Source organism: Hetaerina americana, unplaced genomic scaffold (assembly GCF_022747635.1).
Source record: "Hetaerina americana unplaced genomic scaffold, ioHetAmer1.1.p SCAF_9, whole genome shotgun sequence".
Lineage (NCBI taxonomy): Eukaryota > Metazoa > Arthropoda > Insecta > Odonata > Calopterygidae > Hetaerina > Hetaerina americana.
Genome location: NW_027287538.1, coordinates 59,724,373 through 59,796,461, shown reverse-complemented (window position 1 = coordinate 59,796,461; position 72,089 = coordinate 59,724,373). Strand labels below are relative to the sequence as shown.

The 72,089-nt window shown below is 35.1% G+C and overlaps 3 protein-coding genes across 3 annotated transcripts; 1 reads left to right on the top strand and 2 right to left on the bottom strand.

The window, feature by feature from the left end:
- The first annotated feature begins 12,470 nt into the window (after positions 1-12,470).
- slf (C-type lectin domain-containing protein slf) lies at positions 12,471-20,331 on the top strand. Its single transcript, XM_071597427.1, has 3 exons — positions 12,471-12,627; positions 15,267-15,446; positions 18,468-20,331. The coding sequence occupies exons 1-3, from the start codon at positions 12,471-12,473 to the stop codon at positions 18,848-18,850; spliced, it is 720 nt and encodes a 239-aa protein (XP_071453528.1). The 3' UTR covers positions 18,851-20,331.
- Positions 20,332-25,784: 5,453 nt separating this feature from the next.
- LOC139698584 (uncharacterized) lies at positions 25,785-29,103 on the bottom strand. Its single transcript, XM_071597426.1, has 3 exons — positions 29,024-29,103; positions 26,655-26,857; positions 25,785-26,025 (listed from the first exon to the last, which is right to left on the bottom strand). Exons 1-3 carry the CDS (start codon positions 29,093-29,095, stop codon positions 25,785-25,787), a joined length of 516 nt encoding a protein of 171 aa, XP_071453527.1. The 5' UTR covers positions 29,096-29,103.
- Positions 29,104-35,623: 6,520 nt separating this feature from the next.
- eys (eyes shut) lies at positions 35,624-68,474 on the bottom strand. The gene is made up of 17 exons (XM_071597425.1): positions 68,338-68,474; positions 58,892-59,040; positions 58,558-58,719; positions 57,893-58,075; positions 55,163-57,270; positions 52,934-53,928; positions 51,607-51,934; positions 50,108-50,298; positions 48,151-48,287; positions 46,094-46,271; positions 44,790-45,694; positions 42,841-43,102; positions 40,543-40,712; positions 40,030-40,313; positions 39,784-39,787; positions 38,623-38,913; positions 35,624-35,784 (listed from the first exon to the last, which is right to left on the bottom strand). The coding sequence occupies exons 1-17, from the start codon at positions 68,472-68,474 to the stop codon at positions 35,624-35,626; spliced, it is 6,645 nt and encodes a 2,214-aa protein (XP_071453526.1).
- Positions 68,475-72,089: the final 3,615 nt, after the last annotated feature.

Here is a 72,089-nt window from a genome sequence, read left to right as displayed (position 1 = left end):
ACAACAGTTCAAAAGAATTTAGGGTTCTCTCCTCTTTCTATTTAAAGGTTTTAGTTATTTCATGCGTCTTTGACTTGAGGAAGTGAAAAATCGCGATTTTCAACTCCCCGCGACGGCAAGGGGGCAACGTTTTTGAGAGGAACGGTTTGTGAGTCAATCGCTTTGAGCTTAATGTAAATCGAGGATACACTCGTCCGTAGTGAAGATGAAGGGCGCTGCGAAGGAGTGTGGATTTCAAAAGACGACACCCAGGAGGAATAATAAAAGGAACGTAGGGGAAGTGGCCGCTGAGCCGAAGGAAGGCGTCGTATTTCGAAGTTGGGTTCGAATAAAATCGTCTCGTGGAGTTTTTTTTGTGGAGGTTAGACTGCGGAAAAGCAGAATAACGGCAGAGCGATAAGAATCAGTTTAGTGATCGCGGTGAAACATTATGGGCTGTATTTAGAAGCTATATTCTTCCTACAGCAGTAACAAATCATGCCTATCGCCTTGAATGACTCGAGAAGTCACCAACGGAATATTACTGCTCAAATATAAATCGCGGATTTCATGTTCGCAATGCGGAGGAAATGCACCGTTGAGAGCGAAGTTTTCAAAAGTCGTAATGGCACGATGAAGAGTAAATTTGAAGGCAGGTAAGTAGCAGTTGAGTAAAGGGAACTGCTATATTTTGAAGCAAGGCGAAGTGAAAATGATTGTCTTGTGGAAGTTTGTTAATTCTTTTATCTCGTTAGTTGTTGCAGTGATGCAGTCCTCTTCAAAACCAACATGTATTTTTATTTCATTCTGATTTCCTTGTGTTGGTCCCGGCGTTTCAAATAAACGACCTATTTGTGAGCGAAAAAACCTAGGCCTAATAGACGACATCATTGTTTTTTTTGGACCAGTCCCCATGATTGATCAGGATTTATTGCAGCAGTTTTCCGAACAATTATCTGCCTTCTCTTCAGGTCTACATATTTCTTCTCTTTGTTCATTATTTGTTTCATTTGTCTCCTCCGGGGCCCTCCTGCAGATCCTCCCTTTCGCATTTACTTTCGACAGCTGTCTTCATAAGGCGCGTGCGGTGCACGGTGCATATGGGGATGTGGGCTGCATCGGCCTTACCGTGACGAGCCAAAGGACAAGCCGCTCGCTTGCTCTCGCCTTCGCCAGTCTCGCCTTCTTGTGGGAGAGCCTGCGAATACGTGATAGGCCTACCCAAGTTGCAGGTAACTTTTCGGTATTACCATTTTCTCTCGGAGAGCAAATAGTTGATTTCAGAAAGAAAATTTTGCCCAAAAATCAATTTTTCCAGTTGTGTTCAGAAGGGTGTAGTAGTCCTCGAGAAAGAGCGTTGGATTACTGGCCGAAAGGAATGGGTTCAATTCTGAGTGGAGCCTATGAGTAAACTCAACTTCATCCAGACTCTTCGAATTTTCAGTTGCTAGGTATTTCTGGGACACCACAGGTTGCACAGGGAAAGGATTTTCCACCCTATAGTGATGCATAAATTTCACGCACCGTAGGGTTCAGTATTGAGGGCGAGCCTCACCCTTACATATTAAATTAACCTTCGGAGTAATTATCGTATTCGCCAATCAATCTGAGATTTCCTGCCGGTTTAAACAAGCCTTAAGGAAAGTATCGTTAACGGGATGCTACTAAGGCTGAAAATAAGTAAAATACTGAGCCTCGATGAGGGCTTTTTAATTAGAGGAAAATTGATTTTATCGTATTCGAAAACTCTTCCTTTACCTGTCATTGCATTTTTCAAATACTTTATCCGGGCCATCTCTATTTTGCGACATTTATCAAATAAATGCAATTTTAAGTTAAACTTAGTCAATGTCAAAATGTTAAGTAGTTAAGTATTCACTCAGTTTCAGTCCATATTATGAAATATCTTGAGGCCAATATTGAATTGTCCAAGTTCATTCGAATTATCATGCGGATGAAGACATTGCTTAGTGGAATGCAGAAAATTGCGCGAATTAATTGGCCAGGCGGATAATCATGTTATCAAAAATAGAACGTGATCTATATTAGATCGCATGTTCCAGTGAATGATCAAATCCATAGCAACAGTTGTAAATTTTGGCATTCAATCACCTAGTCTCAGAGCTAAAAGTTCATGAAGTCAATATTTTAGGCATAATCGAGCCGCATCCACGCAAATGGATATAGTATTTTTGTATCTAGTGCATAATTAATTTTGTTTTTATGGTTAGGTATGTCTCCCGGGACAACCATTCTTATTAAACTTCAGAAGCAAAATTTTGTGTATTATTCGAAGATTAGTACCAATGTTACCAATCTGCATGTTGATATGTACAGTATTTTACCCTGAGAAAGAGTTGTCCTTCCATTCGAAACAGCTTGGCTGGAAATCTCAAAAGATTCAATATTCAAGCAATTATTTAGATCGGAAACAGTCGAAAATCGTTCTATTGTGCATGCTTTTAGTGCATAAAAATTGCTGCACTCATTCACCTTGTAATACAGGGCTCTTCTCAGGCCATCACTTGGATTGCGTATTTTTCGAATTAATACACGCAGTACCGTACGCAAAACTATAACTCGCGTAAAACGTACTTTATGCCATCGCCACCAAGGTTTCACTCTATGCATCTCGATCATAATAACCCATCCAATCATAATGATTTTTGTCAAATACTATTCAATGTTCTCGAAAAGGAGAAAGCATTTGAGAAAGAGGGGGCTGAGAAGAGAAGCTACTCGTACTTTAAGGCGACAAACGAGTCACATTTTTTTATTTGGCCTTTTTAGGTGATTGGTACCGTGTTCACTCCGTTTCACAACCCTTGCACCCCGGAAAAAAACATGCTCCAAAGAAGTGCCTGGATGCTTTTGGAGTGCCTGGATGCTTTTGGCGTCACCTGCCCCAAAGGGTGCTCGTTGATGTCTCCACAGTTGTGACAGATTTTAGATATGGTAAGATAATCAAAGGAATAAATAACATTGCCGACAAATTTGGCGTTTTCATTCTAAGTTTAATCTTTAATAACATTGAGGAAGTAGAAATATAACTTTATTTGTTAAAAGTGGCCCACTCACCGTGGAATATGCTCTTTGTAATGGCTATTGGTTCCATAAATCTTTCAACTAACATGCATAAAATTTTCTATTAAATTGAAACACAAAAATACCATCGAAATTATTATAAACACTTTCCTCATTCCAAGATTGTTTGGCTTCCAACACGTCCAAATTACGTTCAGTTCGATCGGCCCAAATGGCGCTAGTTCAGTCGTCCCTTGGCTAACTTGATTGATTAATTTCGAAGCTCAAGGGCTCATTTATCAAATCTACCAGTCATTTTAAGAGCCCTTATGATTGAAACATGGGTCTTCTGTTTATGTCAATGAATGTACTGTTGGCAAGACCTTGTTACTTGCCTACAGTACACAGTGGGCGAATTTTAACACTGTATATGACATTTAAGACTTTTTAGGGGGCTTGCACGAGTAAATGTACTCGCATCTCTGAAAAAGGGATACCAGGAATTAAAAATCAACGTTCCTTTAAATTTTGAAGATAAAATCAGGACTTCCCAGACGTTATCGTCGACAGTCTGAGGACGACGTTATCGAAGACCACCAAGTGCCTTCGCGGTGCCGTGATTGCGGAAATTCTGGATCCGTTTCCTCCGCAATTAATTATCGCAACTCTTCAAAAAAAAAACCCTATTCAAAAAGTCATAGCTTTCGTTTTTACTCATCTTGATGACCTTCACTGAATCGAGTACTTCCTTCTATATTTAGATTCATAATCAAATCAATTTAATTACTTTCATCAAATTAAATGCAGTGTGTTAATTCAAATTAAATTAACCGGTAGTTTGCCGAGTAACCAGCAATTTGGGGTAGTCTGAACCTGCTTCCAAAAACATTTTCGAGACGTGATAATTAATCATTTTCTGGGTAAGGGAATTTTTATTGATGATGATAATTTAGAGGATATATTTATTTGTACTCTTCCCTAAGTTCTCGGGAAACCGGAAAAAACAACTGGGAATTCTGAAGGAGCCAGGAGAAATTCCTACGCATTGAAATTAAAAAAAAGTACTTGAAATGTTTTTGTGACGCAGCTGGAGTCGCTTGTCCGCCACTTGTCGTAGACAGATTGATCGCTTGCTTGTACAGTGTATAGTCAAGACTGATGCCAATGACAGCAGCTTTGGTAGTGGTTAAGCCACCAGCGCAGGATAACCAAATGGGCTAATCGGGTAATAATATCTTTTATTTACTACTTAAATTTGGGAGAGGGTATTTTATGTGCAAGCGCATTTTTTTCATCATTTGTGCCAAAAGGTTAAATTGCGTAAGTTACATGAGGGCAAGTAATACGCTAATAACTATGGTATTTATTTAATAATGCAGCATTTTTAGGAGAAAGCGAGCCGAATACAATATCACCCCGTTGTTCACCCTGTTGTTTTGGGATTAAGTTGCGCGGGGCACATGATTTAATGTAAATTTAATATTGATGCGAATAACCACTTGAAATAATGCTACAATCCATCACAAAACACACATAATTTGCCGAAACACTGAGGTAAAATACCAGAAATATCGCCGAGCCATTGAGCTAGATATCCTGTAAGTGTTACGGATACCATGGTTTGAAGTTATTACGGATACCATGGCACGCATGATACGTTCGTTATTAATACCGTGAAAATGTTCTTTAGGCAACTGAAAATGACATAGCATTACAATATCCTCGATTTAGATTTTGAAAAATGTCTTGCCTTGTTAGATTACCGCTACCTTGCCAAATGCCCCACCAGTGGTTTGATTCGATAGAAGAAGGAAGGTGGGTTTATGGGGAAATGGAGAACATTAATAATAGTTTTTATCCTCCACGATAAAACAAGCGACTTTCTTCTTATACATTTTAATATTAGCATGAGAGATTTGAGTGTAGAAATAGCATTAAATATGATACCATAGTCCTCATATCTTAATGTAATAATTTATAGAGTTCTGATAAAAATATATTTTGTTTTTTAACTCTCCCAAATTGAGATTTGACGGTAATATCTTTTTCATTCGCAGTGTTAAATTGCAGTAGCGTAAAAGTTATTCACTAAAAGCCTGCCCTTTTTTACCTTTACGTAATATATTTTTTTCAAAATTTACACCTGTAGTTACTTAAGTCCATTGCCATTTGGAGGATACGGTTTTTGGAAATCGTTTGGAATGGGGAAGTAAATTTTTCGATCTCACCAGAGATAGAAGCCCACGACCTAACTGGAAACCTTTAGTTCGGAACACCATCCTCACACTTTTTTGTCCCCACATTCCGCGCTACTTTGGAAATCGAATCTTGAATTTTCGGATCCGTTAACCAATTCTGTCTTGTTGGGTTTAAAATCTTGATTATTTATTCCGTTGTATGCAGTTCCATGTGCTTGCTTTCAATTAATTTTTCCAACTTTAGTATTGTGTGACATAATGAAGTAACTGTGGCCAATCCCAATAATAACACAAACAGTTTCGAAATTGGAAAAATTTGTATCTATCGCTATCGGAAACTTGGTGTTTTGAAAATCCGATTGGACGATTTTACCGGTGCATCCCAGTGAGACCCGCCGAGCCGGGTGGGGATCAGTGGTATGGAAGTGGAGGGAAGGAACCCAAAACCGGGTTTGTGAAATGAGCGGACTTTTGAATACACGGATGATTTGAACCCCGAATATTAACTGCTAAGTATTGATTTTCCACGCATTAATATTGGCATAAATTACTGTTCTTGCCCTGCCATTCAGATATTTTTGTGTTTTATGGTAGCGCTAAAACTCTTCTAATTGCATTTATTATTTGCACAGTTTATGGTATAATTCCGCTCTATCATCCTAATTTCGTGGTGAAATTTCTTTAGGAGGAAAATGCAGAGATCGCGCAACTCGGAAGTAGCGCACTTTCCGTGGTTGGAAAAGCGTTGACGCCTTTTAATAGGTGCACAATTTACTTCTTGCGGCCCACGTCATAAAAAAACCGGTTTCTTGAAGCCGCGAGAGAAGATAGCGTTGTGACGAATGGCCTGATGGCCAGGGGATCCCAGAACTCGAAAGCAAGAGTGTTGGGAACGATCAGTGTGGAATTCAAACAGTTCCATTCTTCTGATTCCAGATAGAAGGGGGAGGGAGGTCGTGAAGAGAGGAGAACACCACCCTTCTTGCTTAAACGCCACTTAAGAGTTTGCTCATTGAACTTAAATATTATTACATCCATCAATTTTATCAGTATGGTAATTATTAAAAATACCATTATTTTTTAATATTAATGGCTATGGTATTACATACCTACATAGCAAAGTCCTGACTTAAGATTGCCACGCATAATTAATATCAGCTGGGACATTGTGATTTTTTACTTTTTTACGGTAAATAAGTTGGTGGAGATTAGGAAGATTTATATTTTCAGTTTAAATGATATCTTCTCTGCGAATCTAAATTGAATTTAATTGTTATAACTTCAGAAGTCAGACCGAATAAATGGTATGCATCAAGAAAAGAAATCATTTAATGGCACGATTTGAATAATATTCCTTAAATAACGTGAAATCGAAATTGGTTAGGGGATTCAGCATCCATATGGAGCCCGTAAAAAATAGAGGAAAGACTTTTTACACTCTGAATAAATGATTAACACCTTTAATTTGATAAATATTTAAAAATTATACCATCTAACACTTACCCGCCAAACTTCTTCGTGTGTATACTATATGTTTGCAATTAATTTTATGCTCTATCAGTCTTCCTTTAAAAAAAGTCGAACAATACATACTACTAAATAGTTTGAGGAATATTGTTCCAAATATTATTTTCTTCAACTGCATGCCGATATTTCTGCCCTGCCTAACTCCATTGAAATAGCCCATTATATATTCCTCTCTTTACCTCAATCTCCGAACACTCCTGCGCGCGCACGGAATTAACAGTACTCGCTGGCCCACGATAAACGTTCAAACCATATTAAAATAGATTTCAGCGATCAAGTAATCGCGTGAAATTAGTGTAAAAGCTTGGATCTTGATTTTTTTCCCCTGTTTTACATGTGAAACATCCTATGTGTGATGAAAATGTGTAAATGTTGGTTTAAATTTCAATTGATTTTGCTACCATTTTGTAATTATCGCAGTTCTAACTACTCGCAGTAAACCTATTTTCTTTAAGTAATAAAATTTTTTTAATACCTTTACCATATCTCATTTTTTCCCAAAGAAAAAACAAAAGAATTACAAACTTGGAAGAATTTTAAGGTGGCGAAATAGGACACTCTTATCGTATATGCTTTATGAAGCATTAATGATTATTTTTCGGTGGCATCGACGGCAAATTCCCACCGCCAGTGCCTATAGTCTTGTGCTCCATGGGAAAGCGAGACTTCGAAGCGAAGCCAGCTCGATTTAACTGCCGACACAGCGAATGTATGCCAATCGCATCCCGAAGGGGCATTGTGTTTCTCCCGTGCATGCCATTGTCACTGCTTAAGTTAGGAGCCATGTTGGACGGAAGGTAAATTCTTTTTTTTATCGATTCGGTCAATCTAGCCGCTGTGCAGGGCATCATGCGGGTGAGAAGCCAGCGCTCGAAGGTGGTTGCTTCCAGCTCCCCTGCCTCTAAGGACGAGCCTATACTCACCGTTCGGAAGCCTCTGGAGTATTTGGGGCATTTCCAATAGGGAAAGTTATTGGCAGTAACCTTGCCCCAAATGAAAAACCTTTTGTTTACCTAGGATCATTAAGATCTTAATCAACACGGTTGCATGCGGAAGGACAGTCATCCCAAAACGCGCCAACCTTAGTTATAGGTGGGAACCTCGCACGGAACTTCGTCTGCCTCTGTGTTAGCGTTTCTACGCTGAAATTATTGGTTTGACCGGAATTCTCAGTAAGGACATATTTTAAAAGACTTACCTCGAAGCATTTTATAATTTAGCATGGTTGAAATAAGATATAAAATGTAATTAATATTGCCCGAAAAATGTCCAAAATTATTCTACATGTTGTTTACCATTAATTTGGAAGTAAATATAACAGAGCATTATGAAAACTATACCAGTGATATTATTGAATCATTTCTTGAAAGTGTATCAGTCAAATTTATGTCATATCAACAAAATTAATTTACGAGTACGCCTGATTACTTGCAAATTTCTTTCCATGTTATACATCTACTAGCATTTAAATGATACGTTTATTACATTTGAGGAGTAAATTATTTCCTTAGCCAAGAAATATGGTAGAGTATTCTTTCCTTTGACAGTTAGGAAATTGTGGCCAGCTGGATAGAAAAATTTCATGATATTTAGAGACTCTATTATGATGAATTAATAGCAAAATCGTAGTTAATGTAATAAAAAAACTTTATTTTTTCAATATCAATTGGATTTTTTGTTGATATAGTATCTAAATCTAATTTCAAAATCTACACAATATCGGACAAAAAACACTCAAAACATGGTTTTTGGAATGCATTGAATTAAGGTCAATTCATCAAAGTTATCCCTCCTTCAAGGAAGTACTCGAGCTTTACCGCAAGAAAGTATTCAACTCTCTCGACCGTCTTTAATATAATTCCGGAGTCGAAAATTACTCACTCACTTATTTCCTGTGTGTTTTTGTTAATATTTTGCTCTAAGCCTTAATACACCTATAATATTTCACATATTCTACAAATTATTTCAACAGCTATTATTTTAATTTAATGTCTGATTACCAGTGAAAATCTTCCACCTTCTTCTATTCTCCCGAACAGTCTCTATAAAAAGTTTTAAGGAACTATATTTGGTCTAATAAAGTCGCAGAAAAAAATGATACTCTATGGCTGCGAGTTAAAGTCATTGATATCGTATGCATTTGATCCTCGTTTATTGCGAGGCTTTACTGCCTTAAAATATTTTGCATGTTTTTAGGTTTATCCTTTTCTTAACTTGAGTATCTTCCTTCGTTTGAACAAATCTAAGTATTTTGATCATTATGGTAAGTAATTTGTCATACTTTCCAGTTGACGACATTTAGATTCATCTGGGTCAAGGCGAGAAAATTAGAGGCTTCATACATTACAAGTTCATATTTACGGCTGGTGACTTCAATGCCCGAATGGAAGTTGGCGCCACAGAACTGGACGGAAAATATGCTTGAAATTGTTATCCTACGCTTTCCTGAAACTTTTATCGCTAACATCATATTTAAAATATTCATAAAATATACTGTAAGCTTGGTTAAAAGTCTTACATTAAATTTTACGCCGGGCTCACGAGAGCTCCCAATAATATGAAACTGACCTGTGCACCGTGTACTCTTGAGAATCTGTAACGTCCTGCGTGTACCGATACTAGCAGGAAAAATGGTTTCTATGAGATCCCAGGCTGAAACGTTCATTCAGTGAGGAAATCACAACATTCCAACGCAGAAAGTGATATTTTACAACATACCTGTTATTGTCCAGAAACTCCATCTAACAAGTAAATTCCACTTGATAGATATTCCAATCTCAGCCATTGAAAGCATTGTGTGAAGAATGTCGAAAGGGAAGCTAAAATAAAGATCTGGCCATTGAAGTGACCCATATGAGGAGTATGAAAACGGATATTGTACGAACAGTCGTGGGATCGTAGAGATATTTCTCAAAAGGTTTAAGATTAGAACTTGAGAAGATTCCAAGGAAACAATGGCAAGGAGAGTTGCAGGAAATCGTCTTAATCGTCCCTGTGCATGTTTTGAGAAAACAGCTAGGATACGCTACCGCCTATCATACCTGAGCACTCAGGTAGCAAACTAAAATGAGAGTGAACAGAAGTGAATCCTTCGGCGATGTTTATAAAAGTTAATAAATATAATTGATTAAATTGAAGCACATAATTTATTCACGAAAGTTTCTCGGGTTTCACGCCGGGTACCGTTAAAGTGCATCAAAGTTTCAACGGTTTACTCCGGCGTCGTCTTTAAGATGAAATGTGAAGATAAAAATACTTCATTCTGAAGACGATGGTGGGGTCAGCCGTTGAAACGTTGATGTTATTCGGCAGCAACTGGTGTTAAACTCGAGAAATCTTAGTTAATCATAAATGATGGCTATTAGAAGAAGAAGTCGAGAAGAAATTTTTTTTGTGAAGTACGGCTATTTCTTCTCTATCCTACCACACTAACTATTAAGCAATAGGGAGTAGTTAGATTAATGACTAACTAATAACACCAACTATTTGGCCCTCCAAAGGTTCACCGCAGTTTGAATTTAGTGGAGCGATTTTTAGTTTAAAGTTTTATTATGTTCTGATACACGTAGCTTAAGGTCAAAGACTATCCTAATTAATCTCAATTAGATAATGATGTCACAATGTGATGTAACAGCTTCGTCCTAGGTGGGTTCCTTGTGTTCCAGGGTCCCGTGGGTGGGAACTCGAAACCTTGATTCAGCAGATAACCAAATAACTCACTCGGCTAAGCAAATCGGCAAATTTAATTAAATTTACGATGCAAAATTACCCCGGGAGTCCCAAATATTTTTTTAACACCCAATCCTGGAGATGTTTTCGGAACGACTCGATGCTTCCCATTCTATTTTATGACTCTTCTCATCTTCCTACTAAACCAACCTTCGCCCATCCTACCATAAGATGTGTCGTATCCACTTCCACTTTTTTGTTTATTTCCCCCCCCCTTTCCCTCCCCCCTCCCCAATCTTCCCCCCCCGCGTCCCCTCAACCTTCGCCTTCCTGAAAATCCCCTCCCCCTCTCGTCCCTGCTAACCTCCGTGAAGACGTTAAGCACATCCCATGGGCTTATAAAGAATGAGGAGAAAGGTCGAGGGTGGGGGAGTGGCGAGGGGATTGGGGGTGGGACGAAGAAGGCTACGACTCTATATAAAGGCGGCCGGCTCTAGGCGCCCAGTCTTCGTTTTAAGTCCCTTGCAGAAAGGAAAAGTGCCGCAACAGAGGTACGTACTACTGCCGCATCGCCCGTCAATCACAGTGCCCGCCCGCCGTCCCCTGCCGTAGAGGTGCGCTTGTTCCGAGTTCGTTGCCCGTCTGAAAAAAAATTGCCTTCGATTTCGCAGTGAATGAATTTGTGTCCAAGTTCATACCGACGAGATGACCGTGGGGTCTCATTCATGTGGTGTAAATGAAATTTTCAAGTAGGCTGTGATTGAAAAAATAGTTTCTCAGAGGTTTTTAACTTGAGTGACAAGTTATTGCGGTTTTTGGATTCTTTCTAATGGCTAAAGTGTCTTTTTGATTCGTTTGCTGAATTAAAAAAATTCCATTTTAAATTTATCTCGAATATCCTTGGAGATTTTATTAGATTCAACATATGCAGATATGATAGTTTGAGTCGTTAGTTTAATCAAATATTTTGACGATTAACTTAGTGATTGTCACTCATAGAAAGTTTTATGATCGCAAAACGCACGCACTGTGTTAAATTTTCCATGTGCATACGTTTAATTTTGGTTAATTTATAACTCAGATCGCTGCAGCGTAATCTTAAGACAGCATTTTTGCATGATATCGTAACTTATTTCGAGAATGGATAACTGAGAAAATTTTCCCTAGGGAAAGGAGAGCATAAATGGAGCATTGTATGGTATAATTATAGTGAGGAAAATGAGATAAAGGATTTTGTTTCCCATGCGCGAAATTTTTATCTCGGGGAAGTCCTTTTTTCTGTTGTCTCAACCCCTCACGCAGAGACGTCATGCAATATTAATTCATACCATTGATATTGTTAGGTATAAAGGGTGTTAAAAAAATTGAGTAAATTGGAATTGCATTTCCCCTTAAATCGTGATTTACATACGTGAATTTTTTGTCATTTTGAGAAAGGGTTCATGCAACAAATCATATGAAAATGCAAGGTCGTCCCATTTCCTAAAAAGCGCTTTTACTTTCGTAACTGGTTCGCACGATATTACGGCAGAGTTAGTTCGCTGAGGACGCCTTTCGAAAACTCGAAATTTATGTGATTCGTGACGTTCGGAATAATGGAGATGCTACCTCGCAGGGTCTCGCTCTGGGTGCCAAAATATTCTTTTTTACATATGGAAATTTAAGCATATCTGTACATTAAATACGTTTGGCCTAATTTTCCTGTGACTGAGATTCGCTTCTTTCCCGCTTACGTATGGCAGGGAAATTTATCTTTTTCCCCCTGAAGAAAATATAATTTCTTCAATAGAATAATTTATTTCACACCGGCACAAAAGATTTTTTAGATTTTAATAATAAATATTTCCTTTGTCGGAATGTGTGTATCGATTCGTTTATTTTTCGTTTTATCGTATTGATTCCACAAAAATTTTGCTCTTATTCTTGGCTCAATTTCTGATCGACATCTGTGACTGTTGGAACGATGTCAGATGCAAACTTTTGTATATGCATGTACAATATTTGCGAATTATGGCGTCATATTCCTTAATGCTTGGGAATCAGATGTAAGGTATCATAATATATCCCTTCCAGATGGCTACTTGGTGGGTAGTAGCTGTGGCCATTGCCATATCAGTGACCATCACGTCCGGGGACGTTAGCAGTGGAGCTGCTTCTGGTAAGAGACCAGGAGCGCCAGCAAAACCTGGACGCTTCCTATCTCTTCCTGTTCCAAGCAAGTGCTCTCAACGTAAGTACTTTTCCCGCTATTTTTTACACCGTCTGTTCAAAATGAACTTTAACCGTTCGATCGCTACAGGGCAGCCGGTATGAGGAAGCTCGAACAGGTTCTGTTTTCGGTTCACTATGTAAAGGAAGATCCCAATGGTGTCCAAATTTTGGCTTAAGTCAAGAGTGTCACTCAAGGAGAGGAGAGAGTTGAGAAAAAATGTGGAGGAAGAAAGCTTCAAGTACACTTGGTCCGGAAGGAAAACTAAGGAACGATGGAAATTTCTCCTAAGGAATCCATGGATACCTTTTAGTGTATTCCGAGATTTATATGCCTACAATTTGTAACTAACCGCTGGATATTCATCACAGAAACACAAGGTGGTAGAGAAAGTATCGCACATTACGCTAGTAATTAGTGTTTCCGTGCAGAGGGAATTGCCTTAGGTGTTCGTAAAATTCATACAATATGGCTGCTGAAGGGAGATTTTTAATTTGGACATTTGTCAAATTTTAATTTCTGCAAAAATTTTAGGAATGTATTTCCGCATTTGTGTGACACTATTAATTTCGTCATCTCCGTCGATTTATCATAATCTCAAGGATGTTCACGAGTGTTTACGCGTTGAGTTGTCGGAATTCCTCTTCCTCGCCTTGAAGTCTTTTTTTTTCATCTTCACTTAATGGCATCGGAAGATGATCCGTACTTTTTCTATTGACTCGAAGGTCAGCGGAAAGTGTGCCGCGGACTGTCTCACCTCTGTAAATGTTGACTAAAATTCAGGGTCTTTCCTTTATTATACTAATTACATTCATTCAAAACAATTTCATTAGCACTAAGGAACGCTATCTTTAGTCTTTCCCAGTTGGTGGTCAAGTTTTTTGTAGTCTAAGCAAAAGTTATTAACCCTTTTTCCCTTTGTAAAAATAACGTTTTCGCTCTTTCCCACGGGTATTTGAAGCGTTGATTTCACAGAGAATCACAAGCTTTTGTAGTTGCAATGGGGTCATCTAGATGCTTGGCGGGCTGAAATAATTTCTGAGCGTGAACACCTTCAAGAAAGTTAATTACATACATCACGACGTCGATCTTTGCGACGGGATTCAAACTTCTGACCTTCAGAATAGCCGGTGATTGCACTTCTTTCCCTAGCCCAGTGGGAAATAAATGGTTCATTTTGTTTATAATAGTTTCATCGTGCGTAAGTACATGCTAGATTGCTGTGAAACGTTTTATAAAGACATCACAGCCCTACATGTTTAAGGTAAAGGGCTACTACTTTGTAGGTTGTAGCATTCTTTTCCTAAGCGGTATATCTCTTACACCTCGGAGATTTACGTAAGTACTACTCATATGCCCAATTAATTGAAAGTTAAATTAAAAAGTAAAACTATTTCTGAAAGTGGCCCGTTCTGGGAATTAATAAATGCACAGATATTAAAATTCGGAAACTAGGCTTCATCGGCAAAATCGAAGAAAACCACGCTTCATGCCCATCAAGACGGTAGTTACGTAAATTACCAATAGCACTACAAAGCATTTCCAAACGTTAGCAACCCTATTATGTGACGTAACGGCAGCCGACAGAGCTTGGATTTCTGTTCAATCATCCTCGTTCGTCGGCCCCGTTGGTGCAATGAAGGAACTCAGCGCCCGACTTTGAGATTCCAATCGTGATCAATTTTTTCCTCGAACTTTTAGATTAATCTCCTGCTTCATTTGTTTGGCAACACGTGTCGCGATGCCGCGTGAAAGGAGCACGATGACCTTTCGCGACAAATGAATCCCCGTGCGCGGTGACCCGCTTTCGTGACGCGGAGGATCCTCCAGCGTCGTGACCAACGTGATAACACTCCCCTCACGCTTCCACGCACGGCCGCTGGAGTCTCCGCATGCACTGCCTCTCTCGAAGGAACCGTTGCTATTCCCATTTATTTATTTTTTTCCTTCGACCAGATGATTCATAAGAGCTTCGAGAAATTGGCGTTCGGATCACGTACTAATGCACCGCGCGACCGTTGAAATGATAAAAGAGAAAGTAAAACCTTGCGCGTCGAATCTCAATAATTGAAATATCGATTTCTTCGGAAATTAATTCATGATATTTGACAATGTCTATTTAAAACTATCGAACAGAAGGAAATGGCAAAATTCTGATAGAAATTAAGAGAATAATTATGCAGCTCAGACTTACTATATTAATCCTGGAGTGAAGAGGAAACTCTAAGAGTAAAGTATTAATTATATCGAATTCATTTTGATGCATATCACTCAGAAAATATTTTATAGTTTTTAGTAGCGATAAAATTGGTCAGAATTTCTATTCTAAGATAAGGGGCCAAAATAGTTGGCTTCTCAGATGACTGGCATCTGGCTAAAGATGACTGATAAAGAGACCAAAGAGCACAAAGCACATGAATTAACTGCTGATGGTTTCACTGACAGTATTTTTTGTCCCAGTAGTGCCTACTTAGTCATTAAATATTTATATGCATTTGGTATCTTTTTTTGGAAACCAAATGACTAAATCTTATTATAAAAGGTTACATTTTATAACTATGAAAACCAGCATGAATAAACTTTTCAATACAAAGACCACATAAATGCATTCTGTGTTTGTCTAAAATTTTATACTGAAGCATGTTATCCTCTTTTTTCAGGACCCAAGGAATTTTTCTTTAGAGGTCACAACTATTTCTACAGTGACACATTACCTCAGTTCAGAGGAAAGCGCTTTGATTGGCTGGATGCTCGAAATGAATGCCGAGAGTATTGTATGGACCTTGTTTCCATTGAGTCACCTGATGAAAATGATTTAATATTTAGACTGATTGCACAAAGTAAGTACCCTTCCCTAGATTCACATTAGTAATGATGTTTGAAACTTGGATTGGACTCAGAAGCATATAGCATGGTACTTGACAAAATTGTGACTAAATTGACAATCATTTTGACCCATGTTTTCCATCTTCGTGGTTTGCCGGGTGGTAGAATGAATTTCGTAAAAATAGCCAAGATTCACAAAAATCAGGTTTTTATTAGAATACAATCCATCTTTTAATGACAATGATGCATTCATCATGAAATAAATGCTAATAGCTTGCTTTTGGATCAGTATGGGAAAGGAGGGAGAGTTTACTTATGTTAATATTTTTGGTTCTAAGAATTAATTTTCGTGCTCTTCTGCTTTAAATTTTTAAATAAGCAGTTTTAAAATTGTCATTATAACAAGTTGAATTGCCCATGACATATTAACATAAGCACTTACCCCAATATGATATATTTACTATAATAGTAACCTCAATTTCAAATATACTACATATAAAACGGAATTCAGTTAAAGGTTAAAGACTATTAGAATAAATTTCAGTTGCATTTAATCAATAATTTTTTCTTAATTCTCTAGGTAATTTAGTAAAAATATTTTATTCCCACAGAAATGCATGCAAAAAAAGTTGCACATTTAACAGTAAAAAAGAATCTTTATGTATCCTGTTGGCATTTCTCTAGATAAGGAGAAGTCTCTGTTGGATTTTACTCATCTGTCCCTTTTTCCCTATCATTATTAGAAAACTAACATTTTAATGATGAAGATCCCATTTCATCTTATGAAAAAGATTTAAAATGCAGAGTTTTACAGAAACTTTAAAAAAATAAAATTACCATGTTATGTGTGGGAGTTAACAAATAAATTAATAGGTTATGAGTTACTAAAAATGTAATTTTAAATTTAACAAATTTAAATTTAATATGTTACTAATTGAATTTGCTTATAGACAAAGATAAGAGGCCTGAAAATATGTTTCTTGATTTTTCTAAAGCATGTGACTAAAACGACTTTGACTAAATTTGGACCAGGGAAGTGTTATTGACCTATTTTAGGCCTAAAAAGATGTCCACAAATATTAAGGCCATTATAATGTTGTGGCATAGATTTTTGGCTCTAAGATTCAAATAAAATTTCATCAACCAGTTATCTATGAGGAGCCATAATGACACTAATAACCTAAAGAGTTGCTGATGAATTGTTAAATGCATTACCTACCAAAGTGAATACATTAAATTAAAAACTATTGTAAGCATGCCTAGTGACTTTAATAGAATATAAGTGATTCCTGATTCCAGCCTCGATAAATGAACTAACATTGTATCGTCTGTTCTGCATACTACCAAGATGTTATAATTTTCATGAAACTACAGGCTTTTTTTGATAAAATGAATTTTCCATTACCAGTTACCTTTGAGTCCCATTGCAAACCAAATCATGCACATATACCTTTTTAAGTTGCAACCCAGACTCCATACTTTTGCATGCCTCTCTCCCTGCATTGGGCGAATGGGATTTTGTTTCATTGGTGTTTTTTCCTGACTAATATGATGGAGAAATTATTCATCCCTTTTGTGCCATTTTTCAAATGGAATCTGCACTTTCTTATCCATTTGATTGATTACATAAACTAATAATGTTTTGCCCCACAAGATATGAATCAAAATCAAATATGGAAAATGCATGGTTATTATGTATTAAGATCTTTGGGATATAATTTTATTCATTAATTAACTATTGTATTATTTTAATTTGACAATTAGATTCTATGTACTTATTATTTCAGTATTACTGAATTAATAAATCTTAGTAGCAAAAGAAAAGTCTGCCAATCAGAAATGATAGTACCTAGCAGAAAGTAGACAGGTACTACCTATCAACTGCCACCAGTGTGTAATTGCCATGAAAGATCAAAAATTCAAGATTAAAAATAACAAACAGGCATCAAAAATCTTTCTCCATGAATATTACTTACTAAATATTAGATATAAACATAAAGCCTGCAATATGTCTATTTGTATTACTATGTCTTTTTTAATATGTCATGCCAGTGGAATGCATTCAAGCTTTGAGCTTTGTCATAATTAATTTTTTCAATCAAAGTGATAGGATGATAAATCCAAAATGTCTATCCATATCCATAAAGATCTTTTTCCATACAAGAAGGCTGTACCATTAACAGCATATGCAGAATTATTTGAAAGCAGAGGAGATATGGTAGAAGCTGATATGCAGAACAGAAATTATGTGTACATTTTTTTAAATTTGTAACTTCTTCAGAGTACAGCAAAAGAATCTTTTCGCTGTTGACTTTTATGTCAAATTGACAGATGGCATTTTCATGCTATAGACTTTGCTGATTCAATTACCTATTCTAGTAATGTACTTACTGGCTAACTCAAAGGTTACAGGATTGATTCTCGATCCAGGCATGGGTGTAGCATTGTGTCATGATGGATATCCAGAAATTGATTAATTCATTCTTGGACTGTCATGAAAATTACAGTGCTACAATAATTTTTCTATAATTCATCCTTCCAATAAAATTGTTCAAATGTAATGGATGCAGGTCACATATGACTGCTCATCCAGTCACATAGTCTGCTAAAGGCTGTTTCCAATTGTCTGCCCTCAAAGTTTTATCCTTTGATAACTCAAGAATAATATTCATTTAAGGAGAATTGTTTATATTTTATACTCTCAAACATGACTACCACAACCTCCTTACCATTGGCCTTTGACTTATGTATGATAACTGCCTGTAATAAATGAATAGGTAAGTAATTAGTGACTTATTATAAAACAATTAATTGTTTATTTTTGATTCTAATTATAGAATTATATGTTCATCCCGTATGAAGTGTAGTAGTATAATAATAAGTGATTTTCTTTAGTGAGGTATAATTTCCATATGCTTTTTTTATTAAAATTAAACTATGTCATTGGCCCATCAATCTGTAAAATGGAACCGTATCCAAATTCAAACTGATTACTGAATTCACATCAATTTATTACTGCATTTTTACAAAACCAGGGAATTCGCCATACATCTGGACCAGTGGACGTCTTTGTGACTTCAAGGGTTGTGAGAACAGACGCGATCTTGAGCCTAAAAATCTGTATGGATGGTTTTGGTCTGGCACAAGGGGTAAGATGTCCCCAACAAATCAAGTTCCTGCTGGATGGCCCACTAATCCATGGAGCCAAACAGGTCATGAGCGCCGCCCTCAACCAGACAATGCTGAATTCCGCATCAACCAGACCCCAGAATCATGCCTGGCTGTTCTCAACAATGTTTATGGAGATGGCATTGCATGGCATGATGTGGCATGCTACCATGAGAAACCCTTCATCTGCGAAGATAGTGAGGAACTACTCAATTATGTTTCTCAAAAAAATAGAGGTATTCCCCTCTAAAGACATATTCCAGAAAGGAAAGAACCTAAGCATACACAGAAGATACCTTTCTTGAAATATCAATACCAGATATTTATTTTTGGAACATTTTAGGAAGGATTGAATCATTTTTTCTCATCATTGGGACAACAATTCTTTATTCTTACAAATAAATATGTGAGAAGTCACAAAAAGTTCTGGAAAGTCAGTGATAAACAAGATACTTCTTAGGTCATCAAGTCTTTGTATACCATTTGCCACTGACTAGAGTGAGCTTTAAAATAATTTCTGCATTTTATATCTGCAAATTCTCTCCATCAAAGCATTTCTTTGAAAAACTACATAATTTTAATATAAGATGCATGAAGGTAGCTATTTTCCAAGTCAGATGAGAGAATCCAGGGAGGCAAATCTATAGGTAAAATAAAGATCAGGCAAAGTGTATTTGAGAGTGTAGATTCCTCCACTGGATAAAAAATATAGATACCCTTTAAGAGGTTCATTATTTGTTGACCCTCTCTCGAAGGGAATATATAAACAAAGAATAAGACACTAAAAAATTTACTTGTAAATATCATAAAACAGGAAACTGTACAGAGATATGAAATATTTTTTGAATTGAGTTGATTTCAACAAGGCAGCATTCTTTTATGGATGGAAAACATTTATTTATTTTAAAGAGAATTTTTAAGGGCATTATTTTTTTTTTAATTAGTGGAACATGTTCTTAATGTGTATGTATGTTTCAAGCATAAATCTAATATAATTAGATGGAATGATTGTAAAGAAAAATCTCAAATTTATCATTCAAGTTTCTTTCCAAGAATTTTAGGGCCAATTTTTTAAATTAAAACCTAAGTACCCCAATGAATTGTCCATGATGAATATTTGAATAACTTGATGATTGTGGTACAAGTTAAATTCACTGGATTATCACATAGGCCTTAATGTAATTCTCTGTAAAAGTAATTATGAATGTATATTCATAGATATTCAGATTGTATCTAGGGTGAGTCCTTAGTCTTGATTTTATAGATGCATGGTAACCTTTTGATCATACCGTAAAGTCTAAATATTTTAAGCTAATTCAATAACGCAAGCTTATTTGAATAAAGTACACATTACACATTTGACAGTGCACATAAAAGTTGCATCACATCATATGGGACCACTTTATTCATTAAATTCATTTAGTGTTGGCCATGAAGGACTTATCTTGGAAATGCTAGATACTCTGAAAGTGATATTAGTAGTAAGCTGTTAATGTGTTCTCATTATTAATGAACTATATTCTGAATTTAATTCTAAGAAGTGGTACACAAAAAGCTACAGAATAGGGAACCATGTTAGGATCAGAGAAAATATTTAGTTTTTAATGGCAATAGTTGAATGCAAGCACTGAAATACATTAAAATAATACCCTTCAAGGAGTAATTCTTGGAATACATGATACATACATGTTGTGAATATATTCATGGAAAAATAACTAAAATTTGTTTATTATCACCATAAAAAATTGTAAATGAAAAAAATAAAGTCTAGAAAATAATGAGTTTTTCATGAATTATTTGAGCTTTATTGAGACTGGAATTGGCCTTTTACTAATATGTACGGTGTAACTATTTAAAAAATAACCACTAAAGACTATAACCATCTTATGTGAAATGTTTCTTCTCAGGCATTGGATCTTTCTATAAAGAAAATTCCAAAATTACCACTCTGCTAACTGTGTACCTGTAATGATATTTTTTTTCCATCCCTGGTGGATTTGTAAGCCAATCTAGATGATCCCTTACTTGGCAGAAAGTGGAACATAAATCAAAATTAGTTTAATTAGCTGGCTATACATGAGCAAATTTCCTGTCAGATCTGGAATGACAGAACAATCCTTGACAGCCTATCTCCACATAAATCCAGCGGGTCACTCCCACAAAGGGAGAAAACTGATTATTAGTGGCCTAAACATAAAGTTTAACCTTTTTAGTTACAAGTTTGACAGGTCATAATGGGTCCTTATACACACACACACACACACACACACACACACATACATATATATATATATATATATATATATATATATATATATATATATATATATATATATATATATATATAATTGTTTTTTTTAAGGTAATCTACCGGTTAAGGTAGGTTTTTGGATGGACACAACTACCAAACAAACATTTTATTACTCCTAACAAAACACACAATCCATCATCCTACTCTATATCAGGTCCCTCTTCATCTCTGAGTACTTTCTTCCTCCCTTCATCCCATCCAACATCCCTATCCTGTTCCTTCCCTTTCCTCTTTTGCCCAACATTCTCCCCTCTATCACAGTCTTCAACATCCCACTGCCATATATATATATACAGGGTTCGTCCGGAAAATAAGTGTACTGATTTTTTTCCCGCCGCTCCAGGCGCGCCCAGCACCGCTCTGACGGGCTGCGATTGGAGGGGGGTATGTTGGCAAGCGACGCTGAAAAAGGCAGTCGGCTCTGAGCTGTGGTGTAGTGAGGAGCTCTGTTAACGCAAACCTCCACGCTCGACCCACGTCACGGAACGCGATGCCGAAGTTTTTGGAGCAGCGTTATTCCATCAAATTTGCGGTAAAGCTTGGGAAATCGTCTACCGAAACTGTCGGTATGATTAACCAGGCTTACGGGGAGTCAGCCATGTCCAGAAACATGATCTTTCGGTGGCACAAGATGTTCGTTATATATATATATATATATATATATATATATATATATATATATATATATATATATATATATATATATATATATATATATATATATATATATATATTTATATACATATATATAAAACTATGAACCATAAACACAGTAATCAACCCGAAGGTCAGTTTGGTAGTTGATGGTAGAGTTCACCCAGTACTAAGCCCAATAGTGTGTGAAATACCCAAATCAGGGTGGGGGACCAGTTCCTTTCCCTGTGCCGGTAATGGTTTCCCAGGAAGATCTGGTACCCAAAAAAAACACATAGTTGGGTGGAGCTGCAGGTGCCCAGAGAGGCTTGCCCGGAATCGAACCCTGGCCCTCCAGTCAGTAGTAGTCAATAGGCATATGCCTTTTCTATTCATGTTGTGAGAACATAAATTAAGTACAGGAATTAATTATGTACCTATGAATGAACAACACAACTTTTGAATGATAAATCAGTTGGGTTTATTGTTTATCATCTTTGGAATGACATTAAGAAAACCATTTTTTAAGGAACGTGATATTAAGCAAATATTTTTTTCCACTTTATAAGGAATGTGATTTTATTCTAATCGCTAAACTATATTTTCTTGCGACAGCTGGTTCATGCATAAGAGTTTTATAATATAATAAATAGAGTTGAATTAGAACAGGGAAAAAGTTTATTTTTAACAGATTGAAAATTATATGGCAAATAACTGAGGAAGCAACTGTGTTTAAAGTGTGCAACTTTGTATACAGATGATATCTATAAATTTGATGTTCTAAGATTTGCAGCAATTGCCCAGATGATTTCCCAGCTTACAAAAAAATTTGCAATTTGGTAGAGTTCCATTATGTTTGTTACTACAGGTATATAGCTTTTAATGAAACTGCATGTGGTAAAATAGTGAAATAACTCTTAGTAGAGACAATTCTCTTTATTTTGAAGATTCAATTTGCACTTATTCAATCATTTTATGGGAATATTACAAAATTTATAATTATAAATATTAAATTATATTTAAATATTATATTTAAATTATAAATACATAAAACTAAAAAAGATCAAAATTATGCATCGTGATACTTTTTGTGCATCTGTTTTTTATCATTTGGTAGCTCTGCTCTACAATGATTTCATTATGTATATGAAACATTGTTCAGTGAATAGTTGCACATTCAGGAAGATTGCTTCTCATTTTGTAGGCATAAACTGGCAGAGATTACGGAGGAAAGAAACAACAACAAAATATTTTTTGTTGAGTACTCTCTGGCCCACCAAAAGGAGTTGAACTAAAAAAACATAAACCAAGGTTTCTCTTACTGGACCAGGGGAAAATAAAAGTTGAAAAGGATAAATGTCAAGCTCATCAATCAGTGTTGATTGAGCCAAATGAAATTGAAAATTTTTTAAATCAAGCAAAGAAAAAAAATGAAGAATCTTGATGCTATGCACTACACCATGCCTGCTTGGATTTGGAGTTAGAATAGAGGCCATTGCTAATTGTTTTTGTGATTAAGATGTTGAAAATCAAGTCAAAAAAGTCCTGAACAGGCAAGGAAATAATGAAAATGAGTGAACTAAACTTGAGATGTTATGAGAACAATGGCATATTTGAAAACTTCCAAGCAATATGTTGTGATTTAGCTCAATATAATCAATTGAAGAGCTTCCATTTATTAATCAGATAGAATGCAAACTCACTAGACTGCTATGCAAATGCAGAATCATCTGGATTGATATTTCACATAAGTACCACTTCCTAATTTATATTATACTCTGATAATCCCAAATTTTCTATGGCCTTGATATATATTTCTATGGCCATGTTTAATGCTACTAACTTTCTGCATCTTTAACATTTAAATATTCCCTTTCCTGCTTTCTTTTTTTTCAACTTTTGGAGGGCAGGAGGGAGAAAATGATACTTAATGTCCCCCATCATGAAGTAATGAAGTGGGAGCAATAATCTCTTTGACCACACCCTTCATCTACCCAATTCACATCCCCCCAAACTCCAAGTTGCATTAACATTGTCCTTACTTACATAGTGGATACTTCAAGAAGGGTCCTCATAAGCCACCAATTAGATGTGCAATCAAACTTAATAAAATGGTGACTTTCTTATCAAGACAAGGGCAATGCATCTATCATAAATAACATATAGAGTTGCTATGACATCATTCACAACCTTTCATAAATAACTAGTATCTGCTCTTACTGAGCATATTTTCATTTATACACAGCCATATTTAGAGATTAATGATGGAAGTTTTATTTCAAATGCTCAATAACTTTTTTTATGAGTTGATTCAGTCATTCAGTTTGAAATCAGTGATAAAATTATTTGAAAACTTCAAGATTGGGTATGCATATTGAATCACAAAACATGGTTTAATGTACGTTTTTTTAATGTCATCAGCTTATAGTCGTTACATGAACGTCAGTTCTCTTGAAAAGGCATAGTCCATCAACAGGAATCCCTTGCAAGCATAGACAAAGTTACATATATTAACCAAATCACATCTGACTCAAAAAATGAGTTCATCATGTGTAACAAAATACATGCATAATTATTTTTGTGCTTCACAGCATGGGGGCCATAAACAATAATTATTTTGTCAGTATTGGCCATTAATTCATTAAAAACAATAAAATGTTATCTATCTAAATTTATCTAGAACTACTGCACAGCAGTATTAAAAAACACTATTTTCTATCTTTACACTTCAGTTCGTTAATTATCAAAAAATTTCTACAAACTACTCAGTGAAAATTATCAGTTCAAGAATCAAGCATAGTTTGGAGATCAGTGGTGGAACTAGTAAGCAATGGTCCCCAGAGCAAGAAATGCACCAGTCGTATTGACTGTTTCCAAAACCAAACCTGAGAATACTATACTACCTGTCATCACTTTACTTTGTGATATTGCATATTTTCTTTTTAATTTTTAAAAGATATCCAGAGGGACAGACTGACTAGCACTAGTATGAAATATTGACTTAATAATACCTGAAATATTGATTTTGGCATAGAAGCTACTTAAGTCGCATAATTTAAGCATATTTCATTATATGTAGTTGCTCCAAATTGATGTCACAGTAACTGCAGAAGATCATGGTACCCTTCTAAGGCCTAGACTTCACCAGAGACATCACCAGCTGCATTGGGTTAGTTCTGCTACTGACTGAGATGTTTTATAATAGCATACTCTTAATGGAATATTTTTGTGTGCGCAAATTCAATCTCTAAATCTAACTTTAGAATCCTCAACAGTCAGGTCAATAACATGATATTTTTATCACATGTGGCCATTAGCCCATATTTCTGCATACAAGAAATTGTATATGAACAATTTTAAAATGTCCATATTTTTTGAGTAGTGCAAAAGATATCACTCTCACTACTGGTTGTTTTTCAATTTAAAGGATTTACAATGACAGTAACCTCTCTGAATGAATTTCTCCTTGTTTGCATTTCTTATGTGGATGGAAGATTCGGGTGGAAATTCAATGGAAAGTGTCAAACTACCACATGTTATCACTATTTGCTCCGTGGGAGAGATGTCTATTACTTTCTCAAGCCGTTGGAAACTAGTTTGATGAAGGAACCTATTTTTATAACTATTTTCATTCTTAAAATCGTTCAACATCGACTTCCTTTGCCTAATACTGTTGGTTGTCTGGGGATAATAAACTTTACTTTTCAGCTTTAATATTTCTTCTCTCTTAACTGTTTGGGCTCCCCATCTTCTCTCTGGATCTTCCTGTTGAAATAATTAACTTGTGTTAAAATGATTCCATCCCAGTGAGGCTGATATTTTTTGCCAACATGATTTGTTAGACATTGTTGAGGCTGCATATATATACCAATTCAAATCTGAAAATAAAAAATTCATTTTTTATGATACATATGTTTTTCGTGAACTTTTTTACCATTATTTTCATTATAATATGCCCTGAAACTATGAGTTCTCTGCACATGTTGAAATGATTAGAGCTTGAACTAAACTAGCAAAATATCATATGTGTACCTTAATATTTTTCATTCTAACAGGTGATGATCTCCTTCGGCTAATGCTTGGTTTAGGAGGGTCCCAAGGCACTCTTTCTTCAGGAATAGTCTGAAAAAATACATCATTGACAAAGGTCATAGTCCCAAGTCCATGAATTCAAATCGTTCACAGCCAGCATGTGAACATAATTGGATGGTTAAGTGTAAATCACCAGATAACTTGGAAGCTACAATCTTCTAAAATCTTGAAGAAGAAGTTCATTAAAATTAGTACAATCAAAACCAGTCCCCATTACTTGTCTTGGTTTAGTCTCCACGGGACAGCATGCTGAGCATCTGGAATGTCTTCTTGGTGTAGTTGTTGAATCAGTTACACAGGCTGTTGCCTGGCTATCAGGCTCATCACTGTTGTAAATTGGCTTTCTAATTCTTCCACTTGGAACATATATTCCCACACGGTTTAGGAACCTGTGGAAAGATTTTACTTCTTTAGAGACAAACAAGTAAACTTGAAAATTAAGTAATATCATTAATTGCATTTATGTGAATGTTCCAAGATTTTGACTAAAACGAAATGTATTTGTTTCACTTCACTCTTTTTTAGGATATATAATAATCTCCTTTACGATTGAAATAGGGTCATTGAACTTTACAACTGAAATGGCGCCATTCAATAGTATTCCCTACCTAAGACATTAGTTTATGGTTACAAACTGGATGTCAGTTTATGCAGTTTGTCTTTGGGATATTCAACAAAAATTGATATATATAATTTCAATTAAACTTAAATTATTAGATCTACTGTTCAGTTTTTGTATAAATTATATAAATCCATAAAATGCACCTTTATTAATCAATACTCTTTGGATGGCTTTTAAATTTTATCAAAAATAATAACTCTAATCAGCTGTTATGAATCATTAAATACATGTACTAGAAACTGCATTTAAAGCAAAAATTTTGTTTTTTATGCAATGCATCAAGTGGAACATGTAGTATTAGTATGAAGACTATGTAAAGTGCAATAAACAAACATTTTTATATCTTTTGAGGTCTATAAACAAGCACAATATATTTCCATGCATGAATTTCCATACGCAGGCTGTGGTGTGGTCCAGCGGTCATCAATCATCTTCTTTGATGACCGCATTATTTTCCCCATCCTTTGCAAAAGCCGAAAGTTGTCCTCCTCAATTCGAGAAATTCTCTCATCTTCCTTGGCAGAAGACTTCAGCTTGCAGCATACATGCCCCCAAAAAGGTGGTGGTCGAGCATCTATGGCAGGGGTAGCTAAAATTACCTGAAAAATGGCAATACAAGTATTATACCTGACTGCAGGCCTCAATTAAAAAGAGCTGAAAATAAAATTCCTATTGATACAAATGAAAATACAATGAGGAGAATAGTACTTATAATCGTAGTTATAGAAAGGGTTGAATTAATTTTATGCCATATTTTTCTCCCCATTTGATATTTAATTATGTAGTATGCTAATGATTTCAGATGCATTTGTGCAAATGGTAGAGGCAGACTAAACCAGAAAGGGATTAACATTTTCAATTTTGAATCAAATGAACAGCAGTAAATATAATTATTAGTTAATTGATTTTATTTGTATGCTTATTTTATTTATTTTGGAGCATTTTTCAGGATGACCTTGAATATATTAACAGACCTAAATTTCATATATTGAAATAAAATAAATAGTGCCTATATTTCCTCTCTTGCTCCTATTTTCCTAGCATAGTATGGGAATCGAGCTCAATCATTTAACTAACATATTAATTTAATCACAAATTACGCTTAAGGATAAATATAAGCTTTCTCTACTTGCATGTTTTAATAAATCTGAAAAAGAAGTTCTTATACGGTTACCGAATCTTAACAAAAAACTTAATAATATGCCGACCATAATTTTTACAAAAAAAGGTGACACCTTGGGAATCACAGAACACGTCTTACGTGAAATTATTTGATCGACTTCAGTCTTTTTTGAAATGAACCGTTCATACTCCGACTAACTGAATGCGTAGTTAGCCTACCCTACGTTCACAGCGTTCCTGGTAGCCTAATAGCGCCAAATTAGTGTGCACTATTACATTCGTATGAAGTGCGGAGTATCTAAGATTAAATTTATTTTTGCCCATACCCTTGTAGTCATATTAAATAGAAAACGGAGAAACTGTAATACCCTATTTCTAGTTAATGAAAACCGACGTTGAAGGTCAGTTGCTTCGGAGAAGGGAAATAATTGCCAATATGCGACATAAAGACTATCAACGGTAGCGATGCATCAGTCCACCCCCGGCCTTTACCGCAATTGTGTGAAGAAAGAAGCGGGGAACTCACTTCAAATAAATTTTATTTCCGATATCCGTTAATTAATTTTTAGGTAGAGCGATTATTATTCCGGTATTTCCATTCGTTCGATGACTTTATGGACACTTGTAGATGGCTCTTCTAGAGCACCAAAAACCTGTTCTAGTAAGAGATGAATTAGGTAGCTCCTTACCGGAACTGTAAAAGTTATACCAAGAAAATCTCAGGACAAGAAATAAAAATAATTTCCTGGAAGTGAAATAATGATTCCTTCAATTTCTCTTGAAAGCGCAGTTTGTAGAAAGCTGCGATAATTAAAACACAGGAGTTAAATATTTCCGAACGGCATAATTTGAGGACACTTATTGACAAACATTTCTATTCCTAAATATTATTAATAATTTTTGCTTTATTTGAATCTAACTTAAGTTAGAAAGATATGCGAAATCACATAACATTTTATATGCAACCCTATTTTAATTTTTTCATGCAATAAACACTTTTTCCTCCCTAATTAAAAAAAAAGTCAGATTGAAAATGCTAGACTATGACATGCCCAGTGCATATAGTTTACGATGATGTCATCGTATTAACTTATTTTTTAGGCAACTGTTCCTAAATGAGCCAACAATTATTTTACAGCTACCGTAGCAGAAAAGTGTGGTGCGATACGAAATCAGCATTCGTCAAGTTGCATCGAAATATTGTGATTTGCACCAATCGTAAAAGAGTAATACACGTTATAGCGGAGTCATTCCCACGGCACTAAACCTACGAAAATAAAAGCAGAAATACATGAGTGCAAATAGAGCAAGCAGTATTACGTGGTTCGTCACGTCTGTGAAATCCGATGCGTTCAGAGTTTATACAAAAGATTTGAGCAACAATTCTTTTTGTCGTAGGTACAGCACTCATAAAAATGGCGCGAAAAATAAATCAATGTAATGAAATCACATTAATTGGATATTCGTCAATAAACATTTAATCTTTGAGTTGATTGACCGTTATTTTTTTGAGTATCTAACTCAGCGCACGCTAAAGTATAGTGAGTTTATTAAGCACAAAGCATGAACGTTGGAAATTATTTTATAACCACAGTTCTCTAAAATAAATCCCTTAAATGAAGCAAAGTTTATTCTGCACCTACCTTTCTCCGATGGTTATAATACCGTCTTTCTTGCCATGGTCGAATTAGCAGGTTCTCCCGTCTGGAAAGCATTTCGCGATAAATGTATATTCCTCAGTTATTACTGATAATATTACTTTATCCGAAGCAAGAGATTCAACTAAAGGAAATAAAAAAAAACCTGGGGAAACTAATTCTACATCATTTAGTACGCATCCTTTCGTGCAATCTACCGACACTCACGTCGTTTACGTCCCACGCATTTGCCCAGGGACCCCCAGGGACCGTAAAAGTCAGTGATGCGTTGAAAGGAGGTATTTGTGGTGTGTTTACGGGAACCGCAGCCTAGCAACCTTCCCCTCCCCTATCGATCCTACCATCACTACCGCGCGCCTAAAAATCAATTAACTTTCGAACACTGTTAAACCACACAACGGACACCTTCTATTAATGCGGCCAGAGCAAAACAAATAGAAGGTTCATGTGTGACTGTAGTCCTCCTCTTAAACTATGTGGTGATTGCAGTATTCAATGCTTCAAAAATCCAAATGATTGCGGCATATTTCAAAGTTTTCAGGGCCAATAACTTGGTTGAGTTCATAAATATTTTGCTCTGAAGACAAACATAATCTAACATAATTTTATTTTTAGAGCTTTTACCTTTTATTTCAATGCTTGATAAAATTAATATTTTTTATTGACAGTGTATGTTTCACGAAACCAATTTTATAACAATTGGCTTTTAATTGAAGGAACATGATGTATTTATAATGTTACCATCCTTATAAGAGAAAAATTCTAGCAGGTACTCCTGTTGGTATTTGATAACATTAATTCCCTTTCTGCACGAACTTATGTGGTTGCATAATTCTAAAAAAAATAGCAAACCAACTTTCTTTGACGTTTCAATCAATCTCTTCCTACTCTCACTGAAATGCCATTGCAAATTAGTTCTCATTTTTTAGTTCTAAATCATCAAAACGGTACCCCACAAGCAATAGTAGGGTTGTAATTACTTCCTTGGCATGTCTTCAATGCATAGCTACAGGTTTATTATCACTTAAAGTAATTTGAGAATTTTATTTCTTGCATTTATTTTCTAATATAGGGCCCATTTTGTAGAGTTACATGCCAATTTACAAAGCCTCCTACTTTCATAATAAAATGTTAGGGTTTTTATGGTATTATGCGTTGAATTATATGTAACTTTTCTAGATGAACTAGGAGATGTGATTTAGAAAACGTCTTTCAAATTTTAAAATTATAGAGGATCTGTAAATAAGTTTAACAGAAGCTGAGTAAGCTTATTTTGATTAAGAAATGAGCCTATGTATGGTTAGTCCTATAGCCATGAAATCTTTTACTAACTTTCATCATAGGTTGAACCTCGCATAATGAATAATTATTTTGTGCCCACGGAGTATGCCATGCCAAATTACCTTGACACCTTTTAGGTAATGCAACCTATTGATTGCATTGTGGGAGTGATCAGTCAGCAGCGTCTCCCCCCTGATTTTCCTTTTTGCCGCATCAAGAATAAAACCAGAAATTCCCTTAGCATTATCATTTACCTGCTAACTGACCTAAATATGCACACAGTTAAAGTATATTAGATAACAAATAAGACGGGATAGTATTTCCAAGATCTTTTCTATCCAATCTTATGCAGGATAAGTTAAAAAGTATAAAAGAAAGTAATGCAATTATCGTTTTATTTTCAAGCAAATGAGATAAAAATATACATACCCAGAAATTGTTGCGTAAAAGGTTTAATAAGATTATAAAAACAATCACAAAGTTTTAATAACTACATTTGTAAAAAGTATCTATCCTAAATTCTATAAACACTCACTCAAATCCCCTAAAACTCTATGAATGTACAATGCTCAATCAATGAGTGCTCAGTAAGTACCTATGTATGCCTATTGCTAATTGAACTCATATACTATGGTTAATTTCATTACTTGTGGAAGATTATTTGATCAGTTATGATTTTACGTAATAACATTTTGTACTACAGTGATTTGTTAATTTCCACACCAAACCTTGATGCCATGATTCTATGGAACACCTTTCTGAACAATGCTCAGTGATTTTCAAAAATGTTGAATACATTTGGTCCTTTGTACATATTGTACTGTTGATGTTCTTAACTCTTTTTGACCACTTTGAATAACTCATATATCATAAATATATAAGCTTACCTCATGAATTTATTATTTAAATAAAAATGAACATTCATTTTCATTTTTATGATTTATGTATTTGGCATGTAGGATGATTCAGAAAGAACAAAACTCATAAATTATATGGTTGATCAAGAGCAGCTGGATTAAATTTTACAGCATTAAATGTGTGGAGTCATTATTATTAATATTCAGAAGTTCACGTGAAAGTGACCACTGACCAACTGTGGGAAGAGAGAGGGAGTGAGGGACTACCTATTCCATTCATCAATATTATTCTTACTTTCCATCTTTGCTGTAAGATACAAGTAGCCCAGTATATTTCCTAAGAAATCCCAACGTAGAGAGCTTGTAAAATTCCTGTAAACAGGAGTAAGTGGATCATGTCAAATTTACATTTAGTTAATGAACATTTTGATGCACTAAGTTTGGAAGTTTTCAGCAACCCTGCAGTAAACTTGCTGATGCCATGTCACACCTGCAGCAAAATTCCCCTTATGAATTCGTGACAAAAACTTTTCTCGTTTTTTTATGGAGAAACTTGTAAACATTAAATTAAAATTTTAACTCTACTCGTTGCATTTGACAGCCACATGAAGTCAGAAAAATTTGATAAAATCATATATTTTAAGTAAACCGTGGCATTCGATCGATCCAAAGTTTGATTTGATGGGTAATGTGGAGCTCCTCTCATACTTAGCCCTACAGTACATGAAATTCAGATATCAGGGTAGAGGGGTCAGCTCCTCTCCCTGTGAACCCTGTAGTTTCCCAGGAATATCTGATACCCAAAAAATCACATGGGAGAAGTTAAGGGTGCCCAGAAATATCACCAAAAATTGAACCTGAATTAAACTCCAATCAGCAGCCCAGTGCTCTACATATTGGACTGCAATGACATTATAGTAGCTTCTTCAGAAAATAAAATTCAAATATATTATGCATTACTTTCATTCATGTCTTCATCATTTCTGCGCTTACTTTCCTCAGAAATTAGATATGAGCATATGAATAACCCCTATTAAGTAACTTTTTTAATACCTGTTATGACTACATTTTTAGCCATGAATTCATACGTTAAATCATATCCAAGTACAGAGGGGAGATTGCAAGTTTTGCCTTTTGCAAAAGCCAGTCTTGGTTGATAATGGCATTCTGATATTAACATTTTTCTCTACCAGCTGTATTGGTCAAAAAAGTATTCAAATATCTCCAACTTTGATAATCCTATTTAAATGAACTTATCTGAATGTAAAATATGCACAACTCAAGATATTTCTCCTTTCTACAGCATCGGTGATATGTCGAAAATTTAATTGTTGCAAGTCTGATTAAAAAAGAGTTTAAATGTTCATAGTGAGTCTAAGAACACTGGATACGACCATGTAAATGCACATATTGGTCAACATAAGTGCCCTCAAATCTATGTAAAAAAGAAAACTGTTATCCCCAAATATGATGCTGCATAGTTGTGACATAAGACTTGTAGCAAACTTTTAGTGAGCTGCCAGTGAACCATTTGTCATTGTATACCATGCTATGGTTATAAACCCTTGTATGGTAATTGAAATTCCTGTAAAATGTTCATGATTTGAGAGCTTAAATGAGAGGAATGGGAAATGTTGGCCAGCACAATTGGTCACACAACATAAAAGGGGAAGAGAGTGGCTTGTGCAACAATTTACAAGAATGCCTTAAACATATACTCATAAGTAGTGATGGGTCAGTTCCACTTTGTTTTTGGCTCTGTAACCAGTTTGGTTCTTACCTTCAGTTCTTGGTTTTGCTTTTTATTATTTATTCTCGACTCTTTATAGTCTCAGTGAGTGCAATGATAAAGAGTTGTTGATAGTTGCATTAGTAATCAAAAGCTTAACTGCCTTCAAAGAAATTGTCACTCTATAACTATGATTTGTGAGAAGTTTCATAATACTGCAAAGTTTTTCATCCAAATTTGATGACTTTGTTCAGTTTCAAAACAAAGAGATAGTAGCACCAAATTAATACATACATATTAACTGTTGGCATATATACTACAGTTTACTATTGATAACATTTCCATAACAGCTTTAATAGATGGTTTCCCAGGTTTTAATGGCACAGTTGTCTTTTAAAGGCAAGTAAATTGATGAAAACTAGTTTTCACTATCATTTAGAAGCATAACCAATGGTTTCACGCATGTTTGGGAGAGAAACCCATCATGTTAATTTACTGTACTTTGATAGGCTCAAATAAAAAGGTTTTACAGACTGTGGATACCATCTAATTTCATATTTGAATTTAGAAATGAAGTTGAAGATTTAGAGTTATTCACCATTATGCACATTCGACCATCATCCAATATAATACTTCTTATGGCTTTCATGTATTGTTTCATCACATCAGAAGAATACATTAATATAACTATAACATAAACATAGATGCTATTATTATTCATTTCCTTTATAAAACTACTTATATAATAGAACATGAACTTCCATATGGAGGTTCTGACTGTTATCAATTTTGGTTCAAATATCCCGATAACTTGTATTTTGTAAAACAGTGAGACATTTGTTATACAGTGGAGCCCTTCAGACATAAATTCCTTTTATGGAAAGCAAAACCCCTTTAAAAAGGAAGTTTTGTTGCCTCACTCTGTATTTATGTGAATCTAAAAACAGTTCACTGGTTCTTTGATTCTAAGTGGTGGATATTATATTCCTAAATGAGGTGTAAGTGAAAAGAACCTTGAAATAAATAAAAGTTCCAGAACCAATGTTTTTCCATTTAGAACCTGGGTGGTTTTAAACTCAAGGACCATAGGAACTAGGAACGAAACACACCCATCACTACTTACAAGCCAATCAAGGAATCCAGTTGGTGTTGCCATTTACAATTTTTACTAGCTTGGCTCTGTATGAATCACCCTGATATATTTCAATGCATGGAAATTAATTGTAAAAATTGCAAATAATAATTGAACAGATAATAACATGATGCATGCTAACAATACTAAAATTATATGTGTTAACAATACTAAAATTATATATGTTAACAATACTAAAATCTTAACAGGAAATTAATACAATTGCATTAATTTCTTCATATGCACACCATTAAATACATATTTAAATTTTCCAAATGTTTACATACAAATTATGGAAATTATTTAATGATTGTTTGACATGTTAGTAATTCTACACCTCCATTTTGAAGCATGAAAATTCCAAAAACACTTTGGAAATACATACCAATCCTGGAAAGTATGAAGAAATATATTTTCAAATGCATTTTGGCACTTACCCTTTAGTTTTCAAAATATTTCTAATTGTAACTAATTATAAGTTACCACAAAACTATCCTGTAGTTCAGTTAAAATACCACAGTCATGAAAAATGCATTGATAATAACCTCCTTCTCAGTAGTTTATTTTTTATTTTGTTAACAATGAAAATTGGAAGAGGCTATGGTAATTAGGTATTATATTTATGGATTATATCTTACCTAATCATATAGTCATGTAATAAGATACACATGAGAATTTTACAATTTTAAGTTCAAACAAGGAAGCAATCAAAATGGAGTATGAATTAATGTCCATAAGACATTTTTTTCTATCACATAATCAGATTATGAGATGGATTAATCAAATAGTTTATTACATTTAATCAAGAGGTTGGAAAAACTGCTTCATAATCAATTTTTAATTTTAAAAAGAGTTCCTTATTTTATATTTTTAATTGACGCAGTCATATTTATGATTTTTTTCAATTGATTCAGTCGGGAAAAATACATGAAAAGGTGTTTCATGTAAATCAGGAGGTTGAGTTAGTTGAATTATTTGTTGATTGTATTAGTCCAGAAATGTATTCAGCACTAGAATTGCAAGATCTTCATTCATTTAAGGAAAAATTTTTTGTGAGTTTTAATGCGGGGCAATTGATAAATGCTTCCTTCAATAGAATTGAAAACTTAATTCCATTTCAATTTAATTAAAGTAAATATTTTTATAAATTCTACTATGACAGTTTTCAACATTATTACATTATCATGCAAAATAAGTCAAAATGTATCAATGGCAGTATACTTCACCCCAATATATTATCACTCAAATCCAAGTTGAGGGATTTAATTTAATGTTTGAAGTGGGTAAGTTAAGTGTATGATACATAATACCTCACTGATGTAAATTTTGTCTCAAGCTTTTGTTCTGATCCACAATTTGTTCAAATTCTGTGCTATTTTTTTCTTTTGCGTTTATTCTTTTTATTCCTGAATATATTTCATTTCAGAATTCTTCTTCATATTTATCATTAACTCCCAGGTAACATTAAAGTAAATATTTTTGTCGAGTTCCAGATTAAGGAACATCATTTTCCTATTTTATTGTAAGTATTTCCTCTAACCCATTTTTTATACTTTAAGCTTAAATAACAATTTTCACCTCCTACTTCAGCATGCATAAGCATTACGACCGTAGCTTCCAGCACCTTCACCTAATGGTACTCTTTGCCAGTCTACAGCTACGCTACGTATGCACCCAGCAAAGGACCTGGCTAATCTTACATCTCCAATGGCATCCTGAGGCAAAACTGCTATATCTGGAAGGCCTCCTAAAAAGGAAAAATGACATTTATTGCACAATAAAACAGTTCAGAGGACTTATTCTGTATTATTAGAAATTAGCGTGGAACAGCACATTTTTGAATTCAGTCTTGATTAAAATTGTGAAAAATTGAAGCATGAAAATATTATCAAAATAAATACAAGGACTATTATTAAACTGCAAGCCTAGGTGAACGTTTTCCTGCCAATGTTTCTTTTTATGTAAAAATTAAATTACCAAATTATTCATTTTTACAAGTGGCAATTCTTTCATTCATCATTAAAATTAATATACTTAAAGAACAAGAGCATTTTGTATTGCCCACATACTTTATCAACATCTGATACTGATGAGGAAATACTGCCTAGTTTTAAGAGTACCTCTTCAGGAAATATATTGAACCTTATCGACTATTCTTTCCACTGAATTACTTAGTAATCAACTTTAAACATTTTAAATTACAACTGTGACCTCATTACATTACTTTCACATTATATCAACGGGTCTAGTACCCAATGGTCATCAAAGAGTCTTCTTGTAAGTTACAATTAGAACTTCGGAGTTATATTTTCATGTATCCTTTGAGCCATGGAACCCATATGTGCATTGGAGTCTAGGTGGTTGCATTGTGAGATAGCAACCCTGTTGATGTGAACTCACTGAGCCTCTTTCTTTCCACAATACATTTAATGAAATGTTACGAACTTCACTTTTTGAAAAATATGCAGTCTCTTTGTTTGAGAAGGGCAAGATTTGATTTATAAGATATAGCTTCAGCTAATTTATAAATATTACCAACATTTTGATATGAGGCAACATTGTGGGCTCATTGTTCAACTTTACAGACAAAAATACAATTTTATTGAAATAAATGAATTGAAGCCAAGGAATATTTTGCTTTTAATGGAAAAACCTAACAATCATTGCCATACTGAAACTGATGAAATAACTATCAATTATTATCACAAAGAAGAAGTTCTTGTCGAGAGGATTGCCATAATGCATTTCAGTGTGTGTGTCCTTAAAATATGCTTAAACATCCAAATTCTATAATAAAACAACTCATAGTGAAGCACAATGGGCGAAAAATACCATAACTAAATCTTCTAACGATTTCTACTCATTAAATGCCTGTTATTTGAACAAACTGTACACCAAATTGCAATAAACTAATACCTTATGTCTGTATAAATGTTTGTTAGTGAAAAATACCAAATCTTATATTGATGGTTACATTACTATGGCTTTGGCAGTGTTATTCCACAGAACATTCTGCCAAAGTCATGATCATATAACCGTTAAATAATGGATGTCATTTTTCATTAAAGAATAATTACTGATCAAATGTTTCAATTTTAACATGACCCTTTCTGAAACTTCTCAGTGATTGATAACTTCACTTAAACAGAAATCATCACTTGATAATGAAATTTGGCGGGTGGATATTCATGTATTCTCCAAATATTGTATTATCAATTTATCAGTTGATTTTGTGGTAACTTTGCTTCATCAACTAATGGCCTTTTGATTTTTTTATTTCAATATCAATTCATTTATGCCTGAAATATGACTAAATCTGGTTTATATAGCATATTATTCATCACATATAATGCAACAATAAAATGCAACACGATGTAGAATGCTTAAGATTAAGACTAGTATCTAACCTACTTCCCCATATCTCTCCTGTGTTTATCATTAATAACACCATTAAGCACCACATTTCTGGTGAATATAATAAAAAATTATATTTATCCTTGCCAGCCAAAATTTTACTTGCACACAATAAAATGAGGAGAAGCATTCATTCAAATACTGGCATTATTTCTGCCCTATTTAAATGTTCATTTTTTAAATATTCCATATGATATTAATGATATTTTTGCCAATTTTGGTTTGCCTTTCAACATATTTTTGTATACTACCATTTTTCATGATCATTCAGCAAATAAAAATAAAAACCAATCAATTCTCCAGCTATTATAACATTAATACTCATTATGAATCCCATATATTCATTACATGTGGAGATTGAGATGGGGAGGTGGCTATCGTAATGGCTTCTCACCCAAAGGGCCCGGGCTCAAATCCTGGCGATGTTGAATATTTTTCAGAGGTATCTTGAACCCTACTTAAAGTGCTTTGTCGAGGGCACTTTGAGTGAGTACGCCGATCGTCGGATAGGACGCTAAGCTGCGGACTTCTTGGCGCCTTTCGTTATGAGTAGGCTAATGCTGATGCTGGGTTTCTCTCCACCCTTCACCCTTTCCTATCCATCCCCTATGGCACAAATGACCTCAGCTGTCGGTCGCCTCCCATAAATACTACTACTCATTATATGAACATTTTGAGCTTGACATTAGGAATATTAATTTAAATCAATACAATCACTATTGTCCTAAATTTCCTTGTTTCCTCCAGGACCATATGTATTTCTGGTGAGCTTTCTACTACAAATATGATATTTTTTGATGGATAGAAGAATGTATGCGTTTAAATCTCTAATTGTTACATTTATTTAATCATGCAACAATTTCTCATTCATTTCTTCATAAAACATTAAATAGAAATGTGACAATGCATTAGTTGGTTTTACACCATGCTTTATATTAAATTCATTTACCAAAGACAACGTTTACTCTCACACTTGCATTACTATTTTGATACATCCATATTTCTTCATATATCTGATATACTGTAATGTATTCGAAGTATAATTGATCCACATACATTTTTTTTAGAAATAGGAAACATTATAATGAAAACTGGATGTTAAAAGCTCTTCACTTAAAAAACTAATATACTTGAGGGGTTCTGCAACAGCAGTAGTTACTTAAAAACTCACCGAGATAAAGTAATGGCAGTGATGAACCAATAGAGTTATTGTAAGGCCGAATACTTGGTAAGTTTTGGGATGGTGAATCCAAAGTGCCAGCTCCATGAAGCAGGCCATCCATTGCTAGATATACTCGCTGTCCTCTTCGAAAAATTCTAATTTTCCTCCATCCAGATGAATAAGACCTACCATCATTTTTCTGTGCTCTAATGTTTGGTCTAACTGCATATTGGTGGAAATTTTCCAATTGGAATTCATGATTATAACCAATGACCAATGGGCCACTCATTCTAGAGGAACCTAAAACATGTGAAGTAAATATTGCATCAGAAAAAGAGGCATTTGCAGGAGGAGAGATGGTAACTATGATGGGTACACAGAATAAATATGTCACTTTGATTAGAAAAGACGTTACTATGGATAGTGTTGCTTCATGAACATGAAACCTAGTCATTAAGGCAAGAGGATAAGCATATATTGTAGGCTTAGAGATGTGTGTGGTGCAGTAGAGAATGGAAAAAAATAAGTTGGGCAGGGAAGAAGACAAATGCCAAGGTTTTTAATAGGATGGATGAAGAGAAGAAGTTATTGGGGAAATTCAGAAAAAGCTGAGAAGTGGTTGAAGGAAATATTGATAGGTAGGGGGATGTTGAAGGTCATAATAAAGAAGGGAGATGTTGGGTAGGTGGGGTAGAGGAAGTAAGAGAGAACTCTTTATTTATAAGGTGTTGAAGGTAGGTAGAAATGAAGAAAGGATTTGTAGGGCAAAGAGAGAGGAAGTTTCATAAATGTACAAGTAAACAGTCCATAAGGGAATATTTCCTTCTATGGTAAGGTAAAGAGAAAATTCACCTTTCATTCACATAATCTGAAAATTTTTTTCACAGTGACTTTTAAGTAGGTTAGCAAAAAGTCACTTGCCGAAGGATGTAGTTTTTTGTTGCATGAACGGCATAAAAATGGCAATGCAATCTTTCCAATAGAAATAGCTGGAAGATGCAATACCTTGGTGAATGATTCTAAATTAAAGAATGTGGAGATCTCAGGACCAGATGACTTAACATTCATCATTGGCACACATTGAATAATTAGCACTAAGAATTATGAAAAATGCATCCATATTAAAAGTAAAACTTTGGCTGAGACAACTAATTATTTAAAAAAACACACCATTCTGAAATGCAAGGAATTAAAAAAAATTAATTTTTACTACATTATGAAGGAATCATGCACATTGATATAGGTACTGCAAATGAGCAGAATTCCCACAAGTAGAGGAAGTCCTGACATTTTGGGAACTGCCTTGAAGTATTAATTAGCCTCATTTACATTGGGACCTAAAATCATTCCTAAATGTCATACATGACTAAGAATATCTACAGAGTAATGCTTTCAATAATGTACTTAGTCATTAACTGAAGATTCATTCTTACCAGGACCGATCCTCAATTCAGGCTCTCCTCTCTTGCTGATGCTCAGAGATAAATATTCATCTGGATGAGACCCCATTACGAAAAGAATGAGCCCTCCATTGTTGGGCTTGTTGGGCTTTATTTCCAAGTCAATGCAAAAAGCTTCCCTTTTAGGTTTATCTGGGGAAGAACCACCCATTGGACGCCTCTTCCAACCTCGAAAGGGAACTCTCACACCCAGAAATGAGCGGTGGCCAGTTAATTTAACTCCCCATCCAATAGGTGCATCTGTTGAGTAGAGATAATAGCAACCAATTAGGGCCTCAAATGTGAGAAATACTGCATACTAAACTTGTTCTGATAAATTGTTAACATAAATCAAAAAAGTAATTTTTCCACCATTTAAACATATTCAGGCAACTTGTGATATGCATGATGTGTTCAGTATGTATTCATGTGCACCTCAATTTCAAATAGATGCCTGTATCACATGATATTTTTCTCTGTTCATAATTACCTTTTTCACAGTATATCCCATGAGTTCCAGGTAAGCAGTCACATTTGTAACCACCCAATGGCAGCACAACACAGGTTGATCCTGAACGACATGAATGGGTTCCCTCGTCACAAGGATTGTGACCTGAATCAGCACATAGTGGTCCATACCATGACTTTTGACAAATACATCTGGAGATATAGACGAAAGGTTGAAAGAGGCGGATTGCAAAATGAGATTCCCTAGAACCTAATCACTTGTTGTTTCAGCAGAAGTTATACTTAAATATGAAAATTTGTACAAATTTCACCGTCAACACCAACAATTTGCCCCTCAAAAATTGAAACACTTTTTAAATAAAAGTTTTAAACATTGCAGAATTACATCACAAAGCTTTCTAAAACTAATTCATTGGCAACTCTTTTGTTCAAACTTTCATGTCAGATATCAACAACTATGATGATGTGAAATGGCAGGTGTAAAATTAGTCCAGAACATAAATAAAATGAAAATGATACATCTAAGATTGGTCAGGGTTTTAGGAGGTATTGCACCCTTGATGGCAGGCTATTCCACAAAACATTTTGCTGCTATGACTTTTCATATTTAGCCACTGAATTCCTAAGATAACGTGGAGAGAGCAGGGATATTACAAATTATCATAAGGTCAATACAAAATAATATTCATTAAATTTGATCATTTGACTGATCTCTCTTAAATCTTATTTAAAATTTTATTGAAATACATCTCTTTTAACTCAAATTAAAGTAAAATTCCAACACTGATGTCATTTGGGGTCATTAATAGGTAATATTTCCACATTTTTAAAATGAAAGAACAACATATTCTGAACCAGAGATCTAACAAAAATCCTGGAGCATTAACTTTCATTTTGAAAATAAATACTAATATCGAAAACCGTTTTTTATTTAGAAGTCTACAGATAACCCAAAACTTAGGTAACTTTCTCTATCCATGATTCAGGTAGGATCATTTAAAACCCAACCAACTTTTAATCTAAAACTTATTCAGGTAGTATAAAAGTTTATTTTCAAAAACTGAGAATGGCACACAATGTTTCATCTTTGAAAGTTTAATATCTTTTTGAAATGTTATCCTTCTAATATCAAAATCATTTAATGCTCTCTTTTATTAAAACTTCAACCCTAGTTTTTCAACCCTAAGATAAACTGTTAGTGTAGTTAGCTATAGTTACTGTTTTCAGTTTCTTGACTATATTTGCTGAGAATTCAATATCATAATAATGGTTGTAAAAATGTTATGCTCCGCAGTTAGCTCTGGGTTGGGTAGGGCCTTGCAAAAATTTACTAGCTTTGATCAGAACTCAAGTCTCTCTAACACATTTCAAGATTTTGTAAGCATCAATATTATATCAAGTTTGACGTATGCATGTATTTTCCATGACTATAGGGTATGGGTATCCCATTCATTAATGAAGAACTAGTTGGGACAAAACTGCAGTATTCGACCAAAAGATTAGTTTGATAGGTGAGGTTATTTATCCCATACTGATCTCTATTATTATTATTATTACAGCATTAGAAATTCATGCATCAAAGGTAATTCTTTTCTGCTTGCTTCCTGTAATTACCCACAAAGATTTGGTTCCTGGGTAATCACAGAGCTTCGTGTATAGCTGGGAGGGTCTGAGTCATCACTCAGATTTGAATCTTCATTCAGTAGCCAAAAACTCTCCTCTTAGTTTGTTAACATGCCAATATTTTGGAAAATAACGACACTTCATTCATCTTAGTTTATTTCCTCTCTCAAGTAAATTCTCCCCTACAGTTTTGAACCTAAATTAGAACAGGATTATTGTGAAATAAGGATATCATGATTTCTGAGATAGACTGAACTGACTGCAGGCAGCATTTATTGAATGACTATGAAGGGTGAATTTTAAAATATTTTGAAGTAAAAATTTAATCACCATGCTAATATAGAAATTAAATATGAAAAATATGATACATTTCATTGCCAAAACTGCATATTCGTACATTTCATTTTATTTAAAAACTGTGATCTCTCACAGCACAAGAGTTTAACTGGCAATGAAAATGTCACCAATAGGATTTTGAAAAATGTTTTTCATCTCAGCTTAATCACATTTCTTGCCTAATTACCAATAGGCCTGATTTATTTTGTAGGTCTTCATCTGAAGCAAAAAATTCAGTAACCGTAATTATTAACATTTTGGATCTCTGACTCATCAGATCCACCTATAAATGATGAAAAATAAACCCAATACTGAATTTCCATTTTAAAAATGTGCTTTATTGCCTGATGGTATAACTCACATGAATGTTGGTCCCCGAGGTATGCATGTCCCTCCATGAAGGCAGGGACTTCCTCCATCGCTTCTCTTGTTGTTGCCAATCTGACAAGAGTCTAAACCACACTCCCCTACACCCCTCCCCCTGGTGAACATTGATGGACTCTTATTAAAGACCAGATGGCGACCACCAAAGCGAAGCTCTGCATCAAAAATGCAACCAGAGAAGCTGGAATGTAGAGGAATATCATGGGGCAAGGATGACACATTGCTTGCATCATGGCCTCCTAAAAAAAAAGAATGATGGAAATTAGAATCCTTCTCTCTTGTACTTATCTATTTAACAACTTATCCCACATAGGTGTGCTACATCATTATAATTATCATTTCTCATAAAAACTATGTAAATAATACCCTAAAATTAAAATAGCTTCTTAAATTTTTCCCAAAGACACTCAAATCTCAAATTGGAGGGGGAAAAATGCTTGAGCGAAATAAGAAAAATTCCTGATTTGGATTGAGTAGCTGTTATGGTTTTGAGCATTTAACCTGCACACAATGATTGTTTCCAGCCTTCTCTTATCAAGTCAATGTATGCTAGCTAGTAGAAGAATTATTAATTGAAAATATATTTACAACAATCATGGGTTGAAATTTTCCAACTCAAATTAATTGAAGTAATTACCCTCCTAGCAATTCATACAACACCTGATTCACCCTTAACAGAGTGATCAGAGCAGTGTAAAATGAAATTTCAAAAAGCCTTCTCCATCCAAGGAATGTGAAATATAGGATCATTAGTATAATTATGTTTATAAATCTTAACATTCAGCTGGCATTTGTTCATCCTCTTACCAAGATATACACACACCCCTTTTTATACAATTGAAATGCATACATTGAGGGAAGGAGTATATTTTAAAATTGAGCAGTATACAAATAACTTTGGCCAAATTCAAAAATGGTCTTGTTCAAGCTACAAAAAATCATATATAAGGCCAATTTGGTCAAATGAATGAGTGATTCAAGAATTTAATTTGGCAGGAGAATACACGAAACTGATATATTGTTAACACAGTTCCTACCCTTTTTCTATTAAACTAACTATTTTCCATGAATTTCAAAATTGAAAACTTTGCATATCAACTAAAAGTAAAAATTTGGATATTCAACTTATACAACTGCTCCAGTAACTTTTTGTTATTTCCATGTTCTAAATTCATGAGGAGGTAAAACGTTTGGAGCAAGTTGTTTTCAGCAGTCATATAAACAGTTTTTTGTGTTCCTCAGAGTTTCTTTCCTTCTATTCAACCTGAGTCTGACCAGAGGACTATTGTGTACAATGATTAAAGTTCTTGCAACTGGAGTAAACACAGGCTGATTTTAGGTGAAATGCACTGTGAAACAGTGTCTAAAGCAACAATAGGCAGGCTTTTGGAAAACCGGTTTGATGAAAATGAATCCCTTACAACAATATATTATGGTATTTATGAACATCTAGGTACCCTCTGAGGGTATTAACAACTTATCTCCCACTAATATTGAAGTTTCCCTTTAAATTTGAATGAAAGTGTCAAATTACAAAATCATTTGAATTTTTAATTTAAATGTGTGAATCTCATTCGTTCTCTCTCACCCCTGGGATACAATCAGTAGAACAAATAAACATATTGCAAAAAAATTATATCCTGATATTTTATAAATAATATCTTGCATATTTTAATCTCTTATACCACAGGTTCCTTTTGTGAGACAGGGAAGATATTGCAAAGACTTAAGGGGAGAGAGACATAATGTTAGCTTTGAAAAACATTTCATTATGAATTTTAGAAACAATAATTACAGACAATAAATTTAATTCTTTAAGTGATAATAACCATTTTATTTGCAATGGGAAAGAGGCTAAATTGTTCATGATATTCTTAATAAAAGGTGGTTCTCAATCAAGTACAGGCATGAAAATTACTGCCTTACCTAGATAAAGAAATGGACGGTGGGCATTCAACTGATAATGCCTCCCAGGAGAGCGACCCCTCACAACTTGCTCTCCAACTTTGAGCCATGCCTGCTGGCCTTCCCTCCATATGGTCACTTCATGGAAATGAGATGGTGAGGCAACTGCACCCTTGACACTCTTCTGATACCGTGGTCCTGTACCAACTTCCTCTCCTGATAAGGATTGGAGGTTTTTGACATCACCAACGTCCTGAGGGTGTCCTGAAGTTGGGTCTGAATTCTGACTTTGTTGATCATTCAGATCTTTATCTGATGTCAGATGAGAAGTTTGGTCCATACCTGATGTAACTAGGTCAAATGTTGACATTTGATTACTTTTTGATGCAATTTCAGTGGTTATAGTAACACCGGTCTTGGAATATTCAATATTTGAAGATGCAATGTGCTGTGCTGGCTGAAGTTTGGAATCTGTTACAGGGCTCTCTATGGCCGCAGAATCACTGCCTATGTGAAAGTTTCCAGATTCAACATTCCTACGACTGGGTGATTGGGAAGATTTTTCTCTTGGATTTTCTTCAAAATTAATAAAATCTGGTGAATCTAAAATTGATAATGGGTTTTCATCATAATATTCCACGTTATGTGGTGCTTGAGGTTCTGACATGTTGGTTGATTGGTTCGTAGGTACAGGTAATGAAATATCTGGCATCATATTAGGATGTAATTTAGTGTCTACATAGAGTACAGGCATACTGTCAACCGAGTCAATACTTGAATCATCACTATGAAGCATTGGTAAGGGATCAACTGTGAAGATCCTTCTTGGTCCAGAACCGAGATCCCAAGTAAGGACAAGATGGCCACGAATATAAGAAACTGCCATGTGATCTTTCCCATTTTGTCTTAAATAATATGGGTAAGGTGCAAATGGGGAGAATATATAGTTTGAGTATGAGTTAAAAGATTCAAAAGTGGAAAAATTTTGAAGGTATGGAGGTCCATCATCTTGGAAGAGTGGAATATCTAATGGAGGATTGAAATCTGAGAAAGTTTTGTCCATAGTTTCACCAGGGGGTGCTGCTATAGGCAACACATTCTGTTCAAGCAATGGAGTCGGAAGAGATGTGACGTCACTTTGTATTGTTGTTGTAGAAGGCACTTCAGAAGTTGACTCAGTCATATCTTTTGGGAATGCTGAAGGATTATCAGTCTGATGAGTTGGCTCAAATGTAACTGAATTGGTGGTCGTTTCCATGTATGCATCTTTAATTTCAGAAAGAAAGGATGAATGGTACAACTGCAGTGATTTGGGTATTTTCAAATCACCAATGTAAGCCAAGAGCCCTATCTGATTGAGAGAAGCTGGGGAAAACTTGAATCGGAAGACTAGCTGAGGTGATGACAGATGGTTATGGTCCAATGGATAGGCAATATATGGCTGGTACTCTTCTATATCCCAATCATTTCCAGAATCAAAACAGGGTTTCGTCACTTCAACGTCTTCACCATGCAGGATAAAATAAGATTTTTGATGTGCATTAGAACAGGTGACAGTCAATTTCAAAAGCAATAAATATGAGTTAGTTATGAATGTGAGAATTTCACAGTGCAAAAGTCATTTGCTTGAACTGGGAATGCAGTCAGATTTTTGCATTGTAAAATTTTTTGATTTTTGTGTACACCAATTGATCACATCATTTAATTTAGATATTGCCGTGGCATTTCTTCAGTTGATATTATTATTTTATAACACTTTATCTATCTTAATAAATAGTACGATCATATAAAATGTAGTCAAGATAAATAGTAAATTATGTAAACAAAAATTTGTTCTCTTCGGCATAACTTTATGGAATGTGCATAACATATTGAAATGAAATGAAATTATTGACTTTGTAATCCCACAAACTTTATTTAAAAACATGACTCAGGTTTCGACGTTGAACGTCATCATCATTCAACATCGAAACCTGAGTCATGTTTTTAAATAAAGTTTGTGGGATTACAAAGTCAATAATTTCATTTCATTTCAATATATAAACTAATACAATATAAATTCTTAAATGAGATGAAGATTGTAATAAAAAATCAATCGCATCAAATCAATCAAATAAAGTGAGTTTGCAAGTAACCAAGGATATACTCTATTCTTGAAAAAATTGATACAATCTGATTTCAACTGAGTTAGTGAACCAAATTCAAATGGATGTCCTAATTATAAAATTAGTGATAAGTTGAAGTCAGTCTCCAATAATTATTACAAAATATAGTATATATCTATTATTCCTAATGGTATAGTTATGGATATCAGATCTCAATTGGTGTTTTTAGATTAAATTTCACAAGATCCAGCGCCTAAGTAAACACAGACATGATTCAATACCAAATAAAAAAATACATGCAAGAAAAAAGTGGTGGAATATTAACAAGATAGCAAACAGTTCTCCTTTATGGTAGCCGGATTTGTTTAGCATATCAGGAATGGCCACATAAACCTACACCATAATTCAAGTGATATAAAATAATTTTCTACTAAAAATCTGGTCTTGCCCTCTATTATCATGAGAAAAGACACTGTTTCATATCATGTAATGTGTTACACACTGAAAAACTTCTTCAGCATCCATGCAAGCTATTAAGGCATTAGTATACTAATATAATTACATAAAATCATTAAAAAACTTTCATTGAATAAAGATAAATATCTAGAGGATGAAAATGTTTTCAAGCATAAAAGTATCCTTAGAGTGAGTAAAGAATATTCTACTGCAGAGCTCATATTGTGCACAAATCAAGAATCTATTTTTCATTATCTAAACTAAATGATTAACAGTGAATGTATATATTTATTCACAACTTAAAAAAAGTATCTTAAATTACCATATCTCCCATTATTATACATTTAAAGGATTTCAATTTTACATAATAATGACACCAATCATTTCATTTGAAAATAACTTAAAATGAGCTTTCGAAGAAAAATTAGATAAGGAAATAACATTTGGAATGAGAATAAAGAGTCCATAAAATCAAAATGTTTGAAATGGAAAAGAGTACATACTTATGGTATCAGATTTAATATGGTGGAAACTTCCCTTCATTATGACAGACAGTTACAATTTTTCATGCAATAGTTTTTAATTCATTTCAATGGATTGGATCTCATTTGCCACTAGATTAATGTTTTAACATCAATTTCAAGAACTCAAGTTTGCTTGATATTATTGTAAATCTTTTAATACTCTTTGTAATAAATATCATTTAGAAGAAAACTCAATCTGGCTAATCAAGAATATGAAAAGGAAAAGGGCATGGAATGATACCACAGATAAATGCAAACATTTAGTGATTATTTTTTAAATCAGTGCAGACTCCATACCATTCTCACACATCCTGCCTCCTTTCCCCAGTGGACATAAACAGACAAATCCTCCAACATCATCATGCAGACATGTGGCTCCATAAAGGCAGGGGTTGTTATCACAGACAGATTGCTCACAGCTTGCCCCCAGCCACCTGTATGGAAACAGTCTTAATTTGAATAATAATAATAATAATAATACTTTATTCATTTTAAAAATGGTACAACCATATTAAATGTCGTCAATATAAGTATTATTTAACATATAAACATACTTTCTTAAATGTAATGAAAATTGTCACAAAAGAATTCATCCAATGAGTATAGTAACCAGGGGAGCAAGTAACCAGGTATATACCCTATTCTTGAAACTCTGGATACCATCTGATTTCAACTTAGTAGGCAGATAGTTATACAGTCGTATGTTCATATTGTGAAATGTGTTGTAAGTTGATGACAATCTACAATAAGTAGTATTTAAGTGAAACAATTACTACAATCTGTGCTCAGTAATTAATGTATAGAAGCTCCAACAGGCATAGTTAAATGAATTTAGCATTATGCTGGTACATCTGGATGGTATTTAAAAATATTATTAAGTTAAAAAAGTAAATATTCCATAATATAATGAATGATCTGCATGCAAAACCTTATATAGAAAAAATCGAAGATAGAGGACTGGATACCATTAATATCATGAATCAATTCTAATTTTAGTTGTCACAGGTGCAGATACAATTCATCTGAGTTCAACAGCAATGATGCTGTTACATTGCGTAATTGTTTTCCACATATGGAAATAGCCATTTACGTATATGGAATTGTACATACGTGGTAATTCCTGAAATTACCTGCCCCACTGCAGTTAATTTTAGGAATGATGGAACAGATACTAAAATACATAAACAGTAGTGGACAGTACAAGTTACATACAAATACCAAAATATTCCATGTCAACTAAAGTTATTTATTTATGAACTTCCCCATCTCTTTCATGCTTTCCATACTAAGGAGGTCATTTTTAAGTTGAATACTACTGAAGGTTGATGTGTTACATGTTTTCCTGCAGTGTGTTTTTTTTAAGGATATTATCAGTTCACAATCCTTTTACTTTTCCCGCAAATGTACACAACATTTCATACCCTACCCAATTTTTACCCCAGTTTACCCAAAACTTATTTTATTTATCCATTATCATTATTAAATCATACCATGAGAAAACCTAGAAAAACTCATGTTCCTTTTGATTTTTCATTTATGGCAATCACTTTTTCAATTTAAGAAAAGTTAATTTTTACAGTTTATGTCTGCATAAGTTTATGATTTCATTCAAGTCAGTCAGTAAATTCCTAAGTTGATTGAATAAATCAAAGCATGAGGTTATATTTCAAATGTAACCACTTCTAAAAACAGTTATAAACCTGATGACTCCTATAGCTTCTCAGAAAGACCTGGTACCCACCAAAGGACTCAGCTCAATTGAAGCCCAGGTCGACAAGAGGCATCCCCCAGAATGGAACCTGAGCCTTCTCGTCAGTAGCCCAGCACTCTTCCCACAGTACATACTACCATATATAAATAGGTTCATATGAATAGATTAAGCATATTTGTTTATAGACACCAAGAGTCAAGATTCCTTCAGGGTAGTAGCTCCAAGAGATACCATTTGTCGCAATTCACTAAATATGTGATGCTCACAAAATATGTGATTTTTTAGTGCAATACCTGTACATGTAAAGGTAGCATAATCATGATTATTTTCTCTTCTATATGACCTCATCTAACTACTTCTGAAAAATGACAAGTTAGGAATTTTAAAATGCTATGAGCTATAACTTCCACAACTCCTGACTGAATTGGAAGTCTTATTTTATTTTAATATTCTAGTCACTAACATTCACAATCTATTGAGGGGAAAATGGTCGATAAATGTAATTAAAATATTTTCAAGCAGTGTGGGGACTATTCCTCTTACCCTGTTGGACATCTGCACCTCCAGCTGCCATCTTCAGTGACCTCACAAGTGGAACTCCCATAGCAAGGAAGAGAAAAACATGGATTATCCTCTTTGTCCATGTCCTTGCCTGTTGAAATAGTATCCCTGCATTCTGTTATTCCATTTCCATCCAAAGCATCTTCAAATATTTCTCTTCTTATGCCATTTATCTGAAACACATGGTATTTGAAATTAGGAAAATATCATCAAACATAAGAAGCCCTTGTCTGCCAAATTGGTGAACCACCATTTTAAAATTTTGCTTCTGTTACTTTGCCTTTTTACATTATCTCTCATTTCTATCGCTTTTATCAAAGCAATTTTTGCCAATATTGACAAACTTAATCAATATGCGTTCACCATTACTCTAATTAGGAGTCATTATTGGAGGCAGCTGACAGCTATGGCCATTTGTAGCATTAGAGAGATAGGTAGGTAATTTGGAAGAGGAGAGATTTTCAGGGAATAATGGAAGGGTGAAGAGAAATCTGGTGTTGGGATTAGCCTTCTCCTAACAAAAGGTTTACGAGGTCCAAAATTTAACATTCCATCTGATGAACACTAAGCACCACATGGTACCCAAGTAGGGATCAGGATACCTTGGAAAAATTTGGCCACCACCAGGATTCAAACATAGGTCTTTGTTGCAAGAAGCCAGTACATTAGCCAACACATCAAACCAATATACTTTTGAAGGACCACTTTATGTTACTCACAAAGTACACAAGAAAGCATATCAAAATTATGTACAGCAATCTGCTGATTTCTAAATTTAATAGAGCCACTAAAATGTGTGTTCCATGGCAACCTTAGTTGGCAGACAGTGAATAAATAGGAATATGGGTCCAAATATGAAAAGACCAACTAGTATCAACGACTCAGGAATGCAAAGACTTAAGGGTGATAAAACTTTACTACCACTGAGACTTTGGTTAATGAGTTTAATTTCTAGGGGGCCCCAAAAAATCTAAGGAACTTTTGTCAAAATCCTTCCCCTACAACCAGGTTGTGGTTTGTTGAATAAAAGGAGCATGACATTCCTCTGACATACTATGGAGGCCTGGGTCTCCACAAATTGCTTCCTGGTAGACCACGGCCTTTGGAATCTGCTATGGAAGGGGATAGGATTTTTGGCAACACAAAACACCATTTGGATATGAGTTCCTTACTATGTTCATTTAAATGATAGTATATATGATGCAATACTCCATATCTCCATTTAAATCTCATATAATTCTTTTTTGGGAACTGATTTACAGTTTTTTGGATAATATACTAGGCATTAAAAATTGATTTTGCATAACTATCGGAATTAACTGAGCCATGGAGGTCACAATTCATAGCTAAATAAAATCAATAATTTCTTATTCCATGATTCAGTATGCACACATCTTAGTTACATTGTTGAAATTAGGCAGTTAAAAGTTAAACTATTTCCTTTTCTTTTACTTTTATATAACTTCATACTATTCACTCACCTTCAAATCTTGCATACAACCAACAAAACCCTCATATTCCTCATCATCATTCTCTGGTATTTGCTCATACTTGCTTGGCTTTTCTTTTTCATCTGACGATGACTCGTCGACGGCTTGGTTACAAGGTAAAAGCATGTTTGGGACCCCTCCCAGAAAGAGAAGATTTTGCTTGCCAATCCCTCCTGTGGACTTCTTTGGCATTGGAGCCCTTTGTTGTCCTCTAACAGCAACTTGCCCATTGATTTTTAAGGAAGCAACACATTGGAGGTAACTCCTTCCACTGGAAGGATTGTTCTTATGGACAGCTTCATATGGAAGAACTTCAAGACTGGCACGAAAGAAATTGATCATCATTTATCTTACAAATATTTACTCAAAGCTTCACATATATATGTAAACTGTCTGAAACATGTTAGCATGGGAGCTATCTCAGGCAAACCAAAATATTAATTCAAATAAAAATGTGCATAGGCTGAAAATAGTGGTAAGTAGTAAGCTAACTTTTCATTCAAATTTCTGGGAAACTATCATTATAGCTGAATTTGTAGTAAGCACAAACCAAATTATTTTTCCACTGATACCATTCAGATATGTTAAACCGGCTTTACATTCCATTAAAAAAATAGATTTATTATATACAATCTTACCAAAAATAAAGAAATGATATAAAAGGTTAAAGTAATTTTTCAGATTACAGATATTGTATATTTACTCAAAAATATTCTCAGATTATATGGTCAGAAGTAATCAGTTTAAACAAAATCAAGAGACAGATTCAATACACAGATTTGGGAGATTCATAAAAAAATATTTGCAGCAACAGGAAGGAAAATGTTTTACACATTCATTTATTTTATCATGAACACCTATGAAATGATATATAATATTGAGTGAAATATTCATCAATCTACAGTGAATTAATTCTATATTTTAAACAATTTAAAAATGAATTTCTGGGAAGGCAAGAAGAAATTCATCAATTTAATGAAATTCAAAACAATATACCCAGGCAAGGTAATTGAAATTCCTGGAAAGATGTGTACAAACATAATGTAAATTAAATTTATCACTTAAGAAGTTAGCCACGCTGATGATTTCCCAGAGATTTATGTGAAAGATTAGCTTACCTCTTCATACATAGTCTACATTCTCATTTTAATTTGAATTTACATAGAAAGAAATGCATCCAGCTCAATCTGAAAAATTGACGAGTTAAATGATTTTTTACACTGCTAACCTTTCTCATTGCTATAAGAACACTTTTAGTTGGGATCAGGACATCATGAGGACAATAAGTGAAACTTGAGCGGTAGACTTAAGTGCTTACACAACATGAACTGGGATCACAATAGACTGGATGGGTTGTCGTTTTCCTTGTCCAGCCCACCGCTGACCATCTTCCTCACCAAACAGGAGTGAACGCCCAAGGCCACAGGTGAAGTGGAATCGCATGAGTCCACTCTTGTGGTTTATGGCCAGAGAGGCCTTGGCCATTTGTCCTAAGGTGATCTTCATCACTAACCCCCAACCTCCCACTCGGAGACTCCTCTCTTGGAGATTAATTTTTATATCAATTGAAGTGGAAATCGAAGCGTGGGAATGTAAGGAGCGACTACCCCGATGATGTTTGCCACTGTTGTGAAGTGGACTTGTTTCAGAGAAATGTATTCCAGTTCCAGAAATGTTGCTGCTCCCATTAAAGTGCATTGGTTCTGTATTTCCAGTGGCATTACTTAGTGAATGATTGGCCTTTGTAAGGTTTTTGGCAAATGTACCATTTTCTGGATGGCTATCTTCCATGTGAGATGCTGTGGAAGAATCTTCTATAGATGAAGAATGATTCTGGGAATGTCTGGTAAAGTTACCACTGGATGTCAAATTTTTTAGATACAAAGAATTGATTGATTGCTCATCAAATTCCATTAAAGTTGGTGAATGATTTTCAGCCTTCACAGATTCTTCCGATTCAATAGATTTTGGGGACTCTTCTTCCATGTAGTAAGAATAGTTGTGTGTATATTCATATTCTTCATAATATTCATAGACCTCCTCAAAAAGATCAGGTTGCTTTGCTCCCAAAGCAATGTCATCACTACTCTTGTTCATCATCATTAAATCAGATGAAGAAAGGTTTTTCATCGTATGCCGCTTAAAGTTGGATTTAGAGTCATCTAATTCCAAGTCGTCTTCACCTTCCTGTTGATTAGAGAGCTCTGAGATATTTAGTGAATGCATTAAGAAAGAGTTCCCATTGAATGAGGCTACTTCAACCATTTTCTTCTTTCCACAAAACCGACCTCCAAAGCGGAATGTGCACTCACACTAAAAATGGAAAAGAGAAACTAGTGAGAACAGGATTTCATGTAATAACAGAAGGTACACACTATTACAATTTCAAAAACAGAGACCTGAGCAGAGAAATAACTAATGTTCCTGTCACTTGAATGAAATGCTACTGCCAGCAAACTACATACAATTTTCTTGTTAATGTTTATATGAATATTCTCATCATAACTTACTTCTCCTATTCATGTTGTAGTGATGAGCTGCTTTATGATGAACAACTTCATCATAAACAGGAGTGTTTGAACAAGAATATTCTTTTTATTTTGTAACAGATGGTATCATAACACAATTCAGAATAATTGATAGACATTATTTTATGGCATCTCATCAAAATTCTTCCTGAATCCCAAGAATATGAGTAATAAATATATTCTTTAGCCTCTCTAAATACATGTACGATATTTTAAGAGGTCAAATGCAAACATCAATGAAAAATATCATTTAAGGTACATTCGATGATAAGGCTAGGGTACTTTACAGTTTATTTGATATAAAGCCAAGTTGAAATCTCTTTCAATAGTTTTAAGTCCACTAATTAACATAGATAATAATTATTGTTATTATTTAAAGTGTATTCCTAATCAACTAAGGGGATCAGTAAATCATCTCTACATTCATGTGTGATTGCTAACATTAAAAAGAAGCAGAATAATTGTATTGGTCTCATAAGATTACTTGCTGCTTTAAGCATCAATACTTTTCACTACTATTTTTGTCGTTGTGATAGGTTAAAAAATAATCTAATCTATTTTTTGTTCTTCAATTTTGTCTCTGTTCGAAGTTATTAAATGTAAATGATTTAAGGATTTAAATCTTTCACTGCGTCTTGTATCCATACATTTTCACTTTCTCTCAACAGAGAACTGCTTGATTGGGAATATAGTTAAATATTGATTAAAAAATAAATGTTTTAGGTAACCTCTTATGGGGAAAGGACATCTGATGCCCCTTGAGATGGATGTTATATGAAGAATTTGACATTCTGTAAATAGATATTTGGTCTATAAAGAAATGTATACAAAATATTTCATGTCAGGAATGTATTTCTTACGTAGGTGTAGGATGTGTGTGATTTCTTTCAATGCTTTGTTAGTCAATACGATTGAATAGAGAATAAAGTGAAAGATCCCATAAACTCATTCTTTTCATGCATGACGATATAATTGTTTAAAGTCATTCCATTACAATATCAAAACAAACATCTTATTACCTCATTGTAATAGCAGGTTCCACCATTTAAGCATGGTATTACGTTGCATCCAATGTCAGTTGGCTGCTCGCTTCCAGAAGTTGTGTCAGTTGTGCTGGTTATGTCTGTGACAATAGTTCTATCAGATGATTCTTGAGTAGAAATGTGTGATGAGACTTCAGGAATCATTGTTGTAGTTGATTCTCTTGTCACAGGAGAAGTGATTGTTGTGGTTTCCTGTGTTCCCCTGTATGGCTCCTCAGTATCTGTCACAATCGTAATTTCAGAGGTGCGTTCTGCCACAGGGACCTCAGATTCAGTCACTTCTCTTGGAGTATCAGAAAATATACCCGTGAATGCACTTGTCTCTAATGTGGTAAAATTTTCAATTTTGGTTGATGTTTGTGTAATATCAGATGTGCCATATGTTGACACCTCTGTCACTGTTGGTGGCTCAGTTGTAAATGTAGTAATCTCTTCAGTTGATGGTTCTCTTGAAGAAGGTATTATACTCGAGGTAGTTACAGTAGGAGTAAGACCAGCATGAAGGATGGTATCAGTACCAATTTTATCAGTGGTGTCCATAGGGCCAACGATTGTGAATGCTGTTTCTCCGGCAGTGGTATGTTGGGTGATCATCTCAGAAATGGGGAAATGTGTTGATTCCATTGGCTGTTCTGTTGACTCTGAAACTCCAGGAATAATTCCTTCTGTGAAGGGCTCCTTAGCTATCACTGTTACTTTTTCACTTGTAAACAGTGATGTAATCAATGAATCTGTAGGTTCAGAGGTTAATGTTGTGCTTGCTGTTTCTCTGTCCTCTACGAGAACCGAAGTGTGTGGCTTTGTGTGAAATGCAGTTGAATCAGTCAATGTGATTGTACTGTGAGTTGACCTGTCATCATAAGACTTAGATGTGAAGGTGGAAGTATAATAAGGCCATTCCGTTTTTGTACTTGCTGATGGTGGAAGTGGGGGAAAATGTGTTATTGAAGTTGAGCTATCATCAGTTGTCTTCTCTGTTTCCAAAGGCACAACTGTGGAACTAGGCAGACCCAGAGGGTCAACTGTCAAAGTAACACTGTCTGTGACATCAGTTATTGGTGTGCTTGTTTCTCTGGATGACAATTCTATTGTACCATCAGTAGACAATGACATAGTGGCATCACTTGTTGAAGTTGTCATCTTTTCAGTGATCCAAACTTTATCTTCTCCAACAATGGAAGGCACTCTGGTACTGGAAAACTCATGAAAATATGTCAATGGCTCTAAACTAGAAAATGCTGCATCTGTTGATACAATGGATTCATCTTGCTCAGAACTCACAGATGGCAATGTAGAAGTAAAAAATAATGGGCTCGATGAGTCAGGAGGTAAACTTGTTGAGTCTGTTGTTCCTATAGAATAAGGAGTACTACTTTCTGTGGTCTTAGAATCTACTTCAGTAGTAGAACTAAATGTCTCCTCAGAAAGAGTAGAAAGCTCTTGAACTAGGTGAGTCACTGTAAAAGTTTCAGAAGTCATCTTCTTTTCCATATCAGTGGTCACCGTAACTGCTTCGAATGTTGTAGTTTCTGAAGTACTCTCCTCAGTTTTGGTGAGAAAAAATTGAGTTGTAGAAGTAGTGGGGTGCGGAGTTGATGAAGTAACGAGCAATGTGAAATCTGGAGGAAGTGTTGGAGATTTTGAGGGTTGTGTGGAGACATTTTGGCAATATGGATCAATCTCACCTTCTGCAGTATCATACAGAGGGCACTCACAGAAATGCCCAGTGAAATTTGTAGGGCAAGAGCATGTAAAAGAATCCACACCGTCAATGCACTCCCCTCCATTTTGACAATGGCCACCAGACACAACGCTGCTACCATTAGCGGGCAGCCAAGATGAAGATTCTGCCAGAAGGCACTCATCATAGCGATACTGACATCTATCTCCATGGAAGTCTGGAACACAATAGCACACCCTTGCACCATCTGATTCCAATAAACAAAGAGCACCATTTTCACATATGTCCTCCTCATTTCCTTCTTCTAAATCATCAGTCTCAAAGCCTCCAAATATGTTAAGTCTGGTTCCATTAATTCCTCTGCACATCTGTAATGTCATCTCACAGTTCTTCCCAGTGTACCCTGCAAATAGAATTTTATGTAAGTCTCTGAAATATTTACCCTTTCAAAGTAGAGAGAGAGATAACACATTCAAATTAAATTTCCTTGTGGTTGAAAACATCTAGTATCTTTAATCCTTACATTACAAAAAGTCTACTCAGTTTAATAGAATTGATTTGAGTCTCCTGGAAATCCCTCCACATTTATGGTTCTATTTGAAGCCACAATTTAATGAAATGATGAATAAAATAGCAGTGAATGGTCCCAGTCTTAATTGCTACAATGTAGCTTTGGAATTTTTTTGACAAAATGTAATTTCATGATAACCTCGTTGAAAGTGAAATTTTTATGAACGAGTTAAGGAGGTATAAACACTCTAAAGTAGAATTTAAGTCAGTCTTGTGCACATCTCATTGCAAACTGCTAACATAACACATATTTTTGGGATTAGATAAATAAAAGAAGCAACACTTATAAAATATTGCCAAAAGTTTTAATTGTTTGAACAGTTTTGAGGAGTTTGACAACTGTTATGCCCATACAGATTTTGTTTCTTGCAATTAGATACCTACCAAGCATCCAGTTTCCAATCAGACTATACTCTTCATCTTTACAATATATATCTATATTTTAAATCACTTACCAAAAGGACAAGCACAGGAATAATCAGCAAGAAGATCAATGCATAGGCCCCCATTTTTACAGGGGGAAGAGGCACATTCATCAATTTGCACCTCACAGCGAGACCCAGTCCATCCAGTACTACATAGGCAAGTGAAAGAAGGCCCAGGGCCATCCAAGCAAATTCCACCATTAAAACATCGAGGGCCTGCAAGAATGAGATGCTGACTGTTACCCTGTTTTATCTTGAGTTGCCTTTTAGCACTACCCATCACATTGAAATAATTACAGAATTTACATTTTTGATATGCAAATAAATATACATATCCACTAAGCCTGAGATATATTGGTAGATATCTCTAACAGAAAGAAAGGCACCGAGCGTTTTATTGAAGGGAAAATCAAAATTTGAACTAATTATTGAGAACTTAGCTCTTACAATTGGGATATTGCTTACTTTAACTGAAAACAGTAAGTTTATTGATCACCAGAAATTCATTATTTTGCTCACATAGTGAGAGAAAACTCAAACGCAAGTAGTATAGATAGTGAGATAGTCCATTCTCTGATTAAAATATCCTTTTAAGATTTTTCAAACATCTTCCAACAAGGAATTTTACATGAAAGATACATAACCCCATTCATAAAATTTCATTTTTTCTCTTGAATTACCTGGGATATGCGGCATTGGATATGAAATGTTGCAGACAGACACATCAATGCCACAAAAATTCCCTGCATAGCCAGCAGGACAGGAGCATACAAAGCCATTTTCTTGATCAATACAAGATCCTCCATTGAGGCATGGACTTGATGCACATTCATCAACATTCCACTCACATGTCTCTCCTAAATATAAAGAGAAACGATGTAACTCTGATTAAATTATTACATTGTTTTTGGCTGCCTGAATTCAGTATTTCAGGCTATGATACCATGAAATGCATGCAGAGGTACTCTATACTACTTAAAATATGCAGAGAAGGAAGATATAAACCTTAAGGATGATTATAAAAATAACCTGTAAATCCTGGCAGGCAAGAACAGTTGAAAGCTGCAATTGAATCAGTGCAAGTGCCTCCATTTTCACATGGGGATGACCAACATTCATCCCAATTTGTCCCACAAAGCTCTCCAGTGAAGCCATCAGCACAGAAGCAAATGAATGAGCTGTAAAATTTAAAGCAGATATATCAGTGATTTCAACTAAGTGAATCTCCTAGTTCATAAAGATAGGAAGTTTTTGGAGTTAGTATTAATTAACATTAGAATGTGGGAAAAAAATTTGTGTAACTCAGAAAGAACTTGATACCTGGGTCATGTTAACAAAACAATTACTATAGGTACACATGAAGATAACCTGCATTCTTGATAATTGCAGATATAAAAATGATATACATACCTACCCTTCAATTTTATGTACCAAAGTCATAAACTGCATGCATATTTTACTGACTCCAAATAGAATTTGCTTTTACAATTAAATAGATCTTAGGCAGCATGTCAGATAGTAAATATCTAATATAATATAAGCTTTGCTGTGTTTAATGGTTATGCTTTGTGGCAATATAAAATATATGAAAAACAAAAATTAACCATTCATTTTAACAGTAGAAGAGAGCATGATTAATTTTTAATAGTTTAGGCACAGTGATCGATTAGCAAATTCCCAACTTGATGAGGGAGGTGCCTTGCTCCATAAAAATCCATTTACCTTCTTTTGATGTATTTTATTCCTTGTGATTGTCAATTAATATTTTACTAATTATGTTTCATTTTGACTTAATATTTATCAAATAATGTTTATTTTTCTATTGATATGTTTTAATTATTTTATTTCTCATTTTGCTTAAAATGAACTGGGAATTAAAAACTCCCATTTGCTGAAACTGAAATTCATCACTTGCACTAGACTTCATCACTTCATCTTGCCTAATTTCAGCTACAATATTAAGTTACCACTATGGTTGTCTAGCTACACTCAAATGCATTTATAATGATTTGTCACATATTTGAGGAGTTGATAGTTTTTTTGGCTAATAACCTAAATATATATGGGACGACAAGCACAAAAAATAATGGACAACTGTGCTTAAATATCTGCACAAATACACCTTCACAAAGCAAATACTATGTATGACAAGGCCATAGTATTTCAATTCCTTTCACATCTGACTCATTTTGGAAAAAATGGGTGAGAATCCCATACTCATACACTCTCCTTCAACAAAATCTCTGTTGACTTCATCTCTTCTTTAATTTGCATGTTTTGAGAATCATAGTTCTGACTCCGTCTATTCATCATTCTGATCTTCTTCTGACTACCATTTGAAATAGGATATAAACTCTTTAAATCAGAGGAAAAGTATGACCTTGTTGTAACAATCTGGAGCATTATTATACTTACCATTAAAAGAAGAACCAATCACATATCCACTTCAAAGGTTTTTTTAATAATTCGCTGAGAAGCACTTATGGGCTACATGTCAGCCCTAATTTGATTGTGCTTTTGAGATATAGTACTGTTTTTTATTTATACAATTTAGAACTTAAATTTTTAACTGACTGATTGAGTAGCTCAGAGACAACCATGTTTCATCATAACGTAATAATGGTTTCTAAAGATGTGAGCAAAGGGTATAAAGGCAGGAGTAGAGTTTTTAAGGATTAAGATCGGTAGAACAAAGGAAGACATAAGGATATAGAATATTAAAACCAGGAAAAATGTTTTTTTTACACATTTCACATTTTCTGTTAGAAATATTTGCTACGGATAGGTAGTTTTAGTAATGACGAATATTGTTTAAGGAAGATTACACTAATTCAAGAGACTTTTGGAAGCTAATTTCCTTCTTCATAAAAAGAGATAGTAGTCAAATATATGAAGTTCCCATACTTCCTCCATAGAGAGAGAGGAGTATGGGATTTGATATTTATCACTGTCACTAAAACAGCAACCTAATGAAAGGTTATGCTGGAAAAAATGTAATAGTATTTCCATATTTGGTTATGTTAAAACTCTCTCATCTCCACTTCCAATCTTCTAACTATGTCCACAAATAAAACTGATCCTTGGACATCACAGTATTAGATGGCATCATTCATATTTCTCTAGTATGGGACCCTCATGAAGGACAAAAAACTGGAAAAGGTACAAAGAAAGGCTGCCCGACATGTACTGGGGAAGTATAGGAGGATGGAGAGTGTGTCTGACATGCTAAAAACGCTGGGCTGGGAACCTCTACAAACTAAAAGGAAGGTAAGCAGACTTTGTGGAATGTTACACATTCTGAAGGGGGAGAAAGCTTGGGCCGATCTTAGGAAAGAGGCGGGGAACCCAAATTTTAGGTAAAATGCCGGGCGCAAAGAACCAAAAAAAATTTTCTTTTCTAAATAAAACAATTGTTGATTGAAACACCTTACCTGCAAAAATATTCGAGCCCTTTCCTAACAGAGTGCATACTTTTAAGAAAAGATGTAAGGAATATTTGTAATTATTTGATTGATGTGTGGTGTATTGTATTATATGTAGCAGCTTAATTTTTTTAAATTTATCTTTTTTTTCTTACTGATTGATTGATGCAAATGAGATGGGGATTTTCTTTGTTTTGTTAAAGAGATTTGTGCTTGGAAGTTTCCTTTAAGTGTACTTTTTTTTACTGACTGATTTTACCTACTATCTTTTGTGATTACTTGGGACTTGTGTGCCACCTGACAATGTTTGTCAGCACATGTGGATTTTTAATAATAATAATAATATTTGAAGTAGGCACCTGCTTTATATTTAAGCAATGAGATTCAACCTGGGGAGCTTTTTAGCAACCAGCTAACCTCCTGAAGGTGATCAGCATGAAAATGCAACCTAGGGTATAAAATCTTCTGCTGTCACAAAGTATTCTCCGCAGTTGAGAGAGCAGATCATCTATATGTTCAAGAACTCAAATAATGCTCCAACAAGGCAGATTTTTTCTTATTGTTATAGTTTATGAAAGTTTCATTTAGCAGTGCATATATACCTATATTGAAACAGCTTTGTACATCGGTTGCGGTAGTCCACAGGTAGAGGACTACTGACTGGAGGGCCCAGGTTTGAGTCCCGGGCAAGCCTCTCTGGGCACCCTGAGCTCCACACATGCTCTGTGATTTTTTGGTTACCAGATCTTCCCGGGAAACCATAACCGGCACAGGGAAAGGCACTGCCCCCCCCCCCCCCCCACTCTGATATGTGAATTTCACATGCTGTTGGGTTTAGTACTGAGTGAACTACCATCACCTACCAAACCGATCTTTGGGTTGATTACTGTGGTTATAGATGTGTACACAATAAAACACATGCTTTTAAGAGAATTTGGCTTTATGTTGAGTTTTATGGGTCTACATAGATGGAAATGGGTCCATATTTACAATTCATGAGTCTAAACTTGTACATGAAAAATGCATTAGGCCAGTAGCTTAGACATTAAAAGCTAGGAGTAAGATTACGTTAAATTTGAAATGAAGTAAGACCACAGGGATGGACAACAATCACGTGGAACTACTTTGGAGTTTAGGAAATTTGGGGAGGAAGAGTTTATATGGTCTTCTTAGTTTTTATAAGGAATGAATTTGGCTGGAAGAGTTTGTCTGATTAGTGTTAGTTCTTATTTCAAAAAAGGGAAAGGCAGACATATGTAAGGATTATAAGACACGTTTGATTTAGCATGCAGCTAAATTGGTACTCAGGGTAGAAAGGAGAGCAAATGATTACCTAAGAGATGATCATTTAGGAATAGGGAGAGGAGAGGCACGCATGATGCCATAGCAGTAATGAGGACACTAATAGAGAGAAACATGGAGTACAATCACGATGTACTTTTGTTCTGTTGAGTTGGAGTATTCAATAGAGTGAATTGGGAATAATTAATAAATATATTGCAGAAAATAGTAGTAGATTGAAAGGTAGGCAACTTATCCACAACCTGTACATGACTCCTAAAGTGCAAGTTGTGGATGGAGAGTTGGGATGAGCAGTATAAGGAAGAGGGGCAAGACAGGGGTGTACTGACCTGCGCTTATCAACATATATAGGAAGGAATTGGTTTGAAGGGGAATGGGAAGAACTGGAAAAAAGTCTTGGGGAATTCATAAAATCAGTTAGGTTATTTAGGTCAGGTTATCAGTTAGTTTTGCAGATGATCAAGCTCTAGTTAGCCAGCCAGTCAAGGGGTCACAATCATTGCTGAGCACTTTGCAAAATCACGGACATAGGTAAGGGATGAGAATAAATGTAATCAAAACAAAAGTTTTGTGGATTTCAAGAAAGAGGAAAGCTAAGTTCACTATAAAAATTGGTCATATATTAGAGCAGGTGGAATGGTTTGTTTATTTCAGAGGTGTTTGGACCAAAATAGTCTAATTAGTATGGACTAAAGAAGTTGAATGGAGTCAGGCAAAGCATCTCTCACAACGAGGATGGAGTTGACGATGGGGACATTGAGTAAGGATGTTAAGAAAAGACTAATGAAAACTTTGATATGAAGTGTGGCTTCGAATGGTGCAGAAACAAGGTCGTTGAAGAAAGTTGACAAGACTACACAGGAGACTTTAAAATTGTTGCGGTGGAGAAGAATGGAAAAGGAGAAACAGACAGTAAGGAAGTGCTAGCCATTGAGCAGGAGGAGAAAGGATGGGTGACCGAGATCATAACAAGATATGAAAGGTAGATGCACAGCATATCAATTGATGATGGGATGTTGAAGACTGGCATAGAGAAAAACATTAGGCAAACAAGGAAGGGGTATGACTAGGATAGGCATGTCAGACAGAATGAAGGAAGCATGCGGAATTGAAGAAGTGTTTATTCAAGTAGTGTTGGGTGTCACATTTTTTTAATTTAAGAGATGCAAAGAAATATATTGTTGTCCAGTCTAAATCTATCTAAAGCATACCTTAAATGATTGGCCACCTAAAAATAGGCTTATGTCTCTTTCTGGTATCAATTTCCACCACTCAGGATTATACAGTATTTTAAGTAGGTGAAAATATAATGATAGTGAGGAGCTCAATAATAGTAGTCACTTGTAATGTAAAAATAATTAGAGAAGAAAATAAAATTGATAGCCGACTTTTGTATTATTTAACTTTGATTTGGTCAATTTAGACAAGGATATAACATTTTACTTCATACACTTTGAAGCTTCTTAAAAAAACATTTATGAACTTTTTTGAATAACTACATGATTGTACCCCATTAGTTAGAAGACCAAGGAAAATTGAACAAGAAATCCTGAGGGACACTGCCTTTAATGAACTCATTTTGTGCGCAAAATATTAATGGCACCATTACTTTTTTGAACAGATGGAAGAAGACTGAGATACATGGGTAACGGACAGGTGGGGAGGGCAAAGTAGTGGAGAGGGTGCAGGATAGGAAAATGGGGGGGTTGATGGGTGAGCAGTAGGAGTGGAGGTCAATGAAAAGGGGAGGGTACTCCCTAGTGGACAAAGATCAAGCCCTGATCCGAGCATGCTCTTAGCAGTAAAATTAACACCACCTCAAGGATTTAGAGCTTTAATCATGTGTCAGAGGGGAAAAGGGAGCCAAAAGTTGAGACTTGAAAACTGCCATTGAAGGAAACATTATGGAGGAAGGTATGTTTGGGACCTGACAGAGGGGCCGATAGTTTCCAGCAGGCACAGTGATTTTTTATGCTGATGTTTAGGGGCATGGTGAATTGCCCAACATAGAACGGGCAGAGTTGGCAGTTTGGTTGGCAAATTATATTATGGATTGCACATGAGGGAGTGTAATGTGATGGGAGGAAATTTTGAATGGAGACAAGGAGTGATGAAAATGGTATATATATATATATATATACATATATATATATGTTTTACATTTCAGTCAATTGCAAGATGTTGGTGTGGACTTGTGGGTAATGGAAGATTTAGATATGGTTCAGTGGATTTCAATGTGTTGAATAAATTGGCAAGTCATTTATAAGTGAAAGAGGGACATTTAGGTAGTATTTTTGCCATTGGTTTGTGGTCAGTCAACATTGAGAAAAATTCTTGGAGGATATATTTGAGGGACTGAATTCCTTGAAAGTGCATTGCACAGACAGAGAGGATGTATGATTTAAATGCCTAGGGAAGGCATGATCTGTGTCTACATATATATTTTTTTGTTTTCACCACATTTAAGTAGCCCTTCAGTATTAGAAAGATATCGAATATGCGGTGTAAAAATGTGAAAACATGAATTTTTAACCATCTCATGTCCATAAATTAATATATTTTCTATTATAATGATTTTCTAGAAAATGAAATGTCAAGAAGCGGGCTAAAGGCTGCTTTTATTATGGAAAATTAAATGCAGTCTTTTCTGCACACTGCAACATGCATATTAAATGAAGTCCTTTCCAAGCTCAGTGGTGGATATCACTTCAAGCGAATTGCAATTCAATGTTCATCTCTCCAGTCACTATCTCTGTTATAATATACAAGTTCCTAAATAGTTTCTTTGAGTTTATAATAATCTCATAGTTTCTCCCACCACATACTTCATTTGCCTTACTTTTCAGTCAGCTTACCAATTCCATACTTCTCCTTATCTTGATTTCAAACCACACAGCTTATCTCATAATAGTACACATACTACATACATATATCATATGACTTTCTATGGAGAATAGGATTTGTTTAATCTTCCCTTTAACTGTACCCTAAACTCCTGGTTGATAATTTACTCTTTTGTAAACCCTTTTGCCTTGGACCTTCTTCTCCTCCCATTTAAACCAAAGCCATTCAGACTATTGCCAAATCTAGCGCTTTGTAATTATTTCACTCGCTCTAATTTCTGCACTCGTCGTTCAACAATTAGTTCATCCCTTATTCATTTTAATCTTAGTACCTTTGTTTTCCCATTTCTTATTGAATCATAGACACAAAATTTGGTTGATGATAATGTCCCTTTAGGGAGTATACCCTGGAACAAGAACTACAATGTGTGTCAGTACTGCAAATAACATCCTGGCAAGCACTTTTCACTTGAACACAGACAGCCCTTTGTATGGTGAATGGTATAAAAGGCATATAATGTCATTTTAATGAGTAACACTTAAAAACAGTTTTTGCTTACAGAATAGTGAAAATTAACAATTCATAATTTTTCAATAAAGACACTTTTAACCACATCCATGGTTCCTTCACCCTTAATTAATGTGGTACTAATTTTAATACTCTAATGGCCACCCTTTAGCATATTTAGAGTTATATCACACACTATTTCAGCATAATTTATTTCTAGGTAAACTGGGTGTTACATGGCCATGCATATTCACTTTGGTTGATTCTGCTAAACATTAAGGGTGATTATCTGTGCATTTATTAATCCAATGATACATCATCTCCTGCAAAAAAAATATCAGCTCATGCCTAATGTTGAAAAATGTGCTCCACAAAAAAACAGATTTATCACACGATGAGGCAATTTCAAGCAATTGTCTTAAGCTTTCCCTATAATTCATTCTATTTGTGCATGACAAAAACAAGCATATGATAATAGCAGTATGTGATCCACACATCAAATTCCATGCATGATTCAGTGTAAAAAAAAAACAAATTTAAAAGTCATTTTCACATCACAAAAAATAAATAATGATCAAAGGCTTTCTTTCACTCTTGTGAGAACATCGAATAATTATTTCTCAAAAAGAACCATTTGCATAAAAGGGTGCTAATTTGTTTCTTTAGTTAAGGACTTCTTGAACAGAATGTATTATGGATTTGATCAATGTAACACACTATTTTCACATGTTTATTGACTGGAAGAAATATTTTATTCAGAACTGGATAATCTTCCTTAAATCACTTAAGCATCAATAACTTTCCCTTAAAGTGACTAAAAATTATAATACCGTCAATTGATAATAATCAAGATGTTTCTATAAATTATTTTTTGAGAAACTATGAAAACAATTTCACAAATTAAAAAGAAGATACTCGCAAGGCTCAGAATGGGGACTCACCCCCTAATTGACCAACTTTAAAGAGATTTTCAAAAGCAAACCTATATCCCAAATAACAAAACAGTAACTCAATTTTCTGTGATAGAGGAATTTTATAAAATTCAAATGTATTTGAAAACAATTATATTCTAATGCACATAGGTAGAGAAATACACTGCAATTAGAAGAAGGCAAATGATTTCTTAACTTGACTAACGTGAATGAACAAATTAATCAACCAATTCTAAATGGAATTTTCTGGGAAATTTAGTATCCATGTAGAGAATGGAGGGAATTTATTTCATTTGATAATAAGCATTAAATTCAGGTAAGGCCAAATAATTTTTAGATTTCTTCATATTCATCTAAAGGAAAATCGTTTTAAGATAAACCATAGTTTTTAAAATCCATCAAAATAAGGCACAAAAGAATGGTTTCCACATTTACAATCCCACTTCAAATTTGATCTAGGAGTACCAACAACCGTTAATTTAACTCGTACTATTTCAAAAGCTATGGTGAAAGAAAGCATTTGAGGGTGTACAAATATTGTAACAAATCCTGTGTCACTTAATCTATTACAATGACCCTGGTAATATATTAGACCTATAAAAACCAAATGGCAATGATAAATCTCAAGTAGCTGGGTACCACAAGGCATTAACCTGTTACAAAAATATTTCGATGATAGAACCATTCCAATTCATTAGCAGAAACAATGCGAATAACATTACATACAATCACAGTCCATTGGTTGGTTTCATGATCTAATAAATATTTTTACTATGCATGTTAATAACAGCTTTCCTCAGTCTATCCTTATTACACATTAACCTAAAAATTTGCTGGAGTCAAATAGCTTCTTTATTATTAGGTTTCAGGTGCCTTCCCCTGTTCTGATCCACTATTCTCCTTGAGAGAATAATTCTCCAACAGTAATACATAATCCCACCAATCAACCAAACTTTGGAACAAATGAAATTGTTCAGAGCCCCACTTAATTTATTTGGGAATATTTGTACTTGCGATTATTCGTAATGACTTGGTAAAAACCAAGGGCAAAGCTGAACATTGAGAGAATAATAAATATTAATGTTTTAAATGCTATCACTCCGAAAGATAACTGCGAATGAAAAAATTCTTGCAACTGTCATCCTTTGCACATGGGGGAATAAGGTAAGCATAATTCCTGAATATGTCATTTAAATTGACTTTCTCGTGCGATTCTAGCATCATGTTAGTAATTTGAAATGCAATAATTGAATTTGTGCTAGTTAATAACATTTTCTGAACAGAATGAGGGGCAGTAGTACTGACTGAATACTGAAACAATAACAGTGCAGAATACTTGAAAAAAATCTTTAAGCATGTGCATGAAAAGGGCCTTAATGTCCTTAAATGTGCATCTGAGTCAGTCTTTCCTCAGTCCATCATTTTGGAATGGTGCAGACGAATTTCTGGGTGCATAAAAGTTTTATACCTGTTGATATCATCGATGCAAATTCCATTTAAACATGGATTGCTGAGGCATGCCAACCCTGCCAATGAAACTCTTAGAATCCAGGAAACGATAGTAGCACCCACCACTACCAGAAGATGATTACTTTGTGGCTGCATTTGGGCATGACGCCACCACCACTATCATTTAGAGATCACAACAAGAGCATTTGTACGTCACTTTTCAATTGAACACCATTAGTCTGGAAGTTAACTTAGGAACAACATTCATGGATTGTCCTTATTAGAAAAAAATTCTAAAACTTTTACAAATTATTCGAAGGGCATACTTATAGGAGAAATTAATACTAACGAAATATTCAACTTCCCTATTAACTTCAAATAAAGAGGTACCCTCCTCCGAAACATAAACCTGATAAACAGGCGTTCAAAGATAATATCCAATACAAGACTTTCAAAATTCAAATCTTAATGAACAAGAGACTGCCATTATTCGGAAGCAAACACTTAATTAATCGACATGAAACATTACACATCCCTAAACAAACTCATTTTCAGCTCAACTAGTATCCATGACAACCAAATTGTATCGAGAGAAACTATTACCATGGAGGTATTCATCACCCATTAAAGCAAGTTGCTCTTCAGCTCTAGTCCATACGGTTTCTTGCTTGGAAAAATAATTGTTTTCGAAATATAAATCAATTGGAAGCCTTAAGACAATAGAAATCCTGCATTCGTAAAACCTGCTTCGCTTAATTGATGAAAAAACTTATAGCATTACAAATAGTTCTACGCGTGTTTAGTTGGAGCGCTCAAAGCAATTGGTACGTAATGACATCTCTGAGTCATCATCTAAACTATTTGTAGTCGTGTCAAACTTTTTGATTGTGCCACATAACGAGGCTTTTTTTAATTTACAGCATATTGGGCATGTAGACGAATTGTAGTCAACGAAAGAGTTTTACCTTGCATCTACTCTTTCGCAGGATACATGCAATACATATAATATTTAGCAGATGTTCAGAAGTCTTTCGGCGCGGGCATGCGCATCAAAAAATCAATAGAAATGGCGGTATACCTGCTGACATTTCGCGTAACGTTTTTGCCGTGTAGATGAGAAGTGCGGTGAGTACTTGTTATTAGTTAATAATAATAATGAAACTCATTACTGATTGAAAATATATACTGCTTTATTTATCGTCGTTGGCGTTTGTTTACGAAGCTCATCAGGCTTTGTTTACACTTTGGTGGGCGTGTTATGGTTCGCTGTAGAAGTAATTACAACCCTTTTCATTAGTTTGCCTTGCTGTTATTTTGATGTGTTAGTTGTAGAATTCCGATTTTGCCCTCTCCTCGAGGAAGACGTTCAGTCCTATGATCTTAGAGTAACAAATAAATTGCGAGTCATATGGTTGTTGTATTAACGTTCACTGTTTTATGTCACTGTCTCTCAAATTATAGTCTCTTGGTGTTTTACTTTTCTCGGTAACTATGAAATATCTCGATAAATGATTAGAAATATGACCATCTGGAAAAAATAATGGCCTGGTGTCAAACGGTATGCAGTCATATGGTTGTGTTTGTATTTTGAGTTTTGGCTCTTTTAACGTTTGTGATCGAGTCAATTTCTATCGAATGGTTTACAATTTGCTGTCCCAAAGTTATTTTTTAAATCTCATATTTAATTATCAACCGAAATGTGGAGTGTTCACGGTGCCATAAAAACGCGCGGTAACTTGAAGTCTCACTTTTTTCTTATGGCTCAGTATAGAATTAATCCTCACAGTGCAACATGTAGAAAAAATTCAATTTTTTCGCCTCAAGCTCTCTGAGAATTCATTTAATCATTGCAATATTTCGTGTATATTCAAATAACGCGTTTTTTTAAATTCGTGTGATTCCATGGAATTTTCTTCCTTATTATGGAAAGGTCATTCCGGAAAAAAATAATTGTTTCGGCGTCTCCGCCTACGTCTCGCGTCGGATGTGACGGAGGTGGTTTGTCGTCGGTCCAGGGGTCCACGTGGGTGTTAGCGGAGTGGCGTGGGTGTGTTGAGTTTTGTTGGTCGATATATCGAAAGGCACAGGCGCCTAGAATTCCTTGCAGAGTCTCGGAAACAGTGACTCGTATCTGCCTTCACTCTCAAATTGGTTCCGACCGCCGTCGGCGCATCGATCTCTCGATACTGAGTGCCACGAATAAGGTACGGCACCGGACGAAAATTGACACATAAGACGTCAAACTGACACGGTAGGAAATCGCTCTCCGAGTCAGGAAAGGATATACAAGTGTATCTCTCGTGGACGGTTTTCGGTTCGGTAAATCTTTTAACCTTCAACCTGAGCCAAAATATATTTTACTCTCGCGCGAATTTGGAGCTACTCGTTTCATCAAATTATATATCATCAGCTGTCGGATCGTAGGAAAAGATATTCTACGCGAGAGGGTCACCGGAGTTATTTCTTTTTGTAAGTCATCTTCGTGTTTAGTTTGTCAACGTTTGAAATCATAGTTAATGTCACTTTAAGCAATGAAAACATTCATCCCCCACTCGTGTGAGACCTGTTGTCTCGGTAACTAACTCGGATGCTTTTTATTCCAAGCATATGAATGACGCCGAACATTCAAAAATTTAGGAAAAAAACCATGAGCATCAGCTCCCGAAAATATTTGCTTCTTCCTTTTTTTCCAGGTGTAACCCTTCGGATGGTAAAGTTCTTCGAGCAGGAGGAGGGGAGGGAGACCAGGAGAGAGGGCAAGAAGAAGAAATCTCACAAGCAAAGGGGTCTTAGCATCGCCGAGGAAGAAGTAATGAAGAAAAACAAACCGGCCGCGCCTGAGCCGGAAGCCAAAGGTACGGAACCCTCCAAGGGCGAAAGCGAAAAGGGGACCAAGAAGGGCAAAGGCACGGACGCCGAGGCGAATAAGGGGACGTCCTCCGAATCGGACCCCGAGTGTCCAGCGCAGGCAGAGGAGAGTAGGCAAGAGCACCTCGTCCAATTCCACGTCAACCCCGGGGTCACTGTGAGCTTCCAGATGGGCGATCACGTTGAGGTCGTGAAAGGTAAGAGAGACATATTGACTCATCCAAAATCTCCTCCTTCCGTCCCGATTTCTTTTTGACACTCTCGCTTCTTCTTTTCGTCACCGATGCGTTTTGTTATCGTTTGTTTGTGGAAAAAGAAATGTCCCACCCCCATTCATTCTGTTTTCATTTTCAACGGGTTGGAGAGATTTTTCTCCGGCTTTTTCATCATCGTTTTCGTTCACTCGGTGAATTTTGGAACCCTGAAATGTCCCACCGCGAATTTATTCATGTTCACCCCCCTTGATTTGCTGGTAATTGTTGCTTTTCGAACCATCATAAATTTAGTACACGCGCAGCCTCCAAAAAAAGTAACGATATAACCTTCTAACTTCGCCGTTCGTTTACGTTCGCTTGCTCCATCGACGACTTTCTTCCACGTATTCATTCCTCGGTGAGTATGTGGTATTAAAGTGGAAGGAATTCAGATGGTGCAGAATCCGGATAGGTGGGTGACAAAAGGACTTCACCAGCGACAGAGGTGGAGGGAGCAACGTTGGCCTTGTAGCGGGAGTCCCAGGGGCGCGGGATTTTCTTTCCATGCGGTTGCTCGGAACCGCTTGGAGATGCGTCTGGAAATGCGTTAGAGCTCCGAAATTTAGAAGCTAAACGTTTTCCCTCCCATATTTTCTCCTGCCTACCGCTCTTCTGTATCATTATATGTGAATCCCCGCTTGGCTTGGCC

Bases quoted from the DNA above. Each gene is read 5' to 3' on its own strand.
- slf (XM_071597427.1), top strand. From the start codon at position 12,471: ATGGCTACTTGGTGGGTAGTAGCTGTGGCCATTGCCATATCAGTGACC. The intron at 12,628-15,266 runs GTAAGTACTTTT...CTCTTTTTTCAG, and splicing joins TCCAAGCAAGTGCTCTCAAC to GACCCAAGGAATTTTTCTTT. The intron at 15,447-18,467 runs GTAAGTACCCTT...TTACAAAACCAG, and splicing joins ATTTAGACTGATTGCACAAA to GGAATTCGCCATACATCTGG.
- LOC139698584 (XM_071597426.1), bottom strand. From the start codon at position 29,095: ATGCTTTCCAGACGGGAGAACCTGCTAATTCGACCATGGCAAGAAAGA. The intron at 26,858-29,023 runs GTAGGTGCAGAA...GCCATTTTTCAG, and splicing joins ATTATAACCATCGGAGAAAG to GTAATTTTAGCTACCCCTGC. The intron at 26,026-26,654 runs GTATGGAAATTC...ATCTTTCCACAG, and splicing joins TGGACCACACCACAGCCTGC to GTTCCTAAACCGTGTGGGAA.
- eys (XM_071597425.1), bottom strand. From the start codon at position 68,474: ATGCAGCCACAAAGTAATCATCTTCTGGTAGTGGTGGGTGCTACTATC. The intron at 58,076-58,557 runs TGCCGCATATCC...TTCTTGCAGGCC, and splicing joins CTGCAACATTTCATATCCAA to CTCGATGTTTTAATGGTGGA. The intron at 50,299-51,606 runs GTGAGTGAATAG...CATGTGTTTCAG, and splicing joins GTTGTATGCAAGATTTGAAG to ATAAATGGCATAAGAAGAGA.